At 51.7% G+C, this 60948-nt stretch overlaps 2 protein-coding genes across 2 annotated transcripts; both read left to right on the plus strand.

The window, feature by feature from the left end:
- The first annotated feature begins 32065 nt into the window (after positions 1-32065).
- BDKRB2 (bradykinin receptor B2) lies at positions 32066-37717 on the plus strand. The gene is made up of 2 exons (XM_031454272.2): positions 32066-32168; positions 35341-37717. Exons 1-2 carry the CDS (start codon positions 32095-32097, stop codon positions 36428-36430), a joined length of 1164 nt encoding a protein of 387 aa, XP_031310132.2. The 5' UTR covers positions 32066-32094; the 3' UTR covers positions 36431-37717.
- On the plus strand, positions 32084-55431 carry BDKRB1 (bradykinin receptor B1). Its single transcript, XM_010987665.3, has 2 exons — positions 32084-32168; positions 52483-55431. The coding sequence occupies exon 2, from the start codon at positions 52493-52495 to the stop codon at positions 53549-53551; it is 1059 nt and encodes a 352-aa protein (XP_010985967.3). The 5' UTR covers positions 32084-32168; positions 52483-52492; the 3' UTR covers positions 53552-55431.
- The last annotated feature ends 5517 nt before the right edge of the window (positions 55432-60948 follow it).

A 60948-nucleotide genomic window follows, 5' to 3' on the forward strand; every position in this document is an offset into this window, starting at 1 on the left:
AAGCAGAGACCAGCTTTAACCAGCTCTGGGAGACCTGGGTTGGCACGAGGGGACAGAGCTGGCCACAGCAGGTGCTTGATGGACAGACAGACAGATGGACAGATGGACAGATGAGTCCGAAGTCTGGAGAGGCGACCAGACACAGGAGAAAAGGTACAGATTGAGACTCAGACGGACACTGAGTTCACCGCCATGGGCAACCCTCCTTCATCTGTTCAGTGTTTCCTGAGCACCTAGTACCCTCCTGCCTGTCGACTGGCAGGTAGTGTAGACACGGCCCTGCCCTCTCGGAGCTGAGTTCACGGCAGACAGAGGTGACACACAAGCACACACACACCTTTGCACTTTGTGGATGTCACATAAAGGGCCCCCAGGTGACACAGAAAGAGGAAGGAGGGCAGCTGCCCCGGTACAGCAGCGAAGCCTCCCTGGGGAGGAAGCACTGAGGCTGCGCCTTGGGGAGGAGAGGAGTTGGTGGTGGGAGAAGAGGGAAGTACATTCCCGGGGAGAAGCCAGCGGTATCAATGTCCTGTGGCAGGGAAGCCCCAGGTGAGCAAGAGTCCTGGAGCTGTTTTATTTTAGATACAGCGGAAGCCACTTGAGAATGATTTTACCTTCTTAAAAATTCCTCTACTCAGAAAACGGATCTGTAGTTGCCAGAGAGTAGGGGACACGGGAGGGTGGACCTCAGAGGGGCCCATGGGCAATGTGTAGGGTGATTGAATCGTTTGGTGGGGCATGAGGGTGGTGGAGACACGATTCTGCATTTGGCAAAACCCACGGAACCAGATGTCACAAAGAAGGAACTTTATTGCATGCAATTTTTTTTTTTTTTTTTTTTTTTTTTTTTTTAGTTTACCATTAAGGAAAAGATCCCTCTGGCAGCTGTGCGGAGGAAGGTGGGAGGGGCAGGAGGGGAAGTGGGAAGCCAGCCGGCCGACTGCAGTGACCTGGGTGAAGGTGGCTGGGTCTGGGCTGGTGGGGGCTCAGGTCCTTGCCCTCTGGGGGCCTGTTTCCTCGTGGGAGACATGCTGCAATGGTTTCCACCTAGAAGCTGACCGCATGGGTTGGAGATGCCGCCTGCAGCCCGCCTAGGGGGCTGTCTGAGAGCAAGGGGCTTGGCACGTGAGAGACTTGCCGATTGTGCTTTGCCAGAGGGAAGCTGAGACTGACCTCAGGGTGCCTCGGGGAGAGCGACCCTGTGGCCCGGGGTGGGGTGGGGGCTGGGAGCTGCAGAGGCCGAGTTAGAAAAACAGACCTGAAGGTGAACCGAAGGGGAATGACTCAACAGTGAAGGGCATCTGGCTGGAGGCCCCCAGGCACAGGAATGTGGCCCAGGATGTTGTGTACTCAGTGTTTTTCTCCCGGGAGACGGGAGCATTTGAGTTGGGGTGAAATCAGCACCCACCTGGGCAGCACCTGCAGCACCCACCTGGGCAGAAAGGGGTGAGAGGTAGGGAGCAGACAGCTCCCAGGGAAGCCTGGCTTGCGGGGTGGGGGGATCCGCTGGGGGGTAGAGCCGCCCACCATGCAGACCAGAGCTCGGGGGTTGGGAGGCTGGGATTCCTGCTCCAACTCGGCCACTATTTAGCTGGGGGACCTTGGGCAGGTTACCCGACCTCTCTGCTTCCTTCCAATACTCAGATGAATAGCACGTAGGCCTCAGTGAATGGAAAATACTCTAACCAAGTGGATGAAGGGAAACGGAGACTAATGCTGACAGTGATAAAGGACTGGTACATTGAGTCAGTAGAAGCTCAAAAGCCCCTGTCAGTGCCTTCCCCAGCCCCACACACACAGCATCAGTGTGCTAAGTGAACCTGTGAGCGGGGAACAGCAAAGGGGGCACTGCGGATGCAGCTGCTGTGAAAGCAGTCTGGTCGCTCCTCAGAAAGTTAAGCCCAGAGTTACCATGTGACCCATGACCCCTCTTCTGGGTGCATACCCAAGAGAAGTGCAAACAGGAACTCAGATCCTTCTGCAGGAATGTTCATGGCAGCATTATTCACAACCATCAAAAGGTGGGAACAGCCTACATGTCCATCAGTGGAGGAAGGGACAAAAAAAATGGAGTCCATCCGCACAAAGGAACATTGTTGAGGGGTAAACAGGCATGAAGGACCAACCCCTGCTACCGCGTGGCAGAAACGTTACACTGAGTGCAAGAAGTCAGACCTGAAAGGCCGGGTGTGGTAGGGTCCCATTTCCATGAAATACCCAGAACAAGTAAATCCAAGGACACCGTTCACTAGAGTAAATCCCAGCTCTGAGTTTCAGTCTCTGGATGAGGGGGAAGGAGTGGGAAGGGGAGGGGGGGAGCTTCGGCACGGAGCCAGCCTGGTGGGTGGCAGGTGGTTAATCAGACAGCCGGCTGCCAAGGCTGGGCCGTGGAAGGGGGTCCCACGTTCAAAGGGAGGCACGAGGACCCTGCAGGCAGAGCTGACTCCCTGGGGATCCCGGCTCAGTGGCCTGTCCCAGGAGAAGAGGGGCTGGGGATGCCAGGAACCCACCTCAGCTCCTCACTGTGAGGACTTCCCAGACTCGGAAGCCCCCAGCCTGCCGTCCCAGCAGCGGGAAGTGAGTAATCACCTCTAGGCCTAAGAGTGGCGGCAGCCCCAAGATCAAGGACAGAGTTAGGAAGTGGTCCAGGGTGACTGGCAGACCGAGGGCTCCTCCCCACCAAACCCGGGTGACTGACCATCTGCCCAACAGGGCCAGCCCCGCATCCACCTCCCTGGGCACTGGGGAGACACACAGACAGACAGACAGAGATAAGATGGGCCTCCCTGTGCCCCGCCTTCCCCTCCTCCCTCAAGCTCGTCTCTCTTCTCACCTCTGAAAGTCTTCACATCAGGAATAGGAAGGAAGTCGCCCACTCCCTAAACCTAAGGGGGGGGTGTTGTGGGAAAGTCAAGTCGAACAGAAATGGTGGGGGAAACCCCCACATCAAAAGGTTAAATAAAAACAATTGAGTTTGTTTCCTGCCATGTTTCCACTGATCTGGAGAGAGCAAAAGACACACGCACGTACAACCTGCACAACATGAATGGTGTTATTCTGGTGATTTCAAATGTGAATTAAACGCACTGGTATTTGCACTTAAAACCAGCACTGAGCACCATAAATGTGAATGGGAAAATGCATGCTAATAATTTGAATTTTTCATCTTTACTCAGAAGGACATTGAAGAGCCAGTCACTCATCACCGGGCAGTGGGCAGCCCGGGGCCAGAGCTGGAGAATGAGTGCCGGCCTGTGCCTCCTGCAGGGCTGGGGCGGGGGTGGGGGGCCCTGGGGGTGGGGGCAGGGGCAGGATGAGGGGGCTGTACACCTGCCGGGACACCCTTGGCAGTGTCCAAAGATGTGGGCATCAGTGCCAGCCAGTCCAAACTACTGGCTTCATGCGTGTTTCTCTCTGAATCAAAATCAGCGCCTACCCAGTTTTCTGGGACTGGTCCGTCTGGGGTGCACTCAACACCAGCCCTTCGATGGGCGGCTGCTGATGCACAGAGACTAGGGGCTGCCCTTTAGGCAGGACCCTGGAGTTCTGGCCGAAAGCACAGCCCAGTCCTAGAGGCCAATGGAAAATGGCCTTCCCGGGGGTTGGGGGTGCAGGAGCTCAGCCTCACACACAGGTAATTTGGAGCGAATGTTCCAGAACACTGGGGTGGAGGGGCAGACATACATAAACAAACATGGGTACATACATGTCTATAGCCTGCTTTGTGCTGTTCTGTTTTGTGTGGTCTTTTCTCCACCCCAGCGAAGTTGGATTTGGGGGCCTTTTTGTAGACTCAGCTGTGTCTTTGTTCATCAGAAGTTCACAGGGTGCCTGCTGCCTGCCAGACGATAAAGTGACCATGGTAAGTAAGACAGGAGTCCCTGCCTCATGGGGCTTGTGTCCAGGGGGCACAGAGGGAAATCCTGGAGCTGTAGCAGGAGACAGCAAGAGTGCGGAGTGCAGACAAGGTGCAGCCCCCACCAGGCACATCACGAAAGGCTCCTCAGCCTCCTAAGAAAGACAGGAGTTTCCAAGTGAGGGCAAAGGAAAGGCGCTCCCTGCAGAAGTCACTGCACACGCAAGGGGGCGGAGTCGAGTGCCCTCTGCTGCCTTCCAGAGCCTTAGGTGACTCCGGGATGCTAAAGCCTAAGGCTGGACATGAGCCGGAGAGGCCGGCGGGCTGCTTCTTACCAAGCCGCAGAGGGGTCCTGGCCTAGTGGGGAGGCGTTCAGGGCTACGCACGAGTAACTTGGCCCCTCCTCTAGTTCGCTCTGAAAACAGCTGAGCTGTCTGGAGCCTGAGTCCTGGCAAGGCTGAGCCCCCTGGTGACCCCAGCCAAGCAGATGAATGGCAAGGGGTATAATAAGACAGTGGTGTCAGATTTTGCAGAAGGGGTTCAGCCAAATTTTCTCATAGCAAAAATGAAATACAAAAGACACGCTGATTCAGATTTAAATGAGTGTAGGTTGTTCCTGTGTCTCTGAGAAGCTCCTTTTGAAATAGTCCCTCACTTGGGCTCTGCCACTAGGCAGGCAACTGGCCTCAGTGGTAGGCTCCGCCCAGGCTTGGGTGCATCTGATTTATTCCCTTCCACCTAACAGCACACAGTCCAGCTATATGCTTGTCTGATAAATGAGCGGGTGGGTTGGATGGATGGATGGGTGGATGAATGGGAGGGTGGATGGGTGAATGGATGGGTAGGTGGGTGGATGGATAGGCAGGTGGATGAACCGATGAAAGGGTGGATGGGTGGATGGATGGGTAAGTGGATGGATGGACGGATGGATGGATGGATGAATGGATAGGTAGGTGGGTGGATGGATGGGCAAGTGGATGGATGAATGGATGGATGGATGGGTGGCTAGATGGGTAGATGAATGGATAGATAGATACAAGCGTAGGTGAATAAAAGAATGGTTGATTATTTTACAGGATTTATAGATTCTTCTGATGGGGAGACACAACAGAATGACACTCAGATGAAAGGCAGAACATTTTGTTACTTACAGCTCTGAACGAGAAAAGTCTTCCAGGCAGGGCCACACAGAGGTTGCACCCAGGGACAGGGAAATAGCAAACTGGAGCCGTAAGGTGAGCTTTTGTGTGACGAACACAATGGTCAGCCAGCTTTCCCAGGCTTCCTGTGGATCGGCCGATTTGAATAATTTTGCAAATTCCGGGGTCTAAGGGCTGTGCATAGTTGTTTGGTACCTGACATGCATGATTAGGGCAGGTGCACAGTGGCCAGATTGTGAGAGTCCGATGAGAGCAGTGATGGGGGAGTGAAAATAGCTGCTCAAGAAGAATTGACTGGCCCCCAGCCAGGACTTCAAAACTGGGTCAAGACAGCATTTTCCCCCCAAAAATTATATTACAGTAATGGATGGAGAAGTGTGCAGGTGGAAGGATGCTTTTTGGAGTTCTCTCAGTCAACAGAATTTACAGAAGCATCAGCACTGAATTCAGGTCTTGGAGGATCTTCATCTCCTAGATGTAGAACCCAGAGCACGTGAGATGGAAGGGGCCTCACAAGGTCTCTGTCTGACATTCAAGGGTCTCAAGATGCTTTGGATCATAGAAGATCCTCCCAATAATTTGACAAAGGCTGTAGACCCTCTACTGGAAAAAGTACGCAGCCCGGCTCTGCAGACCATTTAGAGGCAGTGGACTCCGGGAGGCAGGCTCTCCACAGCACCCTGCCCCAACCTGGGGGGCCAGGGCCCAGACTGAGGAGTCCTAGTACAGCAGAACGGGCCAGTGTGCAGGTCACTGAGGTCAGGGAAGGGACCTCACTCAAGTTAGGCAACCAGTTCACAGCCAAGCCAGGCCTACATCCCAGGCCTCCCCACAAGACTTTCTGGGACCCGGTTTCTCCATCTCTGATGATGACGTTGGACTGGATCGCTGGTTTGAAGACTTGGTTTGAAGAAGTTACAGGGGCAGGGGAGACAGCAGGTGCAGTTTTGACCCTCCTGTCTCTTCCCCAGCCCTTCCGGGTCCACGTCATCGGCTCTCTTTTGAAGGAAAGACTTTAAGACTCTTTCAAAAAATGGTAGAAAGTCCCTGAACCTTCCAGCTTCTAAGCACCTGTTCAGTCCTGTGGATTGTCAGTAAGTCTCCAGAGCAAAGCCAAGAAAGCCAGTCTCTGTTAAAGTGGGAGGAAGCCCCAGCCAACCACCCCCAAAAAAACAGCTGAGTCTCCCAGGCACACACCCTCAAGTGTGGCCAGAAAGCGGAACAGGGAGGAGTGTTCAGTCTCTGAAGATGTTTCTGAGTTTCTGCTGCCGTCATCCCTTGAGAGGTATGCATGACATTAAAAAAATCAGTGCAGTAATATTGTCTGCTTAGTGTAGTTAAGTCTGACAGAAAGATAAGTATTATATATGACATCACTCATATGTGGAATCTAAAACATAGTACAGATAAATCTATGTTTAAAACAGAAATAGACTCAGATTTTGAAAACAAACTTACAATTACCAGAGGGGGCAGGGGGGAAAGGACAAATTAGGAGAAGGGGATACACAGATACATACTACTATACATAAAGTAGATAAGCAACAAGGGTTTAGTGTATGGCACAGGGAATTACATTCAGTATCTCTAATAACCTATAATAGAAAAGAATCTGAAAAACATACATAGATACAACTGACACATGATTATTATAAATCAACTCTACTTCAATAAAAAAAAATCAGAGCTCCCCTGCACCCCACCCCAGCCATCCTCTGTTTACACCTTCTGTGTAAAACCCCAGTGTTGACACCTGAACTCAGACCCAAAACAACCATACAGGGGAGACAAATCGTGACAAGAAAAAATGTGATATTAGACAAATGTGTTCACTTGTGTGGTATGGCAGCTGCTATGTCAATACCTGAAGGAGGAGAACCAGCATTTAGGGGTCACCTGCCGTGCGTCCAATGCCCACATCCTGAGTCATTTCATTTAACTGAGAAAGGGAATTGCAGAGCAGTTAAGGACAGAGACTTTGCAGCCAGACCACCTGGGTTCCCTGAGGATTAGCTGAGCTGGTGCACTTATGTGCTTAGAAAATGCCTGACAGAGTAAAAGTTATACACGTGCTGGGACTGCTATTCATCCTCACCGCACCCTACTCTGAGGTTTGTCCCAGTCGGCCTCATTTACAGTTCAGAGAGGTTAAGTCACTTGCCCGAGGCTTTCAGCCACGGAAGCGGCAGCACTGGGGCTGAGATCCAGGCTGACTCGGAGCCCAGACACGTTTGCCACTCCGAGGCTCGAAGGGCAGCTTGTCTGCACAGCAGAACTCTCCTGGGGCTAGCCTGGAAATCTTCCATGTGGCTGGCCAGCTCCCCAGGCTCGGGGGGCAGGCGGAGCCCGGACGGCTACAGCCACCCCACTGGCCTCTGCAGATCTGGGTTCTGGAAACCGTAGCCAGCCGGGCTGGGGCGGCCGCTGGGCAGGAGCGCTGGGCGAGGCTGGAGGTGGAGGGGGAAGTGCCCAGGAGGGCGATGACATCATGGCCCAGCCCTTGAAAGATGAGCTGTTCCCGCCGCCACTCCAGCTCCACTGCGAGGCTCCTCGGAGGACTGGGGACCTCGGGCAGCCCCGCTGGACCAGGGAGCCGCAGAAGGGCCCGCGCTTGAGCTTCGCACAAGGTGGGTGCGGGGCAGGGGCTGGTCCGGCCGCCTCACCTTGGCGGGAGGACAGGCGGACCCAGCACAGAGGGAGGGCAGGCCGGCAACACCGGCGCTGATTCCCAGCCTGGGAGAGAAGTTTTCCTCGGGTCCTGGGGAGTTGGGGGAAGTTCCCTTCTTTCCCTAGTCCTGACCTCCCAGCGGGAGGAATGCTAGTTTTGTCTTCTCCCTGAATCAGGGAGACTGACAGGCAGGCATGTGTTTGTATGAGTAGTTTAGTGATGTGACTTTTATAGACGCTGGGTGGATTCCTGGGAGAAGCGAGCCAATGTGGTGCAGCAGGGAAGGTGTGGGGTTTAGACCCCAGAATCTGGCTTTTCACTCATCACCATCCTATTCATTGGCCCTGTGTGACCCTGGACAAGTTACTTAACTTCTCTGAGCCTCAGTTTTTCGTCTGCCAAGTATCCCGCTGGCCCACTTTGTAGGGTGGCTGGGGTTAGTCAGACCACAGATGGAAGGGGGTTTGTAAACGCTGGCTGATGTGCACTGAGGCGGTTGTGGCGTTAACTCAGACAAGCATCTTGTCTCCTCCCATCTGGTCCTCGTTGTCCAGGACAGAGGGATAAGACAGTGTGTTGGCTTAGAGCATGGACTTTGCATCTAGCCAGGGTTGGCGCCCCAGCTCTGCTCTCACCCCCTGAGAAACATTTCTGGGTCAGTCTTTTCCCAGTTCCCTGCACCATAAAGCTGACCTGGTGGAGGGTGGCAACGACAGAGATGGGGTCACGCCTACAAAGCGTCACATATGCAGTAGACACTCAGTAAGTGTTAGCCGTTATTAGAGTTGCTGTGGACAGGTGGTTTCAGGAGCCTGGGTCGGGGTGGGAGGTGGGCGTTGCTCTCCTGGGCAGGTTAGAATGTGCCTCCCTGAGTCACAGGCGGCCCGCAGCTCCCGCCAGCCCACAGGAAGTGGGAACTCTGGCCCGGGGGTGGGGCGGTGGGGCCCCAGGCCTACCCTGCCTCTTATTCCTTCTCTCAGTGGGTGGCTTGGGGCATGGTGAGCGACCCCAGAGGACACTGGCCACCCTCCTTCTCTGTAGGAAAACCGTTGTGTGTCCCTCTGGACTCTGGCAGCAGTGGGGGTGAGGGGGACTTTTCCACCACAGGAGCCTCACAAACCTGAAAGAAGGGTTTACTGCTTTTTGCTCGCTTAGGACAGGAGTCAAACGAGGTGTAGGGAACAGCCAAGAGAAGGGGTTTTGGAAAACACTGAAAATGAAGGCGCCCAGTCTGGCCCCACCGGCAGGATCCCAGGGTCTCATCCCAGCTCTGCCCTGGACTCACAAAACCCCTGCAGTCGTGTGCTCCAAGACCCTCACAGAAGAGATGAGGAAACTGAGCCTCAGCCGGCACGTAAATGAGAAAAGCCCTCTGCTCAGCATCTAGGGAAACACCTCAACCTCTTTGGGCCTCAGGTCTGTCCCTTGTAAACAAGGGAAGTTTCCGGTGCTTGACTGGTGGTGAGACTAAGGACCTGGAATTAGACTGAGTTCAGGAGATGCTGACCAATGGCTCCAAGCAGGGGAAACAGCTGTGCCATGTGGTCTCTGCTAACACAGTGACTGTGTCTGGATACAAGTTCAGAGGAGGTCTAAGGGTAAACCTAGGGGTTGCCCCTCTGACCTGTGCCACCATAGAGTCAGAGAGGGGCATACCTGGGACATGGGAGAATGCCCTGCAGACCCACCAGGGGATTCTGGTTTTCAGAATGAAAGCAGGGATCATGTCTGTCCATTCATAGCTGTCTCCCCTCCACTGAAAGGAGCCTAGCACAAAGCAGGCACTGGTCAGTATCTGCTGAATGACTGAATAGTGGATGAATGAATGGATGGATGGATGGGTGGATAGGTAGATGGATAAATGGGTGGATGGATGAATGGATAGATGGATGGATGGATGGATAGATGGATAGGTAGATGGATGGATGGATGGGTGGATGGATGGGTGGATGGGTGAATAAATGAACACTGATCACTTGGCAGGCCCTAAAAGCACTCAGAGCATATTACTAAGTCAAAGAAACCAATCTGAAAAAGCTACATATAGCAGGATTCTGATTGTGTGACATTCTGAAAAAGGCAAAACTATAAGACAGTAAAAAGATCAGTGGTTGCCAGAGTTGTGGGGAGGGAGGGATGAACACACGGAGCACAGAGGATTTCTAGGGCAGGGCAGTGAAACTATTCTGTACGGAACTATAATAGCACATACATGTCATTATACATGTGTCCAAACTGTAGAATATACAACACCAAGAGTGAGTCCCAACGTAAACCATGTGATACGATGTGTCCGTGGAGGTTCCTTACTTGTATGAACACACCACTCTGGCGCAGGATGTCAATAACTGGGGAAGATTGTGCACGTGTTGGACAGGAGCTGTACAGGAACTTTCTGTACTTTCAGCTCAATTTTTCTGTGAACCTGAAATTGCTCTAAAAATAAAGTCTATTTTAAAACTTTTTTAAGCGCACAGAGCAGACCTGTGCTTTGAGGATTCAGAAGGCACTTAGGGTACCCCAGGACCTTGAGTCAAACGATCGGAACTCCCTAAGACTTGATAGTAAGACTGAGTGCATCACTTCCAAGGCGCACCCATCCCAGGAATCCCCGGACCCCTGAGCAACCCTCTTAGTTCACATGCTTAGGAACGAGGAGTTCAGCACTTTACAAGGCAGCCTGCTCCATCCCTGGAGAACTGGCCTGTTAAAGAGTCTTTTCTCAGACAAGCTAGATCCCGCTCCCACTGAGCACTGGTCCACCATCTATCTCTTGGAGTTGGACAGTATAATTCCCATCCTTGTGGGTTCTCCCTGAGCCAAGCATCCACAGCTCCTTAATCAAAATACACGTTCCAGAACAAACCCAACGAGTAAGATGTTTCTTTGACTCTGGGATCTGTAGGATTCTGGATGCTAGAAATATGTGAACCCCCTTGAAAAAAATCATCACAGCACAAAGCAGAGTTGAGCAAGCATGGGCTCTGGGTTTGAACTCTGATAACTTACTGCTGGAGAAGCTCCCTGAGCCTCAGTTTTCTCAACTGTACAATGGGGACAGTCATTCCTGTTTCCAAGACCATGATGAGGTTTAACTCAGATGATGCTGGTGCAGCACAAGCAGGTGCCAGGCTCACCGCAGGTGCCCATCTAGCAGAGGGATGGCCTCTGGGGACAGGAGTGAGGGCCTGGGAGTCCCAGGGAACAGGGCATCCCCAGCATGCCCATATTCAGATTCCTAGGCAATGCATCTGTGGGTGCACTCAAACTTTAGGTTTCCACCCCACACAGCCCAGCGCCTCTGGGCCTCTCTGGTCTCTGAGGCCAGTGGGGCGCTGGGAGGCGGGGTGCAGAGAACTGGCTTCCAGACCCTGATCTAAACTCGCTAGCTGGCCTGGCCGCCCCTCGAGTCCACATCTGGAAATCACAGCGCCGGCACCGGACATCGCATGTTGCAAGCTGTAGAGGGGCAGGCACTTGGGCGGCCCCGCCGCTTCTGTGCTGTAACTGTGTTGATGTGCACCCGTGACGTCACATCTTCTCCTTCCTTTGGGTCCCCTGAGCTACTATGTTCCAGGGCGGGTGTGGCCTGACCGGAAAAGTCCAGCCATTGATACACACTGCCTTAGCAAAGGGCTTTCTGGGGAGAGAAACTTGAGAGGACCTCAAGCCCTGTCCCTGCCCTGGACCCCAAAGCCACCATCCCCAGGCCCCTCCTCTTAATCCCCACAGTCGAGAGATTTAGGGCCCCCAAACCCTGGCACCCAGGGCTCCCTCACTGCCCCCTCCCACCTCATCTCGGAAACTGACAGACACCCTCTCCCTGAGAACTCAGGGCTGGGAGGGGAGGCTTCTGCGGTCCTTCCAGAGCCTCTGGGGTTGTACCTTCCAGCCACATGGGAAATTAATCCCACCAAATAGTTCAAGACATGTTATAGGAAAAATTAGTTGACTCATTAAACCAGTTCAATTCTAAAGTATGACTGACAAATAGACTGCAATGCAGTTGTGAAGCTTAGTCACTGTTTAGACAGGAGGCTTAAAAGAGACATAAAAATTAGGAAACTCCTTGGAATGAAAATTTCTCATTACTTCAACCAAATCTGAAAGTAGGAAGGGAAAAAGAAGGAAGAAGGAAAAGTGTGCTAAAGATTTTCTCTTACCTGCAAGAATAGTTATTTTTCTGCTCAATGCTAATGTACAGAAACAAGGTTTAATATGTTTGTTAAAATTTTAAAGCTAACCATTAGAAGAGCATGTGCATAAATATGTGTAATATATTATAATGTGATTATTATAAATTATCTTACTTTGTACTCGACAAGGGAAATACATGCCAAGGAGTGTTCATAGAAACTGATTATGTTCTAAGCCCTAAAGGAAACCTTGATAACCTCTGGGCCTCGCACAGAGTCGGGCAGCAGCTTGCAAGGTGGCCCAGAGCCAGACCCTGAGCGCCCTCCCAGCTGGTGGGGACTGTACCCGGGTAGGACTCTGCACTGAGGCAGGAAGGGCATCGGGCCATCAGAAGCCAGGACATTAGCACTGGAATTCCCTCAGTGTGGCCTCTGGCCTCCTGCGGAGAACAGGTGTTCCCAGGAGGCCTCTCTGTCACCGCAGACTAGCAGTTGGTTGGCGAGTTTCCAGGCTTCTTCCCTTGTGTCCTAATGGCTCAGGGGCACGATGACACTTCTGAGCTTACCAGCTCTGAGCCTGGGGTGCCTTCTGCAAGGGAATAGGGTCCAGCCCCCGGGGGCCCCCGGGAGCCATTCGTGGGCCTTCATCGCTCGGCAAAGTCCCTGCTTTGAAGGTCCGTCTGGACCCCGAGTGCCGGCTTCCCTAAAGGCACAGTGGGGACAGAGGGCATGGTGGGGACACCAGCCTCGTAGTCTGACAGCCCAGCCTTCTGATGTACGCTGGACCCACTGTTTGCTGGGCAGCACAGGGCAGGTCGCTGACTGGTCTGAGCCTCTGCCTCCCCACCTGCACAGGGGACAAGAGTGCGCCCGCGGCCTTTGTGCAGCTGCTGCAGCAGGGCTGTGTGCGACAGGCTCAGCTGCTCCTTCTTGCCCGGGCCTCCGAGGGGACATGCTCCGGGCTCCCAGCTCGGGGGCTGCTGCCCATGAGGAGCACCGCGCCTGCGGGACAGACAGGCCAGGGCCCAGGGCTCGAGGGCAGCGCTCTGCACCTGCGACCCCGGGGCCATCCCGGAGCACCCGGGACAGTCACTTCCACGGCTGGTCCCAGGCCTCCTGGGTCCAGAGCCCAACGGCAGGGTCTCCACTCCTCCCTTCCTGGGCCTGTCTGCCACCCCGACCCACACTCACACACCACACACATACACACACACACCACAGCACACATATATACACATACACCACACATACACACACACTCACACACCACACATATACACACACCACACATATACACACACACCACACACATACACACACTTCCACACCACACATATACACATACCATACACACATAAAAACATAAATATACACATCACACATGTGATGACACACATCACACACATAAAAATACACCACACACACACACACACATACATTAGACACTACTCCTCTGCTGCCTCAGTGTCCCCACAAGCTCGTGACGTCTACACTATCTGACTTGTCGTTGTGGGCAGGGTTCACGTTCTCTCCCGCGAGGGTCCTGGACCAGGTGGAGCGGAGCGTGTGTCTAGGTGGGGCAGGCCCAGCTGTGGGACAGACCAGGCGCCGCAGACACCCAGTGCCCCGTGAGTGTGTATCTCAGCCCCATCCAGCACCCTTGTCACCCAAAACTCTGATAGAGCAGGGCTGGCTCCCCCCTCGAGAGTTGGGGGAGTTGAGGCAACCCTCTGAGAGGGGACAGAGGCTGAGCTGGGGTTGTGAGCTGGTCTGGTTCCTCCCATGAGGACACTGTGCCTCCCGGGATTGGCCAGGATGTCAGGATGGGGATCAGGAGGTGGGCTCAGGCCAGGGAGGAGATGGGCCCTGCCGCTGGGGGCGGCGGGGGAGAGAGGCCAGGGCTGGACGCGCCGCTGGGAGCCTGGGCCCGGCTCTTACTCTGGGGGTAAACCCCGAGCCCCGGCTGGGTGCCCACTGCCCTGATTGGGACGCCTCGCACGTCCCCAGCAGTGGACACGTGCTTACTGCAAGGATAAACCTCAACCATGGGGACTTTCCTTGCAAGCGGCCTGGGAATTTCTTCCGAGAGTGTGTTTGGACTGGGTGGCTGTGGCTGGAGGGCGGGGGAACCTGGGGCAGTCACCACCCAGACTAGTCCTGGACCCGGGGCTGGGGTACGGAGGTGGCAGGAAAGGCTGCCATGGGCAAATGAGATCCTGACGGTCAGGGGTGATCTCCCGGCGTCCTTGCCACAACCTCCAGCCAGGAGATAATGTCCCCAGTCCTACAAGTGGGGGGCTTGGGCCCAGAGCAGGGGCCCTCACTCAGTCACGCTGTTCGTAAAAGTGGGACTTGGGATCTGGACGCCTTCACAGTCATTCTCTTCTCCAGCCTCTTCCGTTTTTCTGCGGGTTTGCCTCAAGGGCCAGAGCTGGCCTAAGGTGGTGAGGACAGGCTGCCAGATAAACCAGGGGTGGCGGGACAGGGGACAGTGGCAGGCAACACACAAAGGAAGGAAAATCAGGCCGGCTTCAGGTTTTCTGCAGGAAATTCACTTTTGATAATTCAGTGAAGCAAATCAAGAACTTAAACAAACATCCTTTAGTGATCAATCGCTACATCCACTCCAACAGAGGAGCATCTCCAGACCTAGGAGAGAAACAGGTTATCACAGCACAGGGCCTTCCATGAGTGAAGGCAGCGGGAAGCCACGCTCCTGTGGGAAAGGGCTCAGAGGACATCCCATCCCTGCAAGCGCTGTGCAAAAATCACTCAGAGATGAAACTCCGGCGACAGAGATCGGAGTCAAAATAAAGAACGGAGTCTGGGGAAGGATTTACTTACCTGTGGATCCACAGGGACCCCAAATTCAGGAAATCAGCCCACATACTGTCAGGACCACGAGTAGCTCTTGGGTCCAGCAGGAAATCCCACCTTCCCAGAGCTTCCCTCAGCAGCCCTCCATCTGGCTGCTTTTTTCCTGGGTTCTTAGAAGCCCACTGAAGAGGGGAGGGTATATATATCTCAGTGGTAGAGCACCTGCTTAGCATGCACAAGGTCCTGGGTTCAATCCCCAGTACCTCCATTAAAAATAAAAGTTCGTTTTTAATAAAAAAAAAAAACAAACAGGAATCAGCTCACTGAATTCACCTGCTCAGGACTGGTGGTTCGGTAAGGCAGGAAATCATGGAAGAAACAGCTCCTAAATACGCTAAACATTTCATTTTAAATGTAAACGTGATTGTGCATTGATTTAGCAGTTTTCACATAAGCAAGGTCTTTTCTTGGCTGATCATCTTTCTTACACAAGCTAACCCCTCTTTCCTTCTCTATTTTAAGAGAAAAAACTAGGAGAGAATACTTGGTTTATTTAAATATTTAAACAGGCTCATTCCAAAAGAAATCAGCATTCTTCGTGGAAAATGTAGCGCCTACTATAAAGAGGAAAGAAAACGCAGAAGCAACCCAGGATGCCATCGCTGGAAGCAGCCACCACCAGGAACAGTTTGGTACTTTGCCTTCCAGACTTTTCCCTACCGTGTCATATATACCAGTTAGCACCCAGCTCTATTCCCCACCTGACGTGAACTCAGAAGCAGTCTCTCTTTGTTGGTGAACTCTTTGAAGTGTCATTTTTCTCATATTTAACCAGTCCCCTGGTCTGAAACACTTTGGTTGTTTCTTGTTTCCCTAATCGAAAGACAGGAGGCTTTTCCTGTCCTTTTGATTGTCTTCAGAAATGTCAAGCAAAAAGTAAAGGATATTTTTTTAAGTTCTTGATTTGCTTCACCGAATTATCAAAACTGAATTTTCTGGAGGCCAGTTTGAGAGCCTATCAACCCCCTCTGCCTGACCCTATTCAGAGAGGAGTTAGAAGCTGTGCCACCCGCCTGCCTCCCCAGCCTGCGACTGGCCCTTGCAACACAGATTTTATAATGTTGTCTTAGCTCCAAAGGTTCTTGAAGGATCAGGGCCAGGCAGCCAGAGTCTGGAGACAGTGGAGCTGGCATCTGAGCAGGTGCAAACTCCTGCTAATGGTAATCAATCGCTAATCAAGTACCTGCCCCAAAAACCCATCCCACTTAACCAAGGAAACTGAGGCTCTGAGAGGTTAAGGGACGTGGCAGTGAGCAGAGGCACAGGACTGCGGCCCGCTTCCCCCGCATCCGGCAGAGTGTGCGGGAGGGCGGGCTGCTTAGGCGTGCCCCCCCCTCCCCGACTCCGCCCCACCTCCTCCGGCACAGGCTCACCGCGGCGGGACAGGCATCCCCACGGCTCTTCTCTCCACGTCCCAAATTGTGAAATACCCGGGGGCTAGGCAAGCTTGTACATGTCAGAAATTCTCCTCTCTCCAGGCTCACAAATTAGGAATTTTCCACCTGCCTTAGCACTAGGGGTAATGAACCCCAGGGCTCGGCCCCCCGCAAGCAGGGTCCAGGGCGGTCTCAGAGCCCCGGGCCAGGTCGCCGCGGCGCCAGCTGAGCTGTAAACCACAGTTCCTCTGCAGGGTTACCTCGCAGGGACAACAGCGCTCCCGGCCCGGCTACTTCTCTCCCTCTCCCGCAAGTAGAAGAAATGCAGGTGTTGGGTGGTCTGAGGCCGCACCCTGCTTCACAGCAGAGCGGCCTTCTGGGGGTTAACGACCTCTCTGAAGTTCATTTTCCACCCTAAAGCCGGATGGTGTCACACCCAGGGTAACCCTCCTGTAGTGTTCTTGGAGAATTGCGGGAGGTCAGGTCTGTGAATGCACTGACACACAGTCAGCAATCCCAGCACCTTCAAATCATGTAAATTTAACATGTGTCTTGAACCAGAAAGGCCAAGGGGCTAAGGGGGCCGTGGCATTGGATGGGGTGGCCATATGTAGTCCTAGGGCTAAACCCACAGGATTTAAGGAATCTTGGCCCAAATACACCAAAAACACTGCCCAGGCTTTACTTGAATACTTTCAGGGTCGGGAACTCACTGCTGCCAATAATAGCAGTGCAGTTCAGCAAACATTCAACTAGCAGTTACGCTGCCAGGACCAGGGGTTCAGAGAAGCAAAGACTCTGCTCTGTGCTTGAGTGACTGACAGTGTGGCAGTCAGGGTGTGTGTGTGTGTGTGTGTGTGTGTGTGTGTGTGTGTACATGGGAACAACAATGCCGGGAATATGTATTAACAGAAAGTCACTTCAGGGAGGAGGCCCACACTGGCACTGGGACGGACAGATTTAGAAAGCTGCCGATCACAGGCTGTCACAGCTGGGAGGACCTTACAAAATAATCTGGTGATCACCTCACTCCTGGCCCTACAGATGAGGAAACTGAGCCCCACGGAGGGAAAGCCACCTGCTCAAAGGTGGAGTCAGTGGCCCCGGGAAGGTCAGATAATAATAATAATAAGAGCACATCAGGCGGCAGCTGCCTGGGGGGCCATCAGCTCCACACCAGCCCTGCGGCTCGGCAGCTGACGGCATCAGCTCTTCTCTTCCCCAGACAACCCCAGGGGCAGCGCAGTTACCCTCCCCACTTTGCAGATGAGGAAGCCAAGGTTCAGAGGGAAGAGAGGAACTGGGGGTCGGGCCAGGCAGACCTGTCACCCCCTGGCCCTCCCACCGCCCCGGCCACAGGCTGACATTTGAGAGCCCTGTGGAGGCAGCCCTGTAGCAGCTGGGGGACAGGGGTCAGGAGGGGTTCACAAGCCCTTTCTGAGCCCCTATCTCCAGGCCCCTCCAGCAGGGTCTGCCTGATACACTTGACACACCCAACTTGGCTCTTTCTTGGTTCTTTGCAACTCTCTGGTGGCTCTGGGAGTGGTCCCCTGGGTCCCCACTTAGGAAGCTGTGAGCTTCAATACATCACTTTGCTGAGCCTCTGTTTCCTTGTCTATATAATGCATCTAATAGGCCTTCTGCAGGAAAATCGTGAGGTTCAGGGAAAGAACCGATGTGCAAACCTCCCTGGCATAAACTGTGAAGTGCCATGCCCATTGCCGCTAAGTAACTGGCATCATGGGGTTGTGTGTGGAGGACTGAGGTCGGGACGCTTCATGCATGACTCGGGACAGGTCACCTCCCTCTCAAGGCTCTGGTTTCCTCACCTGTTCAGTTAGGTAGGGTTGGACTAAAACATTTCTGAGTAGCGAGATTCTTCTGGCTCAGAACTTCCGTGGCCCTGACAGGTCTGTGCTACTTGGCAGTTTACAAAGCACTTTTGCGTCCGAGACCCCTGAGTCTGAATCCTACCCAATCCCAACCCACTTAATAGCAATGACCTTGGCCAAGAGCCTTTACCTAAACTTGGACAAGCCCCTCTCCGGAATGCAAGCTTGTTTGGTTGTTAAGATGAGGACAAGGCTGTAAGCCCCACCTTTTTTACAGGACTGAGCATAGCACTTCCACACAGTGTCCCAGGCCAGGCTCTGCCACTGAATTTTGCCAGGGCTCAGTTTTCCCATCTTTAAAATGGGGCTGGCAATGCCTGTCTAGAGTTGTTGTAAGAATTGAATGAGTTGATATTTGTTACGTGCTCAGAAGAGAGCTGTCATCCAGCAGATGGTACATGCATTGCTGTCAGTGTCATCATTGTCATCATTATCCTTCCCTTCCACAATATTTCCTGTGTGCCTGCCCTGGGCCAGGCCCAGCACCTGGAGATGAGCATACAGTAGAGGGAAGTCTCAGACATTTCTTGCAGTCAGGGGGCTCCCAGCCTACCGGGGAGAGAGCTGACTAAACAAGTTGTTTACCTATGATATGCTGAGAGTTGTATGAAAGAGAAATGACTCAGCAGGGTCCTGGAAGGCTTCCTGGAGGAGGTGATGTTCAGCTGAATCTGAAGGATGAATAGGAGTTGGAAGGGCTCCTGCCTTGTGTAGCAGGGGAGATGGGCAAGGAGGCAGGGAGGTGGTCCTCTGACATGGTATAAGCTGGGGCTCGGGAGGTGGGAGGAGTGGAGTCAATTGTTAAAACATTGTCAGGAATTTTATGAGGTCAATTGGACTTGAAAGCAGCCATGGTAGAAATATTTACATCACGAAAATTCACAGATGCTACAGTTAGGGCTTCTCCTCCCCAGAGGTCCAGTTGTTGACACGTGCCAGCATACCACTGCGTCTGTCCCCTCTCAGTCTGTCCGAAGAAGCCCACCCTTGCTCAGAGGTGCCCAGAGGTGCCAGGCAGGGCTGCCAGGGCCTATTCCTGTGAATGGTGGTCTAGGGCCAGTCAGAGGGAGCATTTACTGAGTATTTACTGGAAAAAAAATTTTCGCCAGGAGTCTACCTTGTGCCAGGGGCTCGACAGTGGGTCCCAAAGGTGAATGAGGCATGAACGTGTCTTTCTGGGACAAGCTTTCCACCCACAGGACAGATAGTCCCGGAGTGCCAGAAGTCAGCTACAAAGGGCAGATGTGGAAGGAAGTTGACAGCTCTCTGGGAACCAGAGAAACCATTAAGGTCTTTCCGTCTGCCTTCTGAGGAGTTGGGGCTCCCCTGAGATCCTGCCAGTGGAGGTACCAGCCTGAGTCCCAAAGTGTCACCCTCCGTTGCTCTGCCTTCCTTCTTCCCACCTGCTTTGAGGTCACGGACCGTCCCTGGTCAGTCCATTCTTCACCCTCTCTGGACTCCATCTTCCCTCCCTGCATCTCCCCATTCCTGCACCTCCCCCCTCCATCCCCAACTCCATCTCTGGTGCCATCATCTCTCCTGCCTGGCTGCCCAGCCCCCTAGCTCCTTGCCTCCAGACTTAGCCGGCCCCTCATTCCAGTCCTACCCTAACAGGAACATGCTTTGGCTGGGTCAGGTGTCCTAGCAGGGAAGCCAAAGAGAGGAGAGCCAAATGTTAATGCTACACTGTTGAGTCACCTGGCGCTTGTGGACGGGGCTGAGATCTTCCCCAGGGAGCCTCGTGTGCCCCGCCTTGGGCATACTCCCCATCACCTGGGAGACACCTGAAAGCAGGTGTCGGGTCTTGTTTACCACTGTCCTCACACTACAGAGACAGTGCAGTGATGCCAGGGTTCAAGGCCCAGCTCCACCAGTTACTAGATGTGTGACTCTAGACAAGTTACTTCACCTCTCATGCCTCTGCTTTCTCAACTGTAAAATGGGGATAATGATAGGACCTCCATCTACGATGGATGTGGAGCGCATGAATTGACTCACAAGAAGCACTTAGAATACTGCTGGGCAATCAGAATAAGCCCTAAAAGCTGAAGCTATTACCATGTCCTGGTAGCCCGTACACAGTAGGCGCTCATAAAGTGACTGAATGAATGAAGTGTGAACAGGGAAGAGCTTGTTGATGACATGTTGAAATGATATTTTAGATTAGGGTTAATAGACTGAGTTAATTTGCAGCAACATACATAGAGATGATCATACTAAGTGAAGTCAGACAGAGGAAGACAAATAGCATATGATATTTATTTGTGGAAGCTAAAAAATAATGCAAATGAACTTATTTACGAAACAGAAACAGACTCACAGACATAGAAAACAAACTGACAGTTACCAAAGGGGAAGGGAGGGAGGGGTAAATTGGGAGTATGGGATTAACAGGTACACGCTACTATCCGTAAAATAGATAAACAAGGACTTACTGTAGAGCACAGGGAACTGTATTCGATATTTTGTAATAAACTATAATGGGAAAGAATTGAAAAAAAGAATATAGATATATACATATATATGTATAACCGAATCACCTTGCTGTACACCTGAAACTAACACAATGTTGTAAATCAACTATAACTCAATTAAAAAAATAGATACACTGGGTTAAAAATATGTTATTAAAATTAATATAGCCTGATTTTTTTAATATGGCTCCTTGAAAATTTTAATTACTCTGCTGCTCACATTATATTTCCGTTGAACAGCACTGCTCTAGGCTGTGGGAAACTATAGAACAAACCCCAAGACTCATTAAAATATAAATTTAAAAATTAAATTAATAAGGAAGAAAAGACAGAATGAGAGATATCAGGAAAAACCTCTAGATTAAAAAAAAAAAACTTGAGACATAGCAACCAAACCAGTGTGTGAAGGACTTTGGATTCTGATTCTAGAAAATAACTGAAAAAAAATTATATGAAATTTATGACACAATCGGAAACTGGAACCCTGCCTGGATGGTTGATGCTGGTGAGAAATTATTGTTGCTGCCTTTTAGGTGTGATAATGGGTGTGAAGTTATGCTTTTTGAAAAAGAGTCCTTATCTGTTAGAGATGCATCCTGAAAGATTTATAGGTTAAGTGATAGGCGTGCGAGATTTGCTTCAAATCCTCCAGAAGGGGTGGGGCTGGGGTTTGGGATGGAAGCAATTAGATCAGCCCTGATTTTGTGATTTGGCAGTTACTCAAACTGGGTGATAGGTACATAGTTTCAAGATGCTAGTCTATCTACTTGTGTGTATATTCAAAACTTTCCTTAATAACAAGCTACAAAACAAACCTCAAAATCAAACCTGGGGCTCTGGCTCAGACCACTTGGGATTAAAATTCCAGCTCCACCTTACTGGCTGTGCCTCAGTTTGCTCATCTATAAAATAGGGATGATTACCATCATCCCTACATGCAGGGGTTTATCTGTGATGTACTCAGAAATGTGCAAACAAAACGAAAGTTGCAGGCACTTTTACACATTGTTACCGGGCTTCACGACACCCTTTTCAGGGAAGTTTATGCCCATTTTCCCAAGAGGCTACATCACCTGTCCAGGTTATCCAGCCAGACGAAACCAAGACACATCCCAGGTTTGCCTGACCCCTGCTTCCGGGGATGATGTGAGTGCCTGGGCTGGGGACGCAGGGCCAACATTTCCCATCCTCTCAGCTTCTCCTGTCGTGGGGGATTCTAGACCCATTTCTCTGCAGGTCAACTCTCAGGAAACATGCTCCCCTTCCACTCTTTTCTAGAAAAGGTGTAACACTGACAAACCCAGAGCTCTGAAATTCTGAAAGTTGAGTCCCTGCATTCCAAGGGGATCAGCATCTCGCAGCGGATTTGGGCAGAGGGCATCAGTCACGTGGCTGGGGCACGTATTTGACTTGACTGTGGCTTTGACTCATGCAGGCCTGACAGGATAAGGCCGGTACCTGGGACCAGGATCCTTGGTGGCTTTAGGGAGCCAGGCAAGAAGGCAGCGAAGGGAAACTTGCTGAGACTGACTCATTCTTCCATCTCCATAAGAGCCTTTGGATGCCAATGAGTGAGGAGATGTACCCCTGAAAATGCAGTGTGCCAACCCTATTGCCTCTGCTTGCATGCTCCTCAGAACCAGGAGCTCACTGCTTCCCCTCCACAGCTCCTTTCCTCTTTAGGGTCACAGTTATGCAAAGGTCTCCAGAATCACCCATGACAGTCTTTCCTTCTCCCCATGAGGAAATGAAGTCCCAAAGATGTCAAGGCATTTGTCCAAGGTCACACCTGGTACTCAGTGACGGAGGCAGAACTAGAACTGAGGGCTCTGATATTCAGAGCCCTGGACTCTTCCACCTCTTTGCTACACAGTCTCAGACAAGGGAGGGATCTCTACTGGCTGAGAGGTCAGGAAGGCTTCTCAGAGGAGGTGACATTTGAGATAGTCCTTAAAGGATGGCATCAAGATTGGGTTTGATGTTTAAATTCTTTTTGTCCTGCCCACCATGCCTGTACTCTTCTCACTACATCTCACATTAAGCATGACAAATACATGGGGAATAGACTTTTGTTGAATGACTGAATGAATGAATGAATGGGCAGGAAGGCTACTCCCGGGAGATGAATGCGTACCAGTCTCCTGGGAGCCCAGGGCATCCTGTGAGGACCCTCTGCGGGAAAGGATAAAACTCCAAGTTGGTGTCCACCGCTCCTCCTGCATGCGCCTGGGGCAGGACCCAACGTCCTTCGTGCCAAGAAGGACAGTTTTTTCTCTGCAGCTGGTTCAGCGTCTCGGTTTATTGTGTCTTCCCCCGCCTTGTGTTGTAAACCGGGCTGAGTGGGAAGACAGGCCACAGCCCACACTTGCGTGTGGCTGAAGCCCCTGGCCTGCTGTCCTCTCCTCCCACCCTAGCAGGGCCTTGGCCACCCCCAGGGCCACCAGGACCTTTGGGGAGCTATAGCATCTGCAGGGAAATGAGCATCTTCAGCTCCCCGGGTCTGAGCTGCTCCTGGGCAAAGGGTCTTCTGGAAAACACATTCCCTCTGGACCCGCAGTCTTCCTTTCTCATGTGGTTTCTGCTTTTGCTCTCCTACAAAGAATTCTATTTCCTCCCATTGTAAAATGGAGTATAATCTATAAAAACATTGAATCACTATGTTGTATACCTAAAATTAATATAATATTGTAAATCAACTGTACTTCAATAAAAAAGAATATTTTATTTGTAAGTAAGTAAGTAAGTAAATAAATAAATAAATAAATAATTTGCAAGCCTGTGACAGAAACCCCAGAATATACAGGAAAGTGGAAAGAGGACAGCTTTCTTTTTCTTTTAATTTGTTTAATTGAAGGAGAGTTGATTTACAATGCTGTGTTAGTTTCAGGCATACGGCAAAGTGATTCAGTTACATATGCATATGTATGTATGTCTTCTTTTTCAGATTCTTTTCCATTATAGTTTATTACAAGATACTGAGTATAGTTCTCTGCACTATATAGTAGGACTTTGTTCATCCACTTTATATATAGTAGTTTGTATCCGCTAGTCCCAAACTCCTACCTCATTCCCCTTTGGTAACCATAGGTAAACAAACGAAGTTTGTTTTCTAGGTCGGTGAGTCTGTTTTTGTCTTGTATCATATTTTAGATTCCACATATAAGTGATATCATACGATACATGTTTTCCTCTCTCTGACTTATCCCATTTAGTATGATCATCTCTCGATCCATCCATGTTGCTGCAAATTACATTATTTCATTATTTTTCATGGCTGAGTAGCATTCCACATACATATGCACATCACATCTCCTTTATGTCTGTTGATGGACATTTAGGTGGCTTCCATGTCTTGGCTATTGTAAATAATGCTGCTATGAACATTGGGGTGCATGTGTCTTTTCAAATTAGAATTTTCTCAGGATATATGCCCAGGAGTGGGATTGCTGGGTCATATGGTAAGTCTATTTTTAGGTTTTTAAGGACTCGCCATACTGTTTTCCATAATGGCTGCACCAAACTACGTTCCCTACACAACAGTGTAGGAGAGTTCCCCTTTCTCCACACCCTCTCCAGCATGTATCGTTTGTGGAGTTTTAATGGTGGCCATTCTGACTGGTATGAGGTGGTACCTCATCGTAATTTTGGTTTGCATTTCTCTGATAATTAGCGATATTGAGGCTCTTTTCATGTGCCTGTTGGACATCCGTAAGTCTTCTTTGAAGAAATGTCCATTTAGATCTTTGATTGGGTTGTTTGGTTCTTGTTACTGAGTTGTAGGAGCTGTTTGTATATTTTGGAAATTATTCCCTTGTCTGTTGCATCATTTGCAAATATTTTCTCCCAGAAGGACATCTTTCTAATCACGCAAGGGCAGCTGCTCATACGGTTTCGGTATATGCTCCACCACACCTTTGCACAGGCTTGGGGTATGAGGTTTCGGTTTCTGAACACGTTTACAATCAGACATTAGCACACAGGATGGGGGCAGCTGTGGGATGATTGGAAAAAAAAAAAAATACAGGGGGCCTGAGTACCAGGATGCCAGGATCTGGGTTCAAATTTGAGCTCTGCCACTAACTGGCTGTGTGTCTGGGGAGTATGCCCACCACTGTCTCTGGGCCTCCGTGTCCACTTCTGTAACATGAAGGGGGCTGATGAAACAGTGTCCAAGAGCTGTTTCCCGGATCCTGTCGGGTTAACCCAGGAAGGTTCCCAGAACAGGGGGAGAAGGAAAGGGGAGTAAGCCTGGGACAGGAAACCAGGCTTCAATTAAGGCAGCCCTCGGCTGTGTCCCCAGGGGCCCCAGACCTGTAAGTGCGTCCCAACCCCTAGTCACCTCCGGCCCGGAGCAGACTCCTTAAAGGCCACTCCAGCAGGAGACAGACGAGGCTGTGGCTCGTCTTGCAGGCTGGCATTTACTCGCTGTGTGTCTTTAGGCATCCCCCCACCTCCCTGAGCCTCAGTTTCCCTCTCTGTCGTGAGGGGCTGCAGGTAGGGTGAACATTTTCTTTTTAAGCAGAACTCTTTTCTCCAAGAACGTTGTTTACAGAAACCTACTACAGAGCAGAGACAGGAAACCCTGACACTTACAGAGCATTTAAAGGGTGTCAAGCACTGTTCTAAGCCCCTGACAGTCATTAACCTTCTTATTCTCAGAGCAACCCCACCAAGTATGTGCTATTAGCCTCCCCATTTGACAGATGAAGAAACTGAGGCCCTGAGGGGTTCGGGTGCTTGTCCAAGGTTAGACACAGCTAAGTGCTGGAGCTGGGATTCTGAACTGGTTGGATTTCAGTAGTTAAACCCCAGTTCCTTTGTCTTTCCAACCCCTGGGACATCTCCTGGCACACGACACATGCTCTTATACATACACACACACACACATGCACACACACATGCACACACTCACCCTATGGCTTGCTCCTTGAAGCTCCACTCAGGGCCCAAACCACAGGTGACTGGCAAGATTGAGAGACTAAGGTTTCTTGCGCTAAGAAACCCACATCACCAAAGCATCCCAGTGACCAAAGCCCAGGGGCTGTGATTTCCCGCCCTGTGCTGATCCCCGAGCAACCCCCGTGAGGCCTTCTGAGCCAGGTCTATGCTGCCCATCTGCAGCTGCCTGCCCAGAACATCGTCCCTTGAGGAATGAAGTCACAGCGCCCCCTTCAGGCCAGGAACTGTCAGGCCCGCCAGCCCCCTTCATCCCTCAACTGTTCCATGGGGGTGACCTGACCAGGAACTTGGAGTCGGGGAGGCTGTCAGGTACAAGAGAAATAGCTTGGTGCTTGAACTCGAGCAGACCTGGCTTTGAATCCTGGCCCTGCCTCTGGCTGGCCGTGTGAGCTGGACCCACCTCAGGTTACTCAGCTTAGCCTCTGCCTTCTTGTCTGGAGCGTGGGAGTAAGGATGCTTCAACCACCCAGGCCAACCACCCAGGCAGGTCTTCAGGATGTAACAGGCAGGGCTCACTTTTAAGTTCTTCTAGTTCCCTTTGTCTCTACCCTGCAAATGTGTTTGCTGGGGAGAAAAAGAAAAAGAAGGCTCACCCTGCCCTCTATGAGTCAGTCAGCAATCATTTATTGAGCACTTAATAGGCGTCAGGCATGTAACAGAGACAGGAAGACGCAAGGCAGGCATCTCTAATAGACATGCCCTAAATCAATGTCAGGGAGATGGAGGAGGAGGACAAGAGGGAGAGAACTCCTCTGCTCCAGGGCATTCAACCAGAGGAAAAGAGCCAGTAGGAGATGCGTATTAATAGATTTATTGCAAGGAATTGGCTTATGTGATGGTAGGGCTGGCTAGGCAAGTTCAGAATCCATCAGTAAGGCCCGAGGAGCAGGCCAGAACTCTCGGGCGTGGACTGAAGCTGCTGCTTTCAAGCAGAATTTCTCCTTCTTCTGGAAAGCCTCAGGTCTGCTCTTAAGGGCTTTCAACTGATTAAGTCAGGCCCACCCAGATAATGGAGGCTAATCTCTCTGACTTAAAGTCTCATTAGGGACTTCAGTAACATCTACCAGGTGGCTTTACAGCAACACCTAGATCAGTATGAGATTGAACAACTGGGCTGTAGCCTAGACATGGTAACATGTGAAACTGACCATTGCAGGGCACTTAAGAGGCTCCATGGAAGGGTTAGTGACTGAGTTGGCCTCAACTTCAACAGGCAGAAGCTAGGAAGGGCATCCAGGCAGAAGGGGCAGTCCTAGCAAAGGCAGAGGTGGTGGGAAGGTGAGAAATATCCCTGGGTGGGAGAGGATATAATTCAGTGGTAGAGTGTGTGCTTAGCAGGCATGAGGTCCTGGGTTCAAGCCTCGGTACCTCCATTTTTTTTAATTAAATAAGTAAGTCTAATTGCATTCCCCACCTCCCACCCCCCCCCAAAAAGGAAAAGAAATATCCTGGGGAGTGGATGTAGGTCAACGTGGCTGGGTCCCACGAAAACACATTACAGTATATACAAAGGGATTCAAATCAAGGAATGGTTTAATAAATAACAATGCACAAATGCAATTTCTTTTAAAGGCCTCTTAATGAAAACTGTGGAACAACAAGGGAAAATTCCCTTGAAACACTATTCTATATAAAACCACAGGAGACAAAAGAACGGTTGAATGGGGACATAAAAAGAGCTGTCTGAGGATAGCTCTCTGGAAGATTCCAGGACTTTAAAATGCTATTTACTGGGGTTATATTATCTTTTAAAACAAAAAGGGAGTTGTAATTTTTTTAAGCGGAAAAATTGGTATTAGGGTATCAGATAAAGTTGCTCGTTCATGAAAACTACAAAACCCAACGTGGGGGAAAGAAACAAGACGTGCTGAACAGAATAACCTCAGCAAAAGAAACAGGAGACAGGTGAAGACTGACATGAGCCCGGGGTCTGAGGGTGAGAAGGGTCAGGGAGATAGCCCCAGACTCTCCTGTAGAAAGCGGAGCGGGAAAGGAGCTCCACTTCTCAAGGACCTCCCGCCAGCTCCCCGCTCCCCCACAGGGTAGGTGTCTCCAAAACATTCCAGGCCCATAAAGTGTCCAAATGCCAGAAGGGCCCACATGCATATGTCTAAGACTGAATTGGACCCTCTGATTTAGCTCTCTATAGGTGCTCCTGGAACAGAGGTTGACTTCCCCAAACTCCATCCTTCCCCTACAGACAGCTCTGGCCTTTTCGCAGGGAAATGGAGAAAAAGGCCCTTGGAAACTGTCCTCTGGCCACGCTTCTCCCTGGCAGTGAGGCTGACCCGGTGCACTATGCCCCATCGCCACCCCCAGCATTTACTGCGGCCTGAGTTTTGCCTTTGTGACTGTCCAGAAACTGTGTCCTTACTCAGATACGACATCAAGCAGATTTTAGAATATTTCTTCTGGGAGGAGCCCAGGAAAGGGTTCTGAACTGGGATTCGGGAGACCTTGGTTCTTTCCAGCTGTGGCCTTGACTCCAATTTGCTGGGTGGTCTGTGAGATTTTATTTACTTATGGAGCAAATGTTTTCCAAGAGATCGGGGTCTGCAAAACACAGCAGCAGGCTGGGTGGAGGAGAAGAAGAACAAGGCAGATGTGTATGTTACAATGGGATATGCACGCATGCGCGCACAGACCTCCGCTCACCGCGAGAGGGGATGCTAAAGCCACAAGGGGAACAGCCCCGCGCCAGACAGAGGCTAGATACTGTGCAGTCTCAATGGTTCCCATGGATCGGAGGGCCAGGAATGTCCCAGCAGCCCTCTGGTCTCTCTATCCTGCTGTGGGACGGTGTCTGAAAACCTCAGCAGGGGCTGGGAGAGGGAGAGCAGGCCACATGCGGGGCCACATGCGGGGCTTCTAGGTCCCACCCCCAGACCCCCAAGTGTGGCTGAAGCAGACGGGCCCCCGTGCTGGTGCGGGTGGAGTCGCCCCCGATCTGGGCACCTTCCCCACATGCTTTGTGCATCTGTATTCATCCTCTGCTCCCATAGTGGCCCCAGAAGGTTTTACACTTTTTACACCAGCCTCCATTTTACAGCTGAGAAAAACGAGCCACCCTGAGTTTAAACCGTGACCAGAGGGAGGGGCGCCAATTCCAGGTCCGGCTCCAGAGTCCGTGAGCCTGACGACCAGGCTGGGCCTCCCATTTGTGACACCAGTTTTCAGCTGGACTCCCCAGGGCCGTGTCTCCCTCCTCCAGCCCTTCTCCATGCACAGGCTCTGCCCTGTCGATGTCACCTGGACCACTTTTCCGTTAATGACAAACACCGGAGAGGTGCTGAAGACACGCAGCATCACTGGACACTCTCCAGGGCTAACAGGGAGGAGCGACTCAATGACTGGGGTTATTTACCATCCAGTCCACAGCCTTCGCTTTGGGAAATGCCTCCCGGCTCCAGCACGCCGCCGCAAAATCCCGGACGCAGGCTGGGAGCAGGGACAGGGCCCCGCACAAGGCAAAAGCTGGCCCTTGAGGAAGGGATGCTGAGCCTTCTAGGGTGGCCACAGCCTCAGAGCCCTTGAGACATGGCTTCCTGGGGGACCAGAATAGACTCCCTCTGAGACTAAAGTGGAATTGCTTCCTGCCCTGAGAGCCAGTGTGTATGTGATTCAACCAAAGGAAATTCTTTCAAAGTAAGTCTCCTTGGACCGAATACTGAGGGAGCTAGAGTGAAGTGAATCCAGGGGTTGGGTGTCTCTCCTAAAGCATCAGTTTGAAAAATGAGGGGAAAGCCCAGCTGCCGACTCATGGCCTCATCACCCGCGCCCAGCCACGGGGAGCAGGGTTGGGGGAGCATGGCCCCCCCATCTCCCGCTGTGTCGGCGAGGAAAGAGGAGACCGAGGCCCAGGGGTGCAAGGGGACCTCCCCGAGATCACAGACCGGGGGCCGCACTCCTGACCTCCGCCACCACCCTCAGTGCCCACGTGCCCGCCACACCACACACCACGGCGCCCCCCCCAGCCACAGTCCCTTAAATAGTTCCCTGACATCCGAGTTTATAACCCCAAGGCAGGGTCCCAGTAGGAGAGAGCACATTCTAACCGGCTAATATGAAGAGTCTTAACAGAGGGTCTATTTACAGAGTGGAGGCTCTGTTCAACAGAGAGTCTAGTTACCTACTTTAAGGGTCTATTTACTGCCAGGGCCTCAGAGCCTTTACAGCAGAGGCCTTGGGGGAGGACCCACTCCCAGCTCCCTCCCCGCCTGGGGCCTGAGCCAGCGAGGGGAGGTGGGGGTTACCAGAATCACCCGACAGCAAGTTGGGAAGGGCCCCTGATGGGTGCTGTCAGGGCTCCAGGCCCAGCCTGGCCCTGGAGGCCCCAAGGCGGGGATGGGAGCCCCTGCCTCTCGCTCACTGTCCTCTGTCCCTCAGCCTCCTTCAGGTGCCCCTCTGGGCCAAACCCCACAGGAAGCCAGGCAACCTTGTGGTGAATAGAGTCCCCGCGCCCCCAGGAGGAGAAGCAGGGGGTGGTGTGCGATCCCATCCATCCTCCCCCAGGGCAGGCCTCCAAAGCAGACGCACAACCACACCTCAAGGGGCTTCAGACCCCCAGCTTCTCCCTTGTCCTCCAACCCCTGCTCTCTGGACACCATAGAGAGAAAAGCCCTCAACTTTGTTTTGGAAACGAGACCACTGTTGACAGTTGCTGGCAAACAGTGAGGATACAGGTGGGCTGATTCTGCCAGATGCGGGGACACCACAGACCAGGTGGCCCCATCACAGAGGACAGCCAGGGAGGGAAAGCAGGCCACCTCCCCTGGAGGCCGAGCTGGGAGGTCCAGCGAGCAGGCCGAGGTCCCTGGGCGGGAGCTGAGCCCCACAGGGCGGAGGGGAAGCTCGTCTCCATTCTTCCCCACTGACTCTCCAGCACCGGAAAAATGGACAATAATTGCCACTGAGGAGGGAGTGATCTGAACACATGACATGACCTCTGACCCCCCCAGTTGAATCTTCTTTCCAGGACCCAGCAGGGCCCCTCACAAGGTCACCCTACTAAGTCTCTCTCCCCTACCCCGAGCCCCCTCCTTGAAGAATCAAAAGGATTTGCTACGCATCTCATCTCTTGCAAGTTCAAATCCTGACCTCAGCTCGGCTTAGGGGTTTGGGGAAACCTTTTCTGGGTGTTAACTGAGTATCTTCTGCTTCGTTTCCTGCTTACCAATCCAGCCTCAATTTTTTTTTTCCCAACGTGTTCAAATTTCCAGAATGGTCCACTGCCTTATCTCCCCCTCCCACAATATTAGGAGAGCTGGGCTTCTGGAAGCTGGGGTCTGCACAGACTCCTCTAGCTGAGGGGCAGCCGAAAGCTGGGGCAGGACAGGTCCAAGGCTAAACAAACACACACACTAGCATGCACACACGCATGTTCGCACACACACGTGCACGAGTGAGCTCGGTTTTTCAGGCCCTTCCTAGAAGCAGCGAGAGGTCACCTAGGATGCTGGGCCGAGGTCGAAGTCTAGCACCAGATGGGTTTAAGTCCCACCTCCAGGTCTTGGCAGCAGTGGCGCTTGGACAGGTCACCCTCTGGCTCTGCACCTCGTTTCCCCCTCTGCAAAGCAAGCATCCCGCCGATGCCCACCTCCCTGGATCTGAGTGCAGTTCAACTTGAAGAGGGGTAGAGAGGCTGTGTCAGTGCCAGCCCCCTTGGGGAGAAAGGCTTCCACCCTCCCCCTGGGGCTCAGAACTTGAGAGCACGTAGGAGCAGTGCCCACCACAGTGGATTGGAAATGTTCATCTGAACTTGCCTGTTAGACTCCGAGGTCCTGGAGATCCTGTGTCTATGTCACCTCCAGCGCTGCAAAGTGAAACTGCCCCCAGCCCAGACCTCTCCCCTGAGCTCCAGACCCACCTGCAAGTCTCCAAACACCTCAAACTTAACAGGCTGAAGTTTAAACACAGGAGCCTCTCTCTCCAAGTCAGCTGTCCTTCTTCGTCCCCTTTATAGGAGGTGGCAGCACAAGAGAGTGGTGGGGGCATCCTTGGTACCTTCCTCACACTCAGCCCCAACCTTTCCACATCCAGTCTTGTACCAGACATGTCAGTGTTACTCCCTGAACACCTCTGGAATGCATCCTTTTCAAACTCCTTCATCCTGTGCCTGGAAGAATGGGCCACACCTACTGACTAGTCTCCCTGCTTCTACTCTGTGCCCCCCCCAGCCCCTACCCATGCCACAGTCCTGTCTCCCAGCAGCCTCTAGGGCCTAACACACATTCACACCAAGCTTCTTCCTGCCTCAGGGCCTTTGCACCTGCTGCTCCTTCTGCCCAGACACCCTCCTCTCCACTGCCATCCCTTCACCCAGCTCACCCAGGTCTCACAATAAATATTCATCACCCTCCCCCCAGGCGGGCTTAAAGCCCCACATTCCGTGCTGTCACAGGGCCCTGCATTTTGTTTCAGAGCACTTACAGCAGTTTTCGGTCACTTAGGGACACAGTAATGCCTGGGCTTCTCCACTAGGCCATAAGCTCCTGCAGGGCAGATGCTGCTCTCACGTTACATCCTGGCACCCAGTGTGTGAGGGATGCTTAGTGAGTATCTGTTACAGGGAGGCCCCGTTCCCCTCCCCCAGTGGAGAATGTGTGTGTTTTATGGTTCCCCAGTTCCACCATCTAACCATCTTTTCTCCTCCAGTCGCCCAGGCAGGGCCTCGCTCACGTACCCCTCTGCATCCAAATGTTCTCTGCCTGGAAGAGACCAATGTTCCTGTCTGTTCATGAGGACGCCCTGCCCACCACTGCCTCTCTCGGGTGAGTCAAAGGGATTCCCTGATTTACTATTTCTTGGTGGTGGGAGGTGGATAAGCCAGGAACACCCAGGAGAGCGAGCCCCTCCTCCGCTGGACAGCAGTTAAAGCCACAGGCAAAGTTGCATTCAAAGACAAAACTACTCAAAGGATAGTGGGGCTAGTGTTCACATCCCCAGAGGTCTGCCGGGGCAGAGGGCGTGGATTGTTCTGTCTGGGGGAGGGGTGTGCAGGAGGACACCTATGAGTGACCCCAGATGAATGTAGATAGGGAAAGAGTGAAACTCTGGAGTCAAGTCCAAGAGATCACAGAGGTGCCCAGTGGCCATGAAGACCAGATGTTTCCAACATATGGCTGATATCCGGGGAAGGTCAGGACACTCCAAAGAGAGAATGTAGGGGGAACTGATCCCTAATGGAAGCAGAGGAAAGAGAGGGTCAGTCCTGAGGGGGGGCAGTGTTAGTAAGACAAAGGGCAGCGGGCCCAGTGGCAGGTGTGACCTACCATGGAGATGACTGGATGGCCATCTTAGCTGGGGCCATGGAACACGGGTCCTACGACTCCCATCCGAGTGCTCCCCAGGCCACCTTCTGACCATCCTGTGGCTTCTCAGAGTCAGGTACAGGCCAGGCGCCATCCTGTCAGCTAGGGCCTCCCTTGCTGGGAAATTAAAGTAGCACCTGGTATGACCCTTGGGTCTCTGGGGAGCTAGGCCCTGAGAGGCAACACCCCAAGTCTGGGGCACTGAGGAGGCAGGACTTTTGTACCTGAAGAAATGGGGCCAAAGCCTGGACCAGTGGGACTGAGCAAGGGAGGTATTACCTTCAGAGGTTCTGCAGAGAAGCCTGCCGGTTTCCACAGGTCAGGAATTTCCGGCCCAGTGGCAATGGCTTGTCCCTAGTCCATGATATGTGGGGCCTCAGCTGGAGGACTCAAAGGCTGGGGGACCAGAATCAACTAAAGGCTTCAATGGGGCCAGAGGATCCATGTCCAAAGAGGCAAGTTGGTTCCTCTTTAAGGAGCTACTTGAGTGTCCTCACAGCACGGTGGCTGGCCTCCCCCTGAGCAAGCAATTCAAGAAGCCAATGAGGAAGCTGCAATGCTTTTCTGCCCTAGTCTTGGAAGTCACACACCATCACAGCCACCTGGGTGGAAAGCAAGTCCCTAAGTCCAGCCACACTCACTAGAAGAGGAATTAGATTCTGCCTTCTGAAAGGAGTATCAGAGAATTTTTGAATATATTAAAACCACCACTCCACTGGCAGATTCTTTCCAGGGGATGCTTCCCATTCCATCACTCACTCCTTAAAGCCCTCAGGACAAAGCCTCGCTTTCTTAGCACCCAACTGAAGACCATCTTTACTCCCTTATTCAAGCCCATTTCTGGTCACTTCCCACCTCCCCATCCAACATGGAGTCCACCTGCCAGAACATGCCAGCAGCTTCCCCACTCGTGCCTCTGCCCAAGCTGCTCCTCCTGCCTGACCTGCCCTCCCTCCTTCTTGGCGCCTGTTGACATGCTCTCCAGCCCTTGAGACCCAGCTCCAGAGTCACCTCCAACCTCCTCCACTCACCCCTCCCCCGACCCCTCTGCCCTCACCGCACTCTGGGTCACACTTGTGGGGCACTCAGGCGAGGCAGGAGATGTGTGGTGGCCCCTCTGGGTCCCTACGGCCAAGGTGGAGCTCAGCATGGCAGAGATGCTCAAGAAACATTAAAATAAATGCATCTATGAATGAGTTAATCCCCGCTCCCCTATCTGGCCCCTCAAAGCCAGCCAGCTGCTCCAGGACGCATGGGGGCTTTTCCTAGGAAATCCCGGAAGCAGTCAGGAAATTCCCTCCCATAATTTGCTGCTTAGCTCCTCCCCTCCGAGCCTTCCCAACAATAAACTGCCGAAGAAGAGCCCCTCTGCCTCCACCTTCTTCATCCACCCCACGGAGCGCTAAGAAAATGCCCCCTTCATCCCACCTCTGCGTTGTACTTTTGGCTTCTCAACATCTCCATTCCTACTCTTGGATTTGAACCTTGCAACAGCCGTGCCAGGCAAGTCAGGGAAAGAGTTTTCCTGTACTCCAAGGAAAACAAAATGGAAGCTCAGACAGGTCAAACAATTTACCCAAGTCCACACAGCTAGGGTCAGCACCAGGTCTGTCCAAGCCTCATACCTCTTTGCTGAAGGCAGAGATGCACTGGCCTTAACAGCGACACTTCCAGAAAGTGAACTGCCCCATGGTCTGAGTCTCACCCCAGAGTGACAGAGAAGCCAGTGGGTTAATGATGAAGTCACCAACACAGGAGCAAGAACCTGCCAACAGTGGTGCAGGAGTTTGATTATTTTAATAAGACCACAAAAAATAGGTAATTATTCATGTTTACTGAAACAAGCATAGTGCTTGGGACTTTTCGCACCATTGTCTCAGATCCCCACCACAACCAACCCTGAGAAGCAGATTTTGTTATTCCCACTTTACAAGGGAGGACATTAAGATTCAGAGACATTAATTAACTGACCCAAGGTCACACAGCTAATGACAGAGCCAGGATTTGAACCCAGAGGACAGTCTGACTCCAAAGCCCCTGCCCTCCGTTTCTGTCAAGCAACCTCTTATCATCATCAACGCTATACTGATGGAAGGTACCAAAGCACTACACTGCCCTCTGCCGGGAGACAGAGTGCGGGCAGGTGGGCTGTGGTCTCGGAGCCAGGCTGGAACCTCCCTGTCTGGCATGATATCATTTTTCTCTTCTAATAAATTACTCACCCACAGCCCAGGCATGAGTGGCTGACAGAGACCAGCTCCCTTGGGAGGAGCCCGTGCAATAAGGAAGGAACACGCTGTGTATCCTCCCATCGTGGAAGCTTCAAGGAGGTCCCAGGTCCAAGACTCACGCTTGTCAACGTGGGTGAAGGATGCTGGCCAAGGAAACATCCCAGTGGAGCCTGGAGGCGAAGAACATGAGCTCTCAGTTTAGGCCCAAGGAGCAGAGGCACCTTTCTAAGACCCTAGGGACTCAGCTGTGCCCGGACCTGTCCCTGAACACAGCACAGAAAGGGCCTGAGCACCACCCTTGACCTCGCCTTCTGGAAGCATCCCCTCTCCTCCTGCATCAGTTGTCTCTCCTTCCTCTTGTGCCCTCGAGGTGTAACAACCTCCTCTCCACTTTCTTGCAGCGCCAAAATGTTCAATGTCACCTCGCAAGTCCTCCAACCTGCTCTCAACGGGACCCTTCCCCAGAGCAGCACCTGCGCCCACTCCGAGTGGCTGAGCTGGCTCAACACCACCCAGGCCCCCTTCCTCTGGGTCCTGTTCATCCTGGCGGCTCTAGAGAACATCTTTGTCCTCAGCGTCTTCTGCCTGCACAAGAGCAGCTGCACGGTGGCAGAGATCTACCTGGGCAACCTGGCCGCGGCCGACCTGCTCCTGGCCTGCGGGCTGCCCTTCTGGGCCATCACCATCGCCAACAACTTCGACTGGCTCTTCGGGGAGGTCCTGTGCCGCGTGGTGAACACCGTGGTCTACATGAACTTCTACAGCAGCATCTGCTTCCTCATGCTGGTGAGCATCGACCGCTACCTGGCGCTGGTGAAGACCATGTCCATGGGCCGGATGCGCGGGGTGCGCTGGGCCAAGCTCTACAGCGTGGTGATCTGGGGGTGCACGCTGCTCCTGAGCTCCCCCATGCTGGCCTTCCGGACCATGCAGGAGTACAGGGACGAGGGCTACAACGTCACCGTCTGCCTCATCAACTACCCGTCCCACAGCTGGGAAGTGTTCACCAACATCCTCCTGAACTCCGTGGGCTTCGTGCTGCCCCTGAGCGTCATCACCTTCTGTACCGTGCAGATCATGAACGTGCTTCGCAACAACGAGATGCAGAAGTTCAAAGAGATCCAGACGGAGAGGAAGGCCACGGTTCTGGTCCTGGCTGTGCTGCTGCTGTTCGTCATCTGCTGGCTGCCCTTCCAGATCAGCACCTTCCTGGACACGCTGCTGCGCCTCGGCGTCCTCTCCGGCTGCTGGCATGAGCACGTGGTCGACGTCTTCACGCAGATTGCCTCTTTCGCCGCCTACAGCAACAGCGGCCTCAACCCGCTGGTGTACGTGATCGTGGGCAAGCGCTTCCGCAAGAAGTCTCGGGAGGTGTACCGGCGGCTGTGCGGGAAAGCGGGCTGCCTGTCGGAGCCCAACCAGATGGAGAACTCCATGGGCACGCTGCGGACCTCCATCTCCGTGGAACGCCAGATTCACAAATTGCCGTAGCGGGTAGGGAGCAGCCAGGGAGCAATGGTACCCGGGCTACTCATGCGCGTGACGATTGATGGACGGGGCTCTCCAGGATGCGCTCAAGGAGGGACGGAAGGCATCCCATGTGTGACCTTGGGCAGGGAGTCGGTGTCTCCAGCACAACAGAGGAGCGAAATTCCCGCCCTGCCCAAGTTGCAGTGAGCAACGCTGCGAGGCTGGAGGGATCTGGTGCACAGCCAAAGGTCCCATAAACACGACAGTATTATTGTTCTTATTTGCTGCCACCCCTGAGCCAGTCTGCTCCTTCCCAGGAGTGGAGCGAGCCTGGGGGTAGGGACAGGAGTGACTGAGCTTCCCTCCCACATGCTGTCCCACGCTGCCCCAGCAGGACCGCCCAGATCTCCAGAAATGCAATCCGGCTTTGGTGCAGCATCTGAGTATCCACACGGGGCCCAGCTGAAGTTTTGTCTTGCGTTTCTTTAATCCACTCAGCTGGGACTTCAGAGGATGATTTCTCAGATAAATGAAGGTTAAACTCTGAGAGATCTCTGGTAAGAACCCAGGGACTGAGATTCTTTCATTCCCCTTACAGAAAGACAAGGTGGTCTGTGCCAAAGAAGAGCCCAGTAAGCACTTATCCAGCACTTGCTGTATACACAGCATTGAGCACTGTGGGCAAGAGGGGAAAAAAAGAGAGTTCTGTCTCCGTCTTGAAGGAACTCGCAGACCCATGTGGGAGTGATTCAGCACCTGCAACCGCCAGAAGGCTGTTCTAGGAGCGGTCAAGCAAGGCACTGTGGGCGGTGCAGAGTGGCGAGGTGACGGCTGGACGCCCCAGCTCAGTGGATCACGAGTTGCACGTGGCTGTGTCCCTGCCTCAGTTTCCTCCTCTGTAACTCGAAGTTGTTGGGGGATTAAAGGAGGTAACAGGCATAGAAGGACTTTGACAAATGAAAGGTGCTATGTAAATGTGAGGCATTATTATGCCCTCAGAAAGGGAATTACTTAAGGTTCAGCAAAAGGTCTGTAGGAGAGACTTGGTATTGTAGGTAATGGTTGTGCAAAGCACCAATCAGTGTCTGACACATAGTAGGTGCTTATTAACGTCAGCTCCCTCCCCCACCTGTCCTTCCCATCAGTCTCCTCCCTCTTCTTCCCCACCCCCCCACACACAGCATTTTCAGGGAAGATCACCTCTTCAATGGAGATGAGAGAATGCCTTTCCCAACCTGCCTCCATCCGATCATTTGCCCAACAACCAACTGCCGAGGGAACAGCTCTGCCTCCTGTGGGCGGGGCAGGGGCGGGGTGGTGGGCGGGGCGGTGGAGCGCGCGGCAGGGCGGGGCCGTGGTGGGCGGGGCCGAGGGCGGGTACCAGGTGTCAGGCAGGAAGAAGCTGGACCAGCATCCTTGGCCAGAAGCTAAAGAGACAGCCCTGGCCCCAAGTCCCAGGTCCTCCAGGGGGATTTCGTTTCTTCTTTTTCTACACGTTTTGTAATCTGCCCCGTGTGGCTGGCCCACGGGAGAAAGCATCACTCAGGCGCCAATATCAAGCCGCTTAGAGTCAAGGCCGGGAGGGGCACTCAGGAGCAGCAGAGCTGGGGAGCTGCACGGGGCGGTAACGGAGGCGTCGCCTGGGAAGAGCTCACTCGCTCTGTAAATGGGTGATTTGTTAGTGGGCTCTCTCTGGAGAGAATGGAACCTGGAAGACCAGACGGATTTGGATGGCAAAGAGCCCATAAATCCTGACCAAACCAGGTCTGGATTTTAAAAGAAAAAGGGTGAAAAAAGATTCCCTCCCTGCCCCAGCCATTTCTTCCTTTCTGTCTCTCACACCCCTCTGCCCCAATAAGCACACACACTGCAGCTGGAGAAAGAAAACAGGCGAAATAAGAAGCAGAAACAGTTTAGTATTAGAATTGTGTTAAACCAAGCAGATATTGGGGGGGGGGCGGGGGGGAAAGGAGGCTGGGATATCGAACGTGTAGCCCTCATTCATCAGCGGGTGTGTATGGTCTGAGGGTGTCCTATGAGCAGAGCCCCATCGCAGCCCTAAAGGGCTCCTAAAGGTCATTTAAGGGTCCACGCGTGGTCTGAGGAGCGATTGGGCTGCGGGAGGGGTGCTGCCGGGTGTGTTGTGTTGATACTGTGATAAAGAACATCCGTCCTGTGAAAGAGCTTTTACATTGTAAAGAGGGAGGGTTTTACAAAAGAGGAGAAATGGATGAACAGTGCAAACATGTGTCTTTTCTGTCGAGCATAATAAATGAATGAGGCATTTTTTGCTTAACTTCTTTCATTTGTTACAACTCTCAAAACAGTGAGTTTTGTCAGGGACGCTGCCACAGGCAGTTAGAAGCCTTGATGGAGCAAGGAGTTTCATTTATTTCCACTCAAACTACTTTAGGGCTTCTGCCCTGTGGATCAGTGGGGACCAAGCCATCCATATAAGTGATTGCGTATCCATATAAGTAAAAGAATTTTGATTATATATACCCAATGTGTACATTTATTAACATGTATTAAAATGTACACATTCTAAAATTATACTTCAAGTAGAAATTTAAGAAACTTTGACAAGTTTTTATTATTTTCTCCCATCCTACATTCTGATACCAGTCACTCATTACTGAGCTCCCATCAGGTGCCCATGAGGCCCCATGAGGCCCTAGAGGAACAAGGATGACAGGAATCCAATCATTCATGCTTGTGAGATGATAGATATATAGACAGATAGATAGACAGACAGATCAATCGATCTATATATATCAAGTGCCTTCCATTTGCTCTCCATTTGACAAGGTCTAGAGCAAATAGTTGTCTAATCACTGCTTGCATACTCCCAGTGACGGGGGATTCATTACCCACTCCATTTTGGGACCCCTTCATTATTTTTGTATTCGTTCACTCACTCATTCACTAAACAAAACTCGCATTCTGAGTCTACAGAAATGGCAGTGCTCCGTCTACACATCCATCCATCCATGTTAGAAACCTGGGGCTTATGGTTAAGTGCACCTTCTCCATTTTCCTTTCCACCCAATGAATTAGCACCTATTTCAGATTCTACCTAAGGGCTTCATGGATCTATCTGCTTCTTTCTGTGTCTAACCATCATCTCTCATTGGTCTCCCCATCTCTGATATTAACGACATCCTTCTCCCAATTCTTATTCTCCACTCGGCAGCCAATGACATCTTTTAAGAATGCAAATACGCCAATAGGGAGGCTATACAAGTAAAGGACAGTGTTTAGGAGCTAAGGCCTTGGGATCAGGCGGACCTGGATACCACATCTTATTCTGGCTCAGACTCTTATTTACTGTGTCCTGGGCATCTCACATACCCTCTCTGAGCCTATAGTTCCTCAACTGTAAGATGGGATAATAATGGCATCCACCTCGTAGCACTGTTAACAGGATTTGAGTATAAATGTGTTTAGCCTGGAACAGAGTTGGCAGTCAACCCATGGTGATGATGTGGATGGTGATGATGACGGCTGTGATGGATATGATGGTGATGCTGAGGGTGACGGCTGTAATGAAGATGATGGGGAAGGTGATGATGGCATCTCTAACAGGAAACCCTTCAACAGGGTCCCACCACTCTTGGGATAAAGTTCTGTCTTCGTGACATGGCTTGCAAGACCCTTCATGTGCTGGCCCCTGCCTTGTCTCTTTCCCTCTCTCCAGTCCCTGGCTCGTTCTCTATCCTCCAGCCGTACTGGACATAAGTGCCTGGACAGTCCCCAGCAGATATTCCATCCCCCTTCAGTGCCCACACTTCCCACCAAGGCCCTGAGCTTGGAGAAAGTTGCCCACAAGTGCTCAAGGGAGCTCACTCATCCAAGGCACTTCTTCCACAGTGGGTCATGACTCAAGGAAGTCTGCAATCTGGAGGAGTCTGGGCAGGGCTCTCCCTCCCACCTCACCCCACCCCAGCCAGGCAACACGAACGGATCCCAACTCCTGACCCTCCTTGGCCCCAGCAAGTTGCTGTGATGGCGAGAAGCCCAGGGGAGCCTCTGGCGGACTCGGAAACGAGAGATGGGCCCCACTCCCAAGTCTGCTCAGACAGAGCGGGTGACGGCCAGGTGCAGAGGTGTAAACTGTCTGCCAGGTGACCAGTCAGGAACTGGTGCTGATGCTGCTGTGGCTGGTGGCAGCTACCGCTGATGATGAAGGCACCTGAGCACCGCTCTTATGATTCGGAAGGTGGAGTCTGCATCTGTCGACCCCAGCCACGTGCTGCCCACCTCCTAGTTCCTCAATCCCTGAGCCCCTGCCGAGCGTCCCACAGCCCTGACCTCTCGCCAAGCCCCAGGAGGATGTGGGGGACAGGCTTGAGCAAGGAGGTCACAGTTTGGCAATAGCAGTGGCTGAAAGTTTAATGGTTTGTTTGTGTGTTTTTGGCTGAGATCAAGGAAAATGTCTATACTCTGCTGAGTTCCTTTTAGATGTGACCCTCATGATCACTCAGGTAGGCAGCTGCCTGTATCATTGCCAGTTTGGGATGTGGAAACTGAGGCCCAGAGAGGGAAATAACCTGCTAAGGCCGTGCGGTTCTTCGGGAGGGTGGTCCAGAAGCCCACCTGCTCTCTGTGTATTCGTGCCTTAAAAGAGGGATGCAAATTCTGTGACCGAGAAAGGGCTCAAGGTGCCTTCCTGCATGGAGGGCTTCTGAGTCTCAGCTTGGGCTGTTTCTGCCCCAGTGAACAGACTTTGCATCTTCTGGGGCTTGTGAGTGACTGCTTCCTGCTAAGTCACCTCCCCAGAGGCTGGTGGCTGATACCTTACAATGAGATATGTTTTATAGCAGCTTTACTGAGATACGATTTACCAGCCTCATAGTTCAGCCATTCCCGTGACTTTTAGTGTATTCACAGAATTGCGCAACCAGCCCTGCTCTCTAATTCCAGAGCCCAGGCATCACCCCACAGTGAAGTCCCACACCCATTAGCAGTCACTGCATTCCTCGCTCCTCGCGGCCTCTGGTAGCCACTAACTTTCCTTATGTCTCTAGATTTGCCTATGCCGGACATTACATGTAGATGGAATCATGCAGTCTGTGCCTCCGTGTCTGGCTTCTTTCCCCAGCCTACACTGAAATGTAATATTTAATTGTAGAGGAAGAACCCCGGAGGCCAGGCCTTGAGTCCCTACCATGCCACCTACTTGCCATGTGATCTTGGCAAAGCACTTTACTCATTTCCCGCCTAAGCCCTTTGCCTCAGTTTCCTCATCAGTGAAATGGGCAGATGATAGAATAAGTATGCCTAGGTCACCCAGAGCTAATGACTCTGGAAAGGGGGCTTTATAACCTGTAAGAGGCAACAGCTACAGGACAGGGACCCCCCCAGACTTGGAGCCATGTTCCCAGATCACGCACCAGCTCTGCCACTTGCCAGCTGTGGGGATTTGGACACGATCAGTTAACTGCTCCAAGTTTTGGGGGGGTTGCCTATAAAATGAGGATCCAGGTGTTACAAAGATTAACGAGAGGAAGGTGTCCTAGTGGGTTGAATAGTGTCCCCTGCCCTCCAAAATTCATGCCCACGCAGCACCTCAGCAAGTGACCTTATCTGGGAATAAGGTCTTTTCAGAAGTAATTAAGTTAAGGTGAGGTCATACTGGATAAGGATCAGCCCTGAATCCAGTAACTGGGGTCCCGATAAGAAGAAAAGACTCTCAGAGACACAGAGACAAGGCCTTGAGAAGAGGAAGGCAGACACTGGAGTGATGCTTCTACAAGCCGAGGGACACCAAGGGTTGCCTGGAGCCACTGGAAACAGGGCAGAGCCTTAGAACAGACTTTCCCTCAGAGCCTCCAGGAGGAACCCACCCTGCCAGCACCTTGATTCTGGACTTCCGGCCTCCTGACCTGGGAGAGAATACATTTCTGTTCCTTTAAGCCACACCTTCTGGGGTACTTTGATGCGGCCGCTCCAGGAGACTGATGCAGGAGTTGTAACAGCTCTGAGCACCTGCTCACCACGGAGGTCGTCCGTGCACACCCCTCCCCTAACAAACGAAGAGGGGACCAGACGATTCCTTCAGGTCTCCTGGGGGCTGGAGCTGCTAGTTGGCAATAGAAGGTTTCCTAAGTGAGAATGGGATATGCCATCTTACAGAATTTTTGAGATTTCTTCCAAAGGAGGGTGCTGAGGCCTCTCTCAAGGTGACGCAGCATGTTAGGGACTGGCCCAGGGCCCCAGCGTGCGCACCACAGGCTCGGTGGTACTGCGTTTCAGTGCCCCGTCGCTGCTCACCCGGGACCTGGGCTGCCTCGTTTCTCTCCTCCTTCCCTAAAAGGCAAGCCCATTCCGGGAGGGAGTCTTGGAGCAGGTTAAGAGGAGGCCACAGGGCCAGGCTCTGGGCTTCCCGACAGCCCAGCCACCAAGCCCACCTCAGTGGGAGGCTGTTTATAAACAAGCCTGAAAGATGGCCCAGGACAGGGCTCCGAGGCCCCTCTGGACGCCTCCCTCCAGGCTGAGTCACGGCACGGCCCACTCAGTGGGCAGCAGAGCACGCCCGTTCCTCTCCCCAGCCCCGGCCCAGACGCAGGACGGCTTATGTAGCCCTTCCTGTGCCCACACTACCACCGCAAGGGGCTAAAGCCGGGACAGCTCCCGCTGGCTGCTGACCAAGGGCCGCCATGTCAGCACGCCATCTCATGCGATCCCCAAACTCTGAGCAGAGGCCTGCTCCACTGACTAAGAGTCTGAGACTAAAAAATAAAAAGTAAAAGTTTTAATTAAAATTTTTAACTAAAAATAATATAAAAATGAATATTTTATTAATTTATTTAATTTTAAAATAAAAATAATAAAAATAATTTTAAAAATAAAGTAAAATAACTTAAAAAATTTTTAACCAAAAAAAAAGAAAAAGAAAAAGAGACCGAGGTTCCAGGAGGTGGCATAGAAAGTGGTCCAAGTCCACCCAGCTCAGAGGTGATGGGGCGGGGATTTAAACCCTGACAAAGCGACTGCATGGCAGGGACCTGCCCACCGTGACTTCTGCATCAGACCTTAAGGACTGGGGTCCCGCTTTGGGATCAGATTCTTTCACCAAGTTCCTGCCCACCTGGAGGGAGACAAGGCAGTGAGACCCCAGCATCCTGCCTGCTGAGAGGCCTCTCGGGGTAGCCCACCCGCCCCCTCGTGCTCCATCACCGAAGAACAGTGCCTCTCACTCAGCACCCCTGCTCCAGTTAGTTGCCCAAATTCTTCCTCTTCACCTGAGTCCTGTCATCATCATCTTCTGGAGCTGCAGGGCTCCCCTTCCAATGTTCAAGCTATTTTGGTGCCATTATTTACTTCTGCAGGGTTTCCGAAAGTTTCTCAAACCACCACCACCACAAGAACAAAAGCCTGGCTCCTGACTAGTCAAATGAGTCTGAGAAATGCAACTACAACATCTTCCTCATGGGGCTGCACAGACACACATTCAAGGCCCTGAGAAGGTCTGCAGACAAGAGTCCTGTCCACTGTGCTTTGTCTAATGCACGACTTTGCCTAACACGGGGGCTCCCAGACTTGGTTGGCACAGAACCTGATCTTCACTGCCTGCTCCTTCCTATTCTCCTTACCCAGCATCTCCTTTTCCACCTGAGGTTTAAGTGTTAGAATTCCTCAGCCTTCCATCCTAAACCCTCTTCTCATCTCTCTACGTGGCCCACCTAAATAATCCCAGCCAGGATCACAGCTCTAAACACTGCGATGCTTGGTCTTATGTGTTAACATGCCTGGGCTCCAGCACCCAGTTATTTGACCAAACCCAAATCTACGTGCTGCTGTGAAGGTATTTTGTAGATGTGGCAAACGTCTCCAGTCAGTTGACTTCAAGTAAAGGAGATGATTCTCAATAATGTAGGCCTCATCCAAGCAGTAGGAATGCCTTAAGAGTCCAAACTGTGGTTTCTTGAAAAAGAAGAGATTCTGCCCCAAGACTGCAGCCTCAAGTCCTGCCTGAGTTTCCAGTCTGCTGGCCTGCCCTACAGATTTTGGACTTGTCAGCACCCACAATGATGTAAGCCAATTCCTTGAAATAAATCTCTTGATAGACAGATGATGGATAGATAGAGAGATAGACAGATAGACAGACAGATAGATAGATACATAGATATATAGATATGTAGACACATACATACATAGATACATACATAGATAGAGAGATAGACAGACAGACAGATAGGCAGGCAGACAGATAGATCCCATTGGCTCTGTGTCTCTGGGGAGCCCTGGCTGATGCACATCTCTGCCACCAGCTCTCTTCTGAGGAAACTTCTCTGACCCAGATGCCCAGTGGAGAGCCCCATTTAGTTATTTCACATGCATCTCCAACTTAATTCCAAAACCAGCCTTCTTGATTCTCTTTTTAAAAAACATATTCCTCCTTCATCTTCCCCATCTCGGTAAATGGTACCACCCAGTTACTCCTAGAAAAATCTGTAATGCTTCCCCCTTCCCCATGCACTACCAGGCACTCTCAGTTCCAGGCACCATCTCAAATCCATCCCCAGTTCCAACTCCTCTTCCAGACTTGAATACTTCCAACTCATTTGCCACACAAGGGTCAGGGTGTTCTTCTCAAATGTTTCAAACCTTTGGGTGACTGCCTGTTTCTGGCGGATGTGCCATCCATTCTTTAAGGAACGAGAGACCTGTTACCCCAACTACCAGGGATGCTGCAGGCAGACAGTGCTCAGCTGAAGGGTGCTGCTTCACCTGAGGTCCACCGCCTTCCAGGGCATCCTGCATTCGATGGCTGAGGGGAGGAGGGAAGCCCAGCCCTCTTGTCCCAACTCAGACAGCTCTGAAGGGTCATCCCATTCAAGAATGTTCACAGGTCTATGGAGGCTTCTGTTAAGTCTGCCCTGTAGCTCAGTTCTTCCTTTGCTCAATCCTTCTTCCTTCCTGTCGCTCTCCCAGGTCCTGACCCCGTGGCTCACCTGCAACCTGCAACGTCACTGGACATGGGAAACTCTGAACTCCATAAACTGCTGTCCCAGGCTCTGTCTGGGCTCGCCTTGCCCACCCTCCACCTTCTCTCCAGCCATTCCACCTCATACGCTTGCTTCTTCAGTTCCTTGAGCAGCCCCAGGACCTTTGCTTATGCTGTTCCCTCTGCCTGCCCTGAGCTCGTTGGTTTCTCCTCATATCGCCAGTGTTCCCTCTGTCTCCCTGACATCCTGAAGTATGAATGCTCACCCCCCTCTCTGCTTTGTGGCACACTGCCTCCTGAGTGCTTCTTCATAGAACTCACCACAATGACAACTACACGTGGTTTTCTCTGCTTGCTTGCCGGTCAAGGATGACCTTCAGTCTTCCAGAAATGTGAAAGTTCTCTTCAGCACTCAGTTCTGAAAACTGAAAACCCTGAGTTCTGCATCTCACAGATGCATTCCCAATCATGGGGACCAGCATGGTCTCTGTTAAAGATAAATGCTCACAGCCTCAGCTCTGTCTCATAGTCCCCTCCCATTGTCTCCACATTCTGGGGGCCTGTGGGCCCTTCTAGATGTGAGGCTCCCTCATCCTGCCCTCAGCCCCAGAATTCAGGCTCCCACACCCCACAGCCTCAGAGGCAGAGGCACACCCTCCCCTCCCTGGATCCAGGCCCACTGCCTATTTCCCAACCTTGGTGAGTGGCCGTGAGAACATCCATCTTCCTTAGAGGACTTTCCATCCCACCCACAGGGTGGGGACCCCCCGGCCCTGGCAAGGCTGCCCGAGAGTCCATCCCCAAAAGACCACTTGCAGCCCCCACCGGTGGCACGTGAGGCGTTGGCAGTCCCGGCCACGTGGCCCGCCACGCACTGGCCCCTTCTCACAGTCTGCCCTCTGTGCGAGGCAAAGCCAGGATCAGGCCTGTGCACTGCTGTCCTGGCAGAGCTGGTCTCCTTCTCCGGGGGGGAAACATGTGCCCGGGCAGGAAGACATCTCCTGAGGACAGACTCCTCTCAGAAACGGTCTTGTCTAAACTCGCATCAAAGGGAGAAAAGCCGACTGCCTCTGCCAAGGGGGTCCGGCTGACGACATCCCAGTTGACATTACTCACTAAAAAGGACTGGGATTTGCAGAACTTTTTCTGGCTAAAATTTATCCCAAAATGATGGCAGGCACTTCCCTAACATCGGCATGACTGAAAACATCCCAAGTCTCTCCTGACATGAAGACCCCTTCCCTAAAGGTAAATCCCAGCTTCCTTCCTAAAACGCAGATCCACTCCTGACTCTAGGCATGGTCCTTTTTTTTTTTTTTCCCTATAACCAGCTTCCATAATTTTAAGGTGTCCAGCAATGGGTGAAAGCAGCTAGAAAATTCAAAAGTGTAGTTTGTCCCCATTGAGGTGTCAGTAACAGAAAAGGGAGACACGACAAGGGGGCCAGATTCTGAAGACAAAGGGGACGTTTTGTGCTCCAGAGACGCTGGGTGCAAGGTGACATCAAGAAAGGCTAGCAGAGTGTCCAAGAGGCAGGACTAGGGCGTGGGGTGCTGAGGCCTGAGATTTGGGGGCCACTTTCCAGAATCAAAGCCCTGGTGCAGAAGCATCTCCTGCACTTGGTGGGGGAGCTTGAAAGGTCTTGATTTTTAGCAGCCAGGACAGAAGGTAGGCGTCATTCAGTCAAAGGATCTTGAGGCCTGACACTCACAGAAAACCAGCAGTTTCTGATGGTCTGAACACGAGGCCCTGAGTGGCTCCACTTGATACGTGCAGACTTACATCAAAGACAGATTTCAGAACTGCCAGGGGAGTTTAGGGAAAAGTGCATCCGATCTTACTCAACTCTGCACATTGCATGAGTCAAGCTTTTCCTGGCTTACTGTTTGTTTAACAGGGTCCACAGTGATGGATTCTTGGCGCCATACCCTTTATGGCCAAAATTCAAAAGGGGATAATCAAGTCAGCTTCCACAAAAGCTGCCGCAGAACCCCAAGCATTCAGGCCCCCAGCGCAAATAGGCAAAGTCACCACTCAGTGTCCACAGATACAGGGCGACGCTCGTGGGGACTCAGTGATGCCCATGTGTGTTTGAAGGGCATGTTGGCTGCTGTACCATTCTTGGGCAAGATCGTGGGGCTTCCCAGATGTTACCACAGTAAAGAGGGAGATAGTGGGTGAGTCAGCTCTTGCCAGCCCCAAAGTGCAAAGTAGGCTTCCTTTCAAAATCCCAGCTTGCTCCCTCCTGAAAGGCCCACTTTTCTGGCAGCCCCACCAATGACATCACTGGTGTGGGAGTTATGTAATTTAAGGCCCTCACACTTCCACAGCGCTTCCCAGAGCAGAAAATACCTCCAAAGCCAGCTCTCACCATCAGAAAACCCCACTGAAGTTGTGATCGCTCTCATTTTGTCTGAGTAAGTAAATGACCACCTTTTTTTTTTTCTTTTATACAAGTAAGATGTTAGAGAGGATCTCCATCTCAGGAAAAAAAAAATCCACAAACCTTCCTTTTACAACTAATATTGGCAGACTTTTCAGCTTTCTGTAAGTGTATGGTTTTTTAAAACGTAACTTTGGGTCAATTAAAGAGACTTGTATTCCATGCCTCCTTTGGGTTTTAGTTGCTTTTCCAGAAGAGGAGGAGGAGGGGGAGGGTTTGGAGCAGGAGGGCATTTTCAGCAGTTCTTTACAGCAGGGTCATATGAAACCCGTCAAGGATGAACACAGCCCTCAGAGCTCCATGTAAACTCTGACCAGTTACAATCTACCAATTCTGATTTATAAAAATCAAATTGGTCTCCCCAGAGTCACCTACAAAACTTCCATAAGGCCAATAACTGGTTGGGTTATTTGTGGTTTGAAAACAGTATCTTATTATGTAACTAGGTTGACATTCTTTAATATCTGTATCTGTATTTCAAATGCCGTTACCATCACCTCACTGTTGGAACTGAAATTAATTTGAAGAAAGCTAATTTGTTGATGAAGGGCACGCTGTCTCCCGAGTAGCAGGTGCGAGCTTTAAAATACGCAGAACTCAGAAAATATCACACAGAAGTTGTGGAATCATCTCTAGTAGACTTGCCTGACATCACCCCCAAGTTTTTCAAGTAGGATCCAATATTAGGAGTAGTATCAGTAGCTGCTGTTAATTGACTACTACGTGTCAGGCAAATATCAGAGCTAGAACTAGGAAGCAGCGAAGGGTAATTTCTCCTCTCTGGCCAACTTCACGTAAACACAGGCAGCAACTGGTAAAGGCAACCTCCTGAAAAAAAGCCCGGCCGCAGACGCAGCCGGGTCCTGCGGGCTGGCGGGCAGCGTCCGCTGGACTGATCAGGAAGAGGTCTCTGCTGGTCGCGTAGGTGACAGTCCCTGGTGTCCTGGGCAGGGTGAGGTCTTGACCTTTGTATTAGTGTCCAGCTGACGCTGTAACAAATGAACACAAGCTTTGTGGCTTAGAACAACACTAATCTATTATCTTAGAGTTCTAGAGGGCAGAAGTTCAAAATCAGCCACATCCGGCTAACGTCAAGGTGCTGGCAGGGCTGTGCTCCTTCTGGAGACTTGAAGGGAGAAGCTGTGACTTGCTTTTTCTAGCTTCTAGAGGCTGCCTGTGTTCCTAAGCTCGTGGCCCCTTCCTGAATCTTCAAAGCCAACAGCACAGCATCTTCTAATCTCTCTCTGACTCTGACTCCCTCCCTGCCACCTGCTTTTACTTATAAATGAAATGACTTCCACTTGTGATCACATAAAGTCCTTCTCCGTAATCCAGCACCATCTCCCCATCTCAAGATCCTTAACTTCATCCCACCTGCAAAGTCCCTTTCGCCATGTAAGGGAACATCCTGGCAGGTCCCAGGGACTGAGACATGAACTTCTTTGGGGACCGTGATTCTGCCAGCCTCCCCTCCCGTCAGCACTGTGCCCCTGGGGCACCGCCCATGCTCTGGTCTGGCGGTGCCTGGGCAGCTCCTGCCCCTCACTGACCTTGTGGTCCCTCAGGAGGGCACGGGAGTCCCCTCCAGTGCCCCCCAAGAGCCACCTTTACCTGCCCAGGCACCTACACCTCAGAGGGGACTCAGCCCCCCTGCCCTACATATTCAAGGAGGCCTGGAGGAGGGAAGAGAGAGAAGCTAAGCAGACCATATGTGGGGACTCAGTCAGTGTCCACGGCAAACATCCTCCCCTCCTTCTGGTTCCTTCTCAGACCTCCCAGTGGTTCAGGCTCCGAGGCAGGAGACAAATGAGAAGCCCACTGCCAAGAACACAGGCCCTCCGGGAACGCAGCCTTCCGGAATTCAGTTCCTGAGTTTCCATTTCAGCGGTAAAATAGTGAAACTCATTTACACACAGAAATTGTGTGTGCACCAGGACCTGTCCAAAGTGCCCTTCTGCCCCACTGGCCTCCTACGTTAGCAAGGACGTTGCTGTTACTGTGACACTGTGCCCTGCCAAATTGTGGGTGCGCTGTCATCAGAAAAACACAACTTTATTTCCAACGTGAACCATGTAAACTGACTTTAGGACAGTATTCACAGAATGTCCATTGTTTCACTTCGCCAGAGTGAACTTTCAATAGTTTTGCTTTGATTCCGTGAATGGGATGAGAAAAACTGAATCAGGACTGGGACTGACTGATTTTTCTGCCTGAGGAGTCTGGGTGCTGCCACTAAAGTGGCACCGTTTCACTGTCCGTGAAGCTCTTGGAGAGCAGACACGTTAATCAGCCATCACCTCCACCTTGTATGTGCACAGGATGACTTGGAACCAAAAATGAGCTGAATTAACTTAAAGGAGAGTTGTTTGCTGTAAGCAAAAAGTTATCCTTCCAAAGTACCCTAGACAGCATCCCCTGCCCCTATGTCTTAGGGCACCAGCTTTGAAAATGACTCACTTCTTTTTGTTTGCTTGCTTGTTTGTTTGTTTGTTGAGGGGAGGTAGTTAGGTTTACTTATTTGTTTATTGAGCAGGCACTGGGGATTGAACCTAGGGCCTCACGCATGCTAAACATGCGCCCTACGCCATGGGCTATACCCTCGCCCCTGCCCCACCAACTTCTGATAGCAGTTCTGTCTCAGGTTTCCTTGTGGTCAGTGAAATCGCCAGTCCCCATCATGATGTAAACATCAACAGACACTTTGTGCACGGTCCACGTTCACAGTCAACTTCCTTGAGAGACAGAAGTTCAGGACTTAAATATTCATTAAACTTTTTTTTTTTTTTGCTCTTTGCTACTCCAAGTGTTTCTTGCAAAGTTTAAAAGCGTTGCCAAATAACAAAACAAATATTTAGCTGCGGATTTGTGTCCTGAAATAAATAGCAAAACAAGAGCACCCCTGCTTTTCCATACGCTCTAGGTCTGAACTCAGTGAGCCACGGGGCCATCAGAGCCACCTAGCCCATAGCTTCCCATGTCTCCCCCTGACCCATCAACTGGCAGCCCACCAGCTTCTCTTCTCTGTCCCCATGCTCCCTTGGTGATTTCACCCAGTCCTCTGCCTTTAAATACCAAACACCATCTATGTGATTACAACTCCCAGCTGTGTATCATTATCTCACAGACCTGGTCCCCCGTCACCAGTCCAGTATAGTTAACAGCCCCTGACACCTCACTTGATTTCCAACCCAACTCAACCTTAACACGTCCAAAAGTGAACTCCTGATCTTCCCCTGCCAAAAAATGGGCTTTCTCCACCCTGTCATCTCTATTTCAGTTGATGGCAGCTTCCTATTTCCAGGTACTCAGGCTAAAAATCCAGGCATCATACAAGTGCACCTTTCTCATAACCTATATCCAATTGAAAACCATGGGGGTCCTGCCTTCAGAATGTATCTAGAGCTGGGTCACGGCTCACCGCCTCCACTGCCGCCCCTCCCCTGCTAGCAGGTTTGTTGCGTGCTCATTGCCAGCGCCTCTCTCCTGCTCCTAGGCTAGAAGCACCTTGAGGGCAGGGGAGTTTGCCCGTTTGATTCACTGCTGTGTCCCAAATACGCAGAACAGTGCCTGGCACATAGCGGGTACCCAGTAAACACTTGCCTAGTGGACCAATGAGTGAATGAGGAACCTGTGAATTGTAACTGATGTGAATGGCACAGTGTGTGAGTTACAGTGTCACAGCGAGAAGGTTGTCACGTCCTCTTCAGGGGAGGAAAGTCAGGCTCCAAGACTCAAAGTGATTGCCTAGCATTGCAGAGCCAAATAGGCTCTTCCAAGATTAGCTCTCTTTTGCGACATCTTGTGTTGGGTACTGTGAGCTTTACCCAGTTGAAGGACCCTTAAGCACCACTGTTAACGAGTAGCAAGTGCTTACAAAGAGCCAGGAACCGTTAGAAGCACTTTGCATATGTTAACTCATCCAGGTAGCGGAAGGTTTTGTAGGGGTGGAGCCCGAGAAACGCCACACCTGCTACAATTGCCCCCATCCATACACCCCACTGGCCCAGCCCGGTGCTTCAGCAAACCCGCTGGCTGTGCCTCTTCGTCAGCCTTGCTCTATACTGATTTCAGTAACGGACCACTGTCTCCTCGTCTGCCTCCGTCTAGATGACGGTTACCTTCGTGGGGCGGGGTCCTGTTCCCTGTATCTCCAGCACCTGGCAAAGTGCTGGCACAAAGCAGGTGCCCATTCAACGTTTGTGAAACTGTTAATAATAATAGTATGGCTGTTACTCAGACCCACAGCCCACTTCCATTGAGTGCCTGCTCTGTGCCAGGCAACCACACCGAGTTCTCCATGAATACCCTCCCCGGTCCTCACCACAGTCCCACAATAGGGGTAGGATGTGCTCCAGTTTTCAAAAAAGGGAAATAAAAGCCAGTGGGTCTAAGTGGCCCACACCGAGTGGTCGTGTCAGGATTCATACTCAGGTTTCAAAGCCCTGGTCCTTCCCTTTATACCAGGAGTCAGCAAATCTTCCTCCCAGGGGATAGGTGGTGAATATTCTCAGTTGTGCAGGCCCAGCGCCGCTGTTGCAACCGCCCAACTTTGCTGCTGTAACACAGAATGGAATGGGTGTGGCCGTGTGCCGATAAAACTTTATTTCCCACACCCAGGCTGGGTCCGCCCGGGGGACAGTTGGCTGCCTCCGCAGTGATGCTACGTGCTGTTCATTGCAGGTCACTGTGAATGGCCTCCCGGGCCCTCCTGGAGCTCCAGGCCTCCAACCAGAGCCAGCTCCCGCCTCCAAATGCCACGTCCTGCGACAGTGCTCCGGAAGCCTGGGACCTGCTGCACAGAGTGTTACCCACGTTCATCATCGCCGTCTGCCTCTGCGGTCTGCTGGGCAACCTCTTCGTGCTGTCCGTCTTCCTGCTGCCCCGACGGCGCCTGAACGCGGCAGAAATCTACCTGGCCAACCTGGCGGCTTCCGATCTGGTGTTTGTCTTGGGCTTGCCCTTCTGGGCAGAGAACATCCGGAACGAATTCAACTGGCCCTTCGGGGCCCCCCTCTGCCGCGTCGTCAACGGCGTGATCAAGGCCAATTTGTTCATCAGCATCTTCCTGGTGGTGGCCATCAGTCAGGACCGCTACCGCCTGCTGGTGCACCCCATGGCCAGCCGGGGGCGGCGGCGGCGGCGGCAGGCCCAGGCCGCGTGCGCGCTCATCTGGGCTGTGGGCGGCCTCCTGAGCACCCCCACCTTCCTGCTGCGCTCCGTCAGGGCCGTCCCGGAGCTGAACGTCTCCGCCTGCGTGCTGCTCTTCCCCCACCCGGCCTGGCCCTTCGCGAGGATGGTGGAGTTAAACGTGCTGGGCTTTCTCCTGCCACTGGTGGCAATTGTCTTCTTCAACTATCACATCCTGGCGGCCCTGCGAGGGCGGATGGAGGTGGGCAGGACGAGGCGCGGGGGGCCCACGGACGGCAAGACCACGGCACTGATCCTCACGCTCGTGGCCGCCTTCCTGATCTGCTGGGCCCCCTACCACTTCTTTGCCTTCCTGGAATTCCTGTTCCAGGTGCGGGCGGTCCGAGGCTGCTTCTGGGAGAATTTCACCGACCTGGGCCTGCAGTGGGCCAACTTCTTTGCCTTCCTCAACAGCTGCCTGAATCCTATAATTTATGTCTTTTGGGGGCGGCTTTTCAGGACCAAGGTCTGGGAACTTTATAAACAGTGCCTCCCTAGAAGTCTCACTTCAATGTCCTCGTCCCATAGGAAAGAAATCCTCCAACTTTTCTGGCGGAATTAAAACAGCAGGGAGCCGAGAAGTGTGGTTTCCTTATCAATTACTTTGGACATAAGGAATGTGATTGTGGTAGCCTGAGTAAAGGCTCCCCAAGATAACCGGGACCTAGTCCCAGGAACTGCCAATGCTTATATGGTCACGGGGACTTTGCAGATGTGATTAAGCTCAGGACCTTGAGGCAGGCAGGTTATCCTGGATCATCTGGGTGAGCCCAGTGTCATCACCAGGGTCCTTACAAAGGGGATGCAGGAGGGCCAGAGATGGAGAAGGTAATGTGACACCAGAAGCAAGACGTCTAAGGGATGCAGTGAAGGGGCCACGCGCCAAGGACTGCAGGCGCCCAGCAGAAGCATTAACTGGTGAGGCTTCTCCCTGGAGCCTCCAGGAGGAACCAGCCCTGCTGACGTCTTGACTTTAGCCCAGTGACACTGATTTCGGATGCGGTCTCCAGAACCGTAAGATAATAAATTTATGTTGTGTTAAGTCAGCAAGTTTGTGGTTAATTTGTTACAGCGACAGGAAACAGGTTTTCAGTAAGTATTTCTTATCCCACGTCCACTTGCCCATTCAGAACGTTCCAGGTTATTCCCGGCTATGACACCCTCCGCTAGGAATGCAGAGATGCGCTGGCTAGAGGGCCTATCCCCAAAGAGCTTACTTGGATCGAAAAAATTATAGTACAAATAAAAAAGAAAGAAAGAAAGAAAACAAGAAATTGCACAAGCGTCACACAGACCCAGTTCCAGGAGCGCACAGCGGAGGTGGGGGCTCCTCCAGGCTGCAACAGAGAGGCTGTGAAGGGAGTAAACTGTAAGCTGAGTGTGACAAGGGGTAGAATCTGGACACACGGAGAGAGGCAGGAAGAGCTGCTGGGACATCACCGAGACACACGGGTAGAAGCGGGGGCTGCGTGAGAAAGGATATTTATTGGCACTTAGTGCTTCAGTGCTCTTCTCGCTGCTGGGGTCCCCAGGGCTGACCTGAGAATGGCTGCCTTCCAGGAGCTCGTGGCAATGGGGACAGTAATTAGGAAAGTGTCACAGCACTGGGTGACTCCAGCACGGGGTGAGAGGGTGAGAGCAGGGGCTCCGAGAGCACAGAGAGGGGGTGTCCAGCCGGGGGGCTGGGAGGGGATGGCTGGAGATGGTTTCCGGGAGGAAGAGACATATACACTGAATCCCGAAGGATGAGCAGTTGGCCAAGCAAAATGGGGGAAAGGAGTGTTCCAGATAAAAGAAACACATCAGACCCAGAGGCAGGAGGGTTCAAGGGTCAGGAGGGAGGATGGAGGAAAGCAGTACCAGGTGGTTATGCAGGGACTTCAGGTCTGAGGAGCAGGGAGGTGATGGAAGGCTCTGTGATGGCCAAGGGCAGAGACGGCAGCTGCCAGGGCCTGGCTGGAGCCGGAGGCATGCAGTTTCTATGTGATTTACTCCAGCCATGCTCAGTGGGCCCAAGAAAGGCAGACAGTAGGTTGCTCCAGAGATGGGACTTGTCAGATGGACAGCCAGAGTTCAAGGGCACTGGGAAGACTGGTCAGATCATGAGGAATGGCTAAACTAGGGAAGGAAATAAATATAGGAGGTGAAGAAAGTAGAGTGACCTTGGTATGGTTAAAGAACTGGGTGGTGGGAGCACCTGGGGGACAGAGCAAGAAAACTAGGAGGTTGTGGCCACAGAGTGAGAATGCTTGCCTGGAACCTTCCAGAGGTGGGTTCATCCCGGCAGGTGACAAGGGCCAAGAGCGGCCACGGCATGGGGTGGTTGGAATAAAGGGACAAGATGGTCAAAGAATAGAGGTGGAGGATGGGTTGTATGCAGACATGCAGGATGCTGGAGGGACCCAGGAGGAGAGGCCAGGGGGCCAGGCGCCAAGGCCAGTCTCCCTGGACTAGTGGGGGGTGGGGGGGAACGAGCAGCCTCTCCTGCTTCGTGGGAAGGACCAATCCTCATGGGAGAGCACTGAAGACCCAGAGTCATTTAAGAAACACAAAGAAGGCCGGTGCTCCTGCGGCCTGGTGATGGAGAGACTGGTGGGGGCTGGGCCGCCAGGTCCTTGTAGGCCATCAGTGACAACACTTTGATCAGTGTCCCGGCCCCCGTAGGGTTTCCTGGAGAGCAGAGAGAGGTTCAGGTGGCCTGGATTTAGGTCAACAAGCAGAATCCCCTCTGTACACGTGTCTAATCTGGACCACGTGGTGTTTCACAAATGTTTTTAAATTGGCTACAGAGATTTAAGTTCCGTACAAGGATCCACATTTTGGGCTTCCCTTGAACACTTGGAAGCTCTTGCAACACAGTCGGCTTTCATTCATTCAGCTCATACTTTCTGAGCATCTACTTTGTGCCAAGCATTCAAGCAGGTTCTGAGAACACAGCAGGGGACCAGACAGAGGAACACCACTGGTCCTCTGGGAGCTGGCCTCCTGGGGCTCCCCCAGGGCACCAGCCCCTTGGTGCTTAGTCTCAGCGCCCCTGCAGGCAGGACAGGCCCCCTCCCCGAGGGTGGAGGCTGGAGTCCCCGGCTTGCTTGCCTTCAATGCCAATACCATTTCTGAGCCCCAGGCAGGAATCAAGTGAGCAAGGGTCCGGTAGTAGAGGAACAAGAACAGGCAGGAAGAGAGAGTCAGAAAGAAAATAACAGCCGTCTCTCTGCTCTGAGTGCACCGACCCGGCACGCCCTCTTCCCTTCTTTCTCAGCCCCTGCGTTAAAGTTGCAGCTTATAAATAGCCTTCCTTTTCAGGGGTGGAATAAAACAATCCCAAGTTCTGGAAGAGTGTCCTGGCCTGAGAAGTCAGAACATTGTTCACAGGCCTGTAGCTCAACAGCAGACTGTCAGCACGCTCTCTGGGGAGCAGACACCTGGTTTACGGAACGCCCACAACACTTACCAAAGCACAGGACACGGGCCCACAGCGGGACAGACACTGGCAACCCCCACAAGGATGCTGTTGCCCTTCTGCTGGGGAGGTTAATTATTCATTCGCAGATGGAGAAATCCCTGACTTGGTTAAAAGGATCAGTGCTGCGGGAGAAATGTATGTTTTTGAGTCCCCATGGATCTGGCTGATGCGCTCGCCTGGAGGATTTCACACCTGGGTCCAGGCCTTGGCCTCACCTGGCCAGGCTAACACCTGGCACAGCAAGGCGTGTTAGCAAACGGGCCTCCAGCATCCCTGACTCCAGGATCCACCTGGGCTCCTGCTCCAAGACAATCAAGTAGAGACATGGGATTTCTTCTCCAATTCACTTCCAGCTTTGGGCGTGTCATGTGACTCTGAGGCTGCCAGCCCCCGTCCCCCACTGCGTCCATCTCCTCATCCATCCCGACACTGAGCAACACTAAGCCGCCCACCCCCACCCCACAAATCCCAGCCTGGGGAGACTCCTGGGTGTTGCAATGGACACAGGCCTCTTCTTAACTCTCCGGAGATGAGTCATGAGCTTGATGAAGAGCAGGTGGGAAGTTTTCTCCTGTGGGCTGGAGGGTGCTTTAAATACCATCGAAATGATTGCATGTCAAACTGGTACAATCTAAATAGAATCTGAAAAATTATACTAATGCCAACTTTCTGATTGTGATATTGTCCCGTGTGCAAGATGTTACCATTGGGGGAGACTGAGTAAAGAGTAAAAAGAATCTATGAATCTAATCAAAAGTGCTCAAAAGAAAATATCGCCAAGTTCAGCCCCTCCATCTCACAGATAACGACACCAAGGCCCAGAGATGGGCAGAGACTTACCCCGGGTTACCCTGGGATGCTCGTTAGACTGTGAGGTCAGAGAAGAGGCCTGAGTGTCAGGGACCCCACCATTTGAGCTGCCTTGATGGTGGTCGAGCTCTCTGTGGCTGGGGTGGGATTTGAGGCAGTGAGCAGGGTTCCAGGTCTACTTTCCAGGAGCTTCTAGAGACAGAAAAGTATTAGAAGGGTCACTAGGTGCTCAGCAAGTATTAGGGAAGTCACCTCAGAGTTTTAGTTGGCAGGGAGCACAGTCTGCTGCTGAAATAGCTGCTGGTGGTTGGGCTACATTAACAGGAGTATAGCAACTAAAGTGAGGGAGGTGATATCTCATTTAGCTTAGAACTGGACAAGGTACATGAGGTGTATTGTGTCCAGTTCTTGGCTGATTCGGAAAAAGGAGATCTGACTATTGAAGGGACTCAATATCATACTCTCTGTGACACAGCTGGAACCTGAGAGGTCTTACCTGAAGTGGACAAGACTTGTGGGGACGAGGGAACAAATGTATTTGGTGTGACCCCAGTAAGACCAAAGAGAAACACATTCCAGCTTAATTTGAGGAGTTTTCTGATGCACAGATCTGTCCCATGGTAGAATGCTGTCCTGTGATGGCTGTTCCTTGATACAACTTGGAGAACAGTAGGTTTCCTGTTGCTGAAGGTATCCAAGCAAAGCTACAGGGTCTCTTGGCAGCATGTTGCAACAAAGATCACAAAAGCATCTAGAACACACCCATCCTTGAGGAGTTCACTCATGCAGGGGAGGCAAATAAGAAAAGAGATCACTGAACAAATAAAGAAGTTGTGGGTGTGTGTGCGTGTGTGTGTGTGATGGAATACTATTCAGCCATAAAAAAGAGTGAAATAATGCCATTTGCAGCAACATGGATGGACCTAGAGATTAGCACACTAAGGGAAGTAAGTCAGGCAAAGAAAGACAAATATCATATGATATCAGTTATATGTGGACTCTTAAAAAAATTATACAAATGAACTTGTTCACAAAACAGAAACTCACAGACATAGAAAACAAATGTTGTTTACCAAAGGGGAGGACAAGAGTGTAAATTAGGAGTTTGAGATTGATACACACTATAATATATAAAATAGATAAACAACAAGGACCTACTTTACAGCACATGGAACTATATTCAATAATAACCTATAATGGAAAAGGATCTGAAAAAGAATAGATACATGTATAACTAAATCACTTTGCTCCATACCTGAAACTAACACAGCATTGTAAATCAACTATACTTCAACTTAAAATTTTTTAATTGAAAGTTTAAACTTTTTTTAATTAAAAAAATTTTTTAAAGAAAAAAGTCCACTTCTAAGTAGGAGATCTGAAATATGAGGGGGACAGAGTCTGCCCGAGACGAGTTCAGAAAGGAAGGAGGTATCAAAGGAGGAGACCCCTAGCTGAGTCTTAAAGTTAAACAGGACAACGAGGGTACTTACCACCTGCTGCCTTTGCTTCAACCATATTTTCAGCCAGTGAAATCAAGAGCTGGAAGAATTATGCCAAGGCTAAGGGGTCAGTGTACCCAGAGGACACACCAGTCAATGGATACTCTGAACAGGGGAATGCCATACACAGACCTGTGTTTTAGAGACATCACTTCACTAGAATATAGATCATGGCCTGAAAAGCGTATCAGTCATCTATTGCTGCATAACAAACCACCCCAAAACTTCAACAATTTAAAATGACAGCCTTAGCTCACAGTTCTGTAGCTGACCACTTGGATTGGGTTCATCTGGATGTTTCTTCCAAAGGACTAGGCTGGGTTTACCCACCCATCTGTGATCAGCAGCTGGTCAACCAGTGGTTCTGCTGCTGGGGTGGGGGCAGGGGGTGCAGAAGGCACAGAGCTCACCTCAAATGGAGTTAAAAACCACGATGGGTTAGGCGTACTGTGGTGAGCTAGGGAGCTGCCCCACCCCTGACCTTCCCAAACTCAGATGGAATCAGAGCGGCTGATTCACTCAGTGCTTCAAGTACCCAGACTGAGTGTCTAATGCAGGCCAGGTATTGTGTGAGGCACCAGAAGTGCAGAGTAAATGAGACATTTCCCACCTTTAAAGAGTTCACAGGACATGGAAGAGATCACCTAGTGCAGCCTGTTCAATTCAAAGCTGGAAAAACCGAGGCCCCGATTGCTTTGCCTGTCACACAGTGGTACCATCAGGGTGGGGTCTGAGGGTAGCACCAGCTCTTCTCTGGCCACGTCTCGTCCTCTAGCTGGTCGAGTGCCTCCCCAGAAAACACTTCCTGAGAACACCTTGTCTTTCCAGTGGAAGTGCCTTAGCTCAGTGTGGATGGAGGTGGTGGGAGGGGCATGACCTCTGCTCTCTGACAATCCTGGTCCTCCTGTACCGGGAGATGAGGGGCTGAACTTCCTCACCCCACTGAGGCGAAGCATGGGCTTCACACTCCACTCACCACTGTGAGGGCACTTGTGTGCCACTTCTGGACAGAAGCACTGAGGAGCAGAGTTCTCCCTGCTCTCCTCTCTCTGCTGTAGCAAACTCCGGAGACTTAAATCAAGAGGGTGGTGTCACTAAGGTGTGGAGCCCGTCAGCCTGGAGCCCGTCAGCCTGGACCCCCAAGGACTAGAAGAGCAGAGCCCCCACCAACCTGTGTTAAACATGCAGCGTGGGTGAGAAATCAACTTTTGTTGTTTAAAGCCACAGACAGTGGGGGGGGGGGGGGGCGTGTTTGTTACTGCAGCAGAGCCCAGCCCATCCTCACTGATTCACCAGGTTTCAATGAGGAGGGGTTGCTCCCTGATCTCTGAGCCTCTTTCCCGCCCCTTACTCCTCTCCAAGGAAGAAAAGTGACTTACCTGACTGGCTAATTTCTGAAAAGGAATTGAGCCTGCAGAGCTGTTTCTTCCCACATGTCCAGCCTGTCTGCAGATGCCCAGGTCTCTCCGCCATGAGGCTCTGCCTCAGAGGGGAAAGTTGTCAGCATTGCCTGGGCCTGCATGGGTAAGGCAGCCTGATTCCTGGATTCAGAATTAAGAAGCCCATTGTTGGCACATGCCTGAGTGACACTGTCCAAGCTAGTTCTTCTCAGTAATAAAGATAATATTGTAAACAACCTAATCAAAAAATGGGCAGAAGACATTTCTCCAGTGAAGACATATAGATGGCTAATAGGCACATGAAAAGATGCTCAATATTGCTAATTATTAGAGAAATGCACATCAAAACTACACCTTAAGGTATCACCTCACACCAGTCAGAATGGCCATCATCAAAAAGTCTACAAATAATACATGCTGGAGAGGGTGTGGAGAAAAGGCAGCCCTCCTACATTATTGGTGGCAATGTAATTGGTGCAGCCACTATGGAAAACAGAATGGAGATTCCTTTAAAAACTAAAAATAGCATTACCGTATGATCCAGCAACCCCATTCCTGGGCATATATCCAGAGAAAACTCTAATTTGAAGAGATACATGCACCCCAATGTTCACAGCAGCACTATTTACAATAGCCCAGACATGGAAGCAACCTAAATGTCCATAGAGAGATAAATGGATAAAGAAGTTGTGGTATATATACACAATGGAATACTATTCAGCCATAAAAAAGAATGAAAGAATGCCATTTGCAGCAACATGGCTGGACCTAGAGATGGTCATAC

This window comes from Camelus dromedarius, chromosome 5, assembly GCF_036321535.1.
Source record: "Camelus dromedarius isolate mCamDro1 chromosome 5, mCamDro1.pat, whole genome shotgun sequence".
Taxonomy (NCBI): Eukaryota; Metazoa; Chordata; class Mammalia; order Artiodactyla; family Camelidae; genus Camelus; species Camelus dromedarius.

Bases quoted from the DNA above. Each gene is read 5' to 3' on its own strand.
- BDKRB2 (XM_031454272.2), top strand. From the start codon at position 32,095: ATGTTCTCTGCCTGGAAGAGACCAATGTTCCTGTCTGTTCATGAGGAC. The intron at 32,169-35,340 runs GTGAGTCAAAGG...ACTTTCTTGCAG, and splicing joins CCCACCACTGCCTCTCTCGG to CGCCAAAATGTTCAATGTCA.
- BDKRB1 (XM_010987665.3), top strand. From the start codon at position 52,493: ATGGCCTCCCGGGCCCTCCTGGAGCTCCAGGCCTCCAACCAGAGCCAG.